Raw genomic sequence first — 72,089 nt, 5'->3', positions numbered from 1 at the left:
TGTGATTCTCAGAAGAAAAAGTTTAATGAAGATAAATCACATGATCAAGGTAACCAAACTGGAGAACATCCTCTATTGGTCTGAAAAAGGCCATCCAGAAGCTGTTGCACACACATGGCATAATATCACAGGGTCTATTATTAAAAATGAAATTAAATATTGATTATTATTTTCCCAAGTTAACAAAGTATAAATTATATTAATAAAATGTGTACCATTTATAGTGTTGAACTTATTGAAACTTCAACTGCATTCAGACTTTTGAGAAATCTAGTATTAAAATTGGTGACTGAGTAACTTTTGTTTTCTTCCGTTCTAGTTTATTCTCTGCAGTTAAAAGAAAAGTATCTATTTAATTTTTCATAAGACTGTCTTTCAAAAATAGAAGGAAAGCTATCATGTTCAAGCTGTGTCTTCTCGTTTACAAATCCCTAGGTACTTAAGATAGTTTTTATATAACATGATTCTCAGAGTCCTTTAGCTCTCTTATCTCCCATGCATTGGTTATTTGAGAGCACCTACAAATGCTGTAAATAATTGCTTTAATGATAAGAAGTATATATAAAGACTGGTCTTTTAAAAAAAAATTCCTATGAAATGATAGACAATAAAGTTATCAAAAGAGTCTATCCAAACAGCTATTCGAACAGCTACCTTATTACATATGTATCTATGTAATGAATGTATATTTATAAGTATGTATGTATATGTCTGTATTATATAGGCAGATTACATTCATTGAAAATTGTTTTTTTAAGATTGGTTTCTGTTAATTCTTTTAGTATATGTACCTTGTGATATTAAAGATCCACATCTTACCAAAACTATTTGGTATTGGCTAAGGAATAGATTAGTTGATCAGTGGAATAGATTAGGTTCAAGGGACAAAACAGTCAACAAATATAGCAACCTAGTCTTTGACAAACCCAAAGATCCCAGCTTTTGGGATAAGAACTTACTGTTTGATAAAAATTGCTGGGAAAATTGGAAACTAATATGGCAGAAACTAGGCATTGATCCATACTTAACGCCGTACACCAAGATAAGGTCAAAATGGGTTCATGACCTAGGCATAAAGAATGAAATTATTAATAAATTAGAGGAACATAGGATAGTTTACCTCTCAGACCTGTGGAAGGGGAAGGTCTTTATGACCAAAGCAGAACTAGAGATCATTACTGATCACAAAATAGAAAATTTCGATTATACCAAACTGAAAAGTTTTTGTACAAACAAAACTAATGCAGACAAGATTAGAAGGGAAGCAATAAACTGGGAAAATATTTTTACAGTCAAAGGTTCTGATAAAGGCCTCATTTCCAAAATATATAGAGAATTAACTCTAATTTATAAAAAATCAAGCCATTCTCCAATTGAAAATGGTCAAAGGATATGAACAGACAATTCTCAGATGAAGAAATTGAAACTATTTCTAGTCATATGAAAAGATGCTCCAAGTCATTATTAATCAGAGAAATGCAAATTAAGACAACTCTAAGATACCACTAAACACCTGTCAGATTGGCTAAGATGACAGGAAAAAATAATGATGATTGTTGGAGGGGATGCGGGAAAACTGGGACATTGATGCATTGTTGGTGGAGTTGTGAACGGGTCCAACCATTTTGGAGAGTAGTTTGGAACTATGCTCAAAAAGTTATCAAACTGTGCATACCCTTTGATCCAGCAGTGTTACTACTGGGATTATATCCCAAAGAGATTATAAAGAAGGGAAAGGGACCTGTATGTGCACGAATGTTTGTGGCAGCCCTTTTTGTAGTGGCTAGAAACTGGAAACTGAATGGATGTCCATCAGTTGGAGAATGGCTGAATAAATTGTGGTATATGAAAATTATGGAATATTACTGTTCTGTAAGAAATGACCAACAGGATGATTTCAGAAAGGCCTGGAGAGACTTACACGAACTGATGCTGAGTGAAATGAGCAGGACCAGGAGATCATTATATACTTCAACAACAATACTAGATGATGACCAGTTCTGATGGATCAGGCCATCCTCAGCAACGAGATCAACCAAATCATTTCTAATGGAGCAGTAATGAACTGAGCTAGCTATGCCCAGAAAAATAACTCTGGGAGAGGACTAAAAACCATTACATTAAATTCCCAATCCCTATATTTATGCACACATGCATTTTTGATTTCCTTCACAAGCTAATTGTACAATAATTCAGAGTCTGATTCTTTTTGTACAGCAAAATAATGTTTTGGTCATGTATACTTATTGTGTATCTAAGTTATATTTTAATATATTTAACATCTACTGGTCATCCTACCATCTAGGGGAGGGGGTGGGGGGGGTAAGAGGTGAAAAATTGGAACAAGAGGTTTGGCAATTGTTAATACTGTAAAGTTACCCATGTATAAATCCTGTAAATAAAAGGCTATTAAAAAAATAATAAAAAAAAAGATCCACATCAATATCTACCTCTATAACTATATATGCAATTTGGGGACAACTTCCTTATAAAATTATAATTATTTTTTTGCATAAATGATCTATTTTCCACAAGCAGCATATTTTGGAGATTAAAAGAAAAATTGTTGTCAAATATTATATTGATGTTGACCCTAGGCTTCAATATAATGTCATGATCTTTTGTATACCCAATGCTTAGCACAATGCTTGGCAAATAATAGGTGCTTAATAAATGTTTATTGATCAGTTAAGTGATTATAATACATAGCATTTTCACAAAAGTGATAGTCTGATTTGAATTGTTCCCAAGTACACCATATTGTTTTCTTTTAAAATAATATACTACATCTAAGGAAAACAAAATAATAATCGGAATCCCCATGGTGCCTCCTTTGACAATAGATCAAAAAATAGCTTTAACTGCTGAAACATTGAAGGAGGTTGTCAGGATCATTTAAAAAAGTATGAGGAATTCCAATAATATGAAGTAACTTTTATTACAAGTTCTCAAAACATCTAAAGAAACACAATTTATTGGCAAATGTTACTTTTCTCTTTCTGAACATGAAGAAAAAAGGGAAACTCTAACAAGCTTCAGACACTGCAGCTAGATCTACCCCCTAGGAGCAACAATTGATTAGAAACAGGCAACTAGAACTCTTTTGAGTTCAAAAAGCCTGAGTTTTTATGATATGCTGATGTTTCTTCATTGTCATATTAGGGGGAAGGGTGGTCTATAATCTAGAAGAAGGTCTCTTCTGAAAAGTAGAAAGGCAAAATGAAAGGCAAGGACATGCAACTATCATAAACCAACTACTGTTATCAGTTTGCAATAATGGCTTTATCACCCCTATTTTGTAGAGTAAACTAAAGCCCAGAGAATTTCAATAATTAGTGTTAATGGAAATAAAGGTCATATAGAGCAATTATTGTACTTTTTTGTTACGAGTTAGTAGACAACAGATTAAACTGCACCTGTACATGATTCAAAAGAAATAATGAAAATAGTCAGGAAAAGAAAAAAAAAAAAGAAGAAAAGTTAATATTGTGGACAAATTAAAGAAATCACATATAGTAGATCACCCGTCCCCTCAATGAAGGTATAAAGGGTTGTATGATTTGTGTATGAGCCAATTTTTTAGACTTTTTGCCTGTACTTTGGCAAGTAGACATAGATCTTAAACTTTCAGATCAAGGGTTTAAAGATACAAAGAAGTAAAACCAGCTCTTCCCATTCTAAGAAATCACAGAAGAACCATTTTTACTGCTTTGAAGGGAACCAGCTAGTCTTCTAAGAAATTCCATTAGTCTAAAAGAGCAAGAAAAAAAAATATCACAGTGATGGCAGAGTCTGAAGGAAGTAGAAGATAAACAAGTGGAATGATTCTCAGTCCCAGTTTTCTGGAGGGAAGAGTTCCTGGGCAGACTAATTCTAGAACCAAGCATCCAAAGCCACCCAACAAGGAAGAACCAAAATATTTAGGAAGTTAATATCTGATACATTTCTTGCATGAAGTAACAGCTTTTTCATCAATTTAGGCCTTTAATTGAACATGTCAAAGAAAGGGAAGATAAGTTGCTAACAATTCAAAATGACTACCCTTTTTTTTTGGGGGGGTGGGGATTGGCAGGAGTATAAAACACAAGATAGTGTTAAATGTTGTACAGATTTCTCATGAAAGTGAGATTAATAGTCTGTTTAGTAGGACTGCTTAACTGTTGGTGGACTAAGATATCAGCCGTCTATGCGTTTCATTTTCTGTAAAACAGAAAAATCCTGCATTGTATTCAATGTCCTGTTAATAATGATTCTTATTAAATAAGGGAATGCCATGCTAACTCTTTTTTGTTTGTTAGAAATTTAGATAACAACTAAACTGAGATGTTTCCCTGTTGTGTGTCATATACATCAAATAATGATTTGTGAGGAGCCTTCGCTCCAATAATTAATGTAAACATTATAAATCCAGGAATCTGGTTCTCAACCACAATTTACCTAACTTTGTCCAACTTTACTAAATGAAAATACTCTAAAATGGTTTCTGTTTGTAATCTCTCTATGGCTTTCATACATTTCACCAGTCTGAATTTTATAAAAATCCGTCTTATAAAATCTGTGGAGATGAGAATGGGAAAAATACCTTTAATGAAAAAGTTTTTCAAATACATTCAGTATCAGGAGAAATAAAACCTTGTATGTTAGGTTAAAGGGAAAAGAAAAAATATTTTCATTCCAGAATACACACACACACACACACACACACACACGTATATATGTGTGTGTATATACATGTATATGTACACATGTATTGTGCATGTTTATATGTGTGTATATATATACATGAATATATATTATAAACACATATAATTTTGAGGAGTGTCTAGAAAAAGAGAAGAAAGAGAAGAAGGTTAAAAATGCTCAGGAGACAGAACTGAAAAGAGTTAGGTATTAGAAAAGGAAAAAAAAAGGGAGTAAATGAAGCTTCTAGGATTCTCTCATTTACTTTCTGTACTTTATATTAGATTTTATCTTTTGTCTGTAATTTTTAATAATTGAAATGCAATGATACAATTTTTGACTGGAGTAATAATGTATTCCCAACAATAAACTTTTCCCCAGGTTTAATTCATTATGGGATTATTGATTTTGAACTGTAAATATTCTTAGATTAGAGGTGGCAGAACACAATTTTCATGTCATACAGATGAGGAAACAGAGTCAGGGAAATTAAAGAAGTTACTCAATGTGAAAGAGGTACCAATTAGTAGAGTGAGATACTAATCACACTCATGATCTAAAAATTGCATTCTTAGGAACTAGGTCACCTTATTTCAGTAATTGGGAATCTCAACACCATCTGTAGGAGAAAATCATATTCTTAGACAATAAGCACTTATTGAATACTTAATAAAAGCCAGGCACTGTGGTAGCTACTAAGGATATAAAGAAAAGAGAAAGAAAAAAAAAAAAGATCATTTGGGCTTCTGGCCAAAACAGAGATAATTGCTACTTTTATTCACTCTAAACCAATCTAAGCACATGAGGACTAAATGGGACTTGGCCTAAGACCTATTGTTTTCCATTCAATGTGAGAGTGATATGGGTTTAAGGCATAAACTTTTATTTTTAATAATATCTTTGGGGGGCAGCTAGGTGGCACAGTGGATAGAATACTAGCCCTGAAGTCAGGAGGACCTGAGTTCAACTCTGCTCTCAGGTCAAATTTGAACTCAGGTCCTTCTGACTTTTTGAGGCATCATGGAGTCAATTAAATTCCACTTGCTAAAGTCAAATTTTTAAGGAATTATTTTCTTCAGTGAGATTTTATAGCACTTTTTCCCTTTATCTAATTGAGCTTTTAAAGGGGTGATTTTTTTTCCAGTAAGGTTTTTATACTTCCTTTTCCATTTTTTTTAATTGTAGTAAGTTTATTTATTTTCAATACACACTGATTTATGAATCATGTTGGAAGATAAAATCTGAGCAAAAGGGAAAAATCATGGGAGAGATCTAAAAACAGAAAAAAAAAAGAATTGAACATTGCATGCTTTGACTTACAATCAGTCTCTTTAGATCTTTTTCTGGATGTAGATAGCATTTTCTGTCCAAAGTTTATTTGGATTCCTTCAGGTCACTGAAGCACTAGAAAGAACCAAAACTTTCATAGTTGATTAAGGCAGATTCTTGCTGTTATTGTGTACAATGTATTCCCGGTTCTGCTTGTTTCATTCACTAGCAGTTCATGTAAAACTTTCCAGTCCTTTCTGTAATCAGCTTGTTGATCATTTTTTTTTTTTTGAACAAGAATATTCCATTACCTTCATGTACCACATCTTGTTCAACTATTCCCCAGTTGATGGGTATCTACTTCTTTTCCTTTGTGCTGCTGTAAACATTTTGCACATGTGGGTCCTTTTCACTCCTTTATCATTTCTTTGGGATATAGACCCAGTAATGACACTGCTGGGTTAAAAAATATTCACAGTTTTAAAGCCATTTGGGTACAGTTCAAGATTGCTCTCCAAAATGGTTGAACTCCAACCAACTCCACCAACAATGCATTATTGTCCCAATTTTCCCACATCCTCTCCAACAATTACCATTATATTTGCCTGTCATCTTAGTCAATCTGAAAGGTGTGAGATGGTATCTCAGAATTGTTTTAATTTCTATTTCTATAATCAATAGTGATTTACGAGAATTTTTTTCATATAACTATAAATAGCTTTAATTTTGTCATCAGAAAATTGTCTGTTTATATCCATTGACCATTCATCAATTGGGGAAGAACTTGTATTTTTATACATTTAACAAAGTTCCTTATAAATTTTTTATAAATTTCAGAAATTAGACCTTAACTAGAAATACTGTCATTAAAGATTTTCCCAGTTTTATACTTCTCTATAAGTCTTTTTTTCTGTTGGTTTTGTTTGTGCAAAAAATGTTTTACTAATTATAAGCAAAGTTGTCCATTATGCTTTACTTAATGTTCTTTAGTTCTTCTGTTTGTAAATTCCTCCCTTCTCCAAAGATCTGATAGCTTTTGTTTTCCTAATTTGTTTATGCTATCATTCTTTATGCCCAAATCATGTATTCATTTTGACTTTATTTTGGTATGGTGTGAGGTGTAGATTTATGCTTATTTTCTAATATATTATTTTCCACTTTCCCCAGCACTTTTTGCCATATAGTGAGTTCTTTTTTCAGAAGCTAGAGTTTGAGTATTTATCAAAACTTGATTGCTATAGGCCTTGATTATTTTGTTGTATTCATCTGATCTATTGCACTGATCAACTACTCTATTTCTTAGCCTGTACCAGATGGTTTTGATTAACAGGTTTGGAACTGCTAAAATACTATTCTTTGTATTTTTTTTTATTAATTCCCTTGATATTCTTGACTTTTTATTCTTCCATATAAATTGTTATTGTTTTTTCTAGTTCTAAAAATATTATTTTATCAATTTGATTCATATGGTCCTGAATTAGTAGATAAATTTAGGCAAAATTGTCATTATTGTATTAGGTTGGCCTAGCCATAAACAATTGATATTTTTAATTATTTAAATTATTTAAATTAAATTTAAATTATTTGATTGTTTAGTTCTGACTTTAGTTGTTTGAGATTTTTTTTTTTTTTCATTTTGTTCACATAGTACTTGGGTTTGTCGTGGCTGTTAGATCCCCATATATCTTATTTGGTCTATAGTATCAGTGCCATAGTTGTGTCATAGAAGGGATTTGGCAGTACTCCTTTACCTATTTTCCAAATATTTTACATAGTTTTGCAATTAATTGTTCTTTAGTTGCTTGGCAGAATTCACTTGTGAATCCTTCTGGCCCTGGAGAGTTTCGATTCATTCATTTTGGTTAGTTTATCAGACCTGCTGCCATACATTTGGGCAAAATAACTCTTAATTGTTGCTTTAATTTCTTTCTTGTTGGTGGTGAGTTCAACCTTTTCATTTTTGATCGTGGTGATTTGCTTTTTTTTTTCTTTCCTTTTTCTGATCAAATTAAGCAAAGGCTTATTTATCTTAGTTGTTTTCATAAAACCAAGTCTTAGTTTTGTTCAATAGTTTTCTTAGTCTCTATTTTATTAATCTTTCCTATGAGTTTCAAAATTTCTAATTTAGTATTTAATTGGGCGTTTAAAATTTGTTCCTTCTCATGCTTTTTTAGTTGCATACCTAATTCATTAATCTTGTCTTTCTCTAATTTATTTATATAGCTATTTAGAGATATAAAATTTTCCCTAAGAACTGATTTCACTGTATCCTATAGATTTTTGTATGTTGTCTCATTGTTTTCATTTTCAAGGATGAAATTATAGATTGTTTCTATGATTTGTTGTTTTACCCAGTCATTCTTTAGGATTATATTATTCAGCATACAATTTTTTTAATCTTTCCCTGAACCTTTATCAGATATAATTTTTATTAAAATTGTGATCTTAAAAGGCAGCATTTACTATTTTTGCATTTTGCATATGATTATGAGGTTTTCATGCCTCTAAAAAATGGCCAATTTTTGTGTGGGTGCCATATACTGCCTAGAAAAAGAAATGTATTCCTTTCTTTCCCTTTTTCAATTTTCTCCAGGTATCTGTCTATCATATCTGCATTTGTGAGGAACCTATTAACCTCCCTAATTGCTTTCTTGTTTACTTTGTGGGTTAGATCTGTCTGACTCTGTGAAGGGAAGGTTGAGGTCTCTCACAAGAATAGTTTTGATGTGCATTTCTTCGTGTAACTGGCTTAAAATCTTCTCTAGGATTTTGCCTGCTCTACTACTTCGTGCATGCATATTTTACTTAATTTTTTACTATACTTTTTTTTCCAAGATGTACTTTGCCTCATTATTTCATTTAATAAGATCTGTTTTTACTTTCCTTTTATCTGAGATCAGAACTGCTGACCCTGCTTTTTTTTTTTTTTTTTTAACTTCAGCTGAGCAAGAAACAAAATAAATTTTGTTACAGCTTTTTACCTTCACTCTGTATGTGTCTCTTGATGTCAAATGTGTTTCTTATAAACAGCATATTGTGGGATTCTGTTTTTATTCCACTCTGCTATTTGCTTACATTTCTGGGGAGTGTTCATCCCATTCACATTAACAGTTATGATCATCTGCTCTCTATTTCCCTCCATCTTTTTTTCCCCCTGTATATACTTTTGTTCTCTCTTTCTACCCTATCCTTAGTCATGTGTTTTTACCCACCCCACCCTCTTCCTTATCTTTTATCACTCCTCTCCCCTTCTCTTAGTAGTGTTTTTTAACCCACTCTACCTTATCTACTTACTGCTTTTTTTTTTACCTTTTTTCCTTCCTGTTTTTATCCTGTCCCTGTTTTTTTTCTTTCTTTTCCCTACTATTAATTTATAGTGTTCATCACTCCCCTTCTTTCTCTTGATTGTAATAGGTTTTTTGCCCCTCTTCTTGTGAACTAATTGGCACATATATCTCCCCTTTTCTCTTTTTCCTGTATTAGCCCAACACTTGATGTCTTTTCATTTGACATTCATATAAATAGATAGATAGATAGATAGATATAGATAGATATTTCTTCTGTTTATTTTTCTATGCTTTTCTTAAATTCCTGTTTTTGAATCTTAAATTTTCTGTTTAGTTCTGTTTTTTTTTTTTTTTTTTCAATAGCAATGATTTTTGTGTGTGTGCTGTTATTTTCTCAGCTAGTTCTGGGGGTCAATAAGTTTTTGGTTCTTCCAAGGATGTATGATCTCCAAAAAGTAAGGCCACTATCCTCCTTGTCTGTACTCTACTCTTTATATAGGAAGGTCCCATGGTTTCCTGCAGCTAACTGCATTCACTAATGCTGATAATAATTTTGTAACCAGAAGGTTGTTCCCTTATGAACACTAGATTTTCTTTCTGCCCTGTAAGCACAACCCACAATTACACTTGTGCAATAGAGTTTTCAATCAGTACCAGCTATACTCAGTGTTTGTAAAGGGTGCACCTTATTTCTTTTTCTAAGTAGTTGTCTAACCCCCTTATTATCTCTGGCCTGAGAGCTCCCACGGGTGCTAAGGGTGTTGTTGGACCTGCAGGATCCAGGGACACAGTTGCTGTAAATGTTCACTCCAGATAGAAATATACCAGACCTCCATACTGGTGTGACTGACTTCTCACATCCAGTTGTTAAGTTTTCTTAGATTTGGAAAAAAAAAAAAAATCTCATGCTGACTTTTCACTGACTCTGATACTCCAAAATTTGAATTGAAGTATTTCTTTTAAAATAGTTTTTTGGGGGAGGGCAGCTAGGTGGCAGCTAGGTAGTGCAGTGGATACAGCACCAGCCCTGAAGTCAAGAGGACCTGAGTTCACATCTGACCTCAAACACTTAACACTTCCTAGCTGTGTTACCCTGGGCAAGTCATTTAACCCCAGTTGCCTCAGGGGGAAAATAAAACACAAAACAAAAAACAAAATTAGTTTGGAGGGAAATGTTGGGAGAGTTCATCTAGATAGCTATTCCTAATTCATGACTCTGACTTCTAGCAGTAACTTTTTTTTAATTATAGAAGATATATGGATATATATGTGTGTTTATAGACATGTTTATACATATATTTGTTTATACATGTATCAGATTATACAAATATTTCCATATATGTATGTGTGTATAACCCTATACACATATATTTTTTATCTAAATTTCGGTCTGTATTTTCTCAAGATAATTGGTTAAATTGAGGAGACCAAGTATTCTGAGATATAGCCTCCAGATTTTTCTATTACTAACTCTGTGACCTAGTATTCAAGTCTAAACTGAGAGGACTTGGATCTCATAATGAATAAGGTGCCTTATAATGCTAAATTCTGTGGGTTTTGAGGACTAGCTTGAACATTAGGTCTGATTTAAGAAAATAACTTCCCAATAACTGGAGTTATTTCAAAGTAGAACAGACTGACTTAGGAGGAAGAAAATTCCCCCTTATTGTTGATATTCTCCTGAAAATGGAAGATAGCTTATTGAGTAATCATTGAGGGTATTCTAGGCCAGATACAAATTGACTTTAAGATCTGTTTTATCTCCCAAATTCTGCAATTTTGGTATTGAACTACCATTTTCTATGGACTGGTATTCTTTAAGTTAGGATTTTTTCAATTGCCTGCTCTCAGAGCACAGCAAAATCAGATTATTTAGGAGCACTGCAATCTCACAATTCCCATATTCCTGTTTCTGTGGGAGCTGAAATGTACCCAATATTTCTTGTAGCAGGGTTCTCATATATTTCTCACAAACTTGAAAAAGGTAGGACTGAAGTATTGCATTTCATATGAACTGATTCATTTTGTAATTTGGTCAGGAGTTTAGAAGCTAAATAATCTTAGAGAAATGTTAATATTAAACAGACAAAATCTTATTGTGTATCTCAGCAAAGCACTCCATTTTCATGGAGTAAAATGTTTCGAGAAAGTATCGTTTCCAATGTGGAGATGTTGTTGTTATTGTTTTCTTGTATTTCTCTTTTTCCTCCTTTTTTTCTCCTCCTCCTTCGTCTTTTCTTCTTCTTTTGTTCCCTCTCTTCCTCTTCTTTTCTTCTTTCTCTTTCTCCTCTTCTTTTTACTTTTCTTCATCTTCTTTTTCTTTTTCTTCTTCATCTCCATATGAAACATTAATTTTCCATTTATTCTGAAATGTCAAGGAATAATATGGAGTTAACATAATTTATATAATCACTTTATATTTAAACTATTTCTACTCCAACATTATCTAGTTCTGTTTTGTGTAACAGCATCATACTCCAAATGTGGTCTTATCAGAGATTGTTCAGAAACCTTCTTGGTAGGTGCATCATTCATACCAAACTGATGACTCATTGTACTTGCAGTCTATTAATCACAGATTTTATTCCACCCTAAAAAAAACAAAAAAAAACAAAAAAAAAACAAAGCAAAGCAAATAAAATAAACACATTTGATGTTGATTTCCTTAACCCAAGTATAAGATTTTCAATTCAAAAAAATATTTAATTTTCTTGAATAGAGAACCAATATTCAAAGCTATCTTTTTGAATCCTGTGGATCATCCAATGTTTTTTTTTTTTTTTTTTTTTTTTTTTTTTTTTTTAATTTAATAGCCTTTTATTTACAGGATATATACATGGGTAACTTTACAGCATTAACAATTGCCAAACCTCTTGTTCCAATTTTTCACCTCTTACTCCCCCACCCCCTCCCCTAAATGGCAGGATGACCAGTAGATGTTAGATATATTAAAATATAACTTAGATACACAATAAGTATACATGACCAAAACATTATTTTGCTGTACAAAAAGAATCAGACTCTGAATTATTGTACAATTAGCTTGTGAAGGAAATCAAAAATGCAGGTGTGCATAAATATAGGGATTGGGAATTCAATGTAATGGTTTTTAGTCATCTCCCAGAGTTCTTTTTCTGGGCATAGCTAGTTCAGTTCATTACTGCTCCATTAGAAATGATTTGGTTGATTTCGTTGCTGAGGATGGCCTGATCCATCAGAACTGGTCATCATCTAGTATTGTTGTTGAAGTATATAATGATCTCCTGGTCCTGCTCATTTCACTCAGCATCAGTTCGTGTAAGTCTCTCCAGGCCTTTCTGAAATCATCCTGTTGGTCATTTCTTACAGAACAGTAATATTCCATAATTTTCATATACCACAATTTATTCAGCCATTCTCCAACTGATGGACATCCATTCAGTTTCCAGTTTCTAGCCACTACAAAAACATCCAATGTTTTTCCTAGCTTTTTTCTAATCTGTATTTTGATAGCAGATCATTTATGTCTTTATGGTAAGTACACATTATTTGTAAAATAATTTTTACAACTTATAAACAGACATGATTTCTTGAAGCACTTCACTGTATATCTCCTGTCAAACATTAATGATGAACATTAATATCATCTCTTTGGGTTTAAAAATTTGACCAGTTACAAGTCCATTTGGTTATTGTATCTATCATTCAGTCTTATAAACCCCATTACAATTACATCATTACAGCATACTGAATATGTGTGAACTAGAGAATTATCACATCACCATGCTAAGTACTAAGTATATATATAAACTAGATAACCATTGCCTGTCTCATTAATTCCTCTGAGTTAATAGCTTGTTACAAGTATACTTCTTTTGGGCTCTCTACAATTCAGCAGACATCTTTTCATTTTTTTGAAAAGAATATCTTTAGTTTCTTATCAACTATTTTGAACAGTATAGATAGATAAGTGTTAAAGCTTTCTGTTGATCTACTAGTTTGATAACTATTCACTGCCAAATATGCAAATAGATTTACAATCTAACTTATTTAAAGTTCTTTCCAATGAGGCAGATTGTATAATATTCATGTATCCCACATCTATTTAATAACAGTTGTTCATGTATTTTAAAAATATTGCCACAGGAAATCTACCTAGCATGCTGAGATCTTTCCATGCTTTCTTTCAATAATTCAAGGTTATCAGTGGACAACTCTATTTATACAATCATCTTCCTTCACTTTTCATGTGTCCAGATAATCTTTTTTTTTTGTTATAAATTTCATTGATGACCTCTTAATTTCTATTTTTCTTCAGAAGCTTTCATTGACAATTTCCTACAACCTGCTCACACACAAAATACATCTTTTATTGTTGTCTTTGTGATATTCACCTTTAAGAGGTTTTGTTGTTTCAGGTTTTACTGCCATATCAGTGAAATGTTTGTGTTGATAAAAATATACCTCTGTTTTATGGGAAGTTGGATTTAATAAAAGTCCTTCTTAGTTTTTTCTAAAATAATCCAGTACCTTTTGTTGATTGCTTATTCACCTTTTTAATAGAACAATAATTCATTATTTTCATATACCTTCAACTTATTTAGGCATTCCCCACCATGGATAGCTACTCATTTTTTCCAATTTTTGCTAACACAAAAAAGAACTGTTCTAAATATTTTTGCACATGTGCATCCTTTTCTCTATTATATGTTTTCCTTGGGATACAGACTCAGAAATGACACTACTGGGTCAAACAGTTATATAGGCCTTTGGGTATAGTTCCAAATTGCTATCCAGAATGGTTGGATAATTTCACAACTTCACCAGCAATGCATTAGTATCCCAATTTTCCCATATCACCTTTAACTTTTCATTATCTTTTCCAACATTTTAGCCAATCTGAGATTGGTGAAATGGCACTTCAGAGTTGTTTTATTTATATATTTATTTTTTGCATTTTCTCATCAATGGTGATTTAGAGCATTTTTTTTTTCATATGACTAGAGATGACTTTAATTTTGTTATCTGAAAATTGCCTGTTCATATCTTTGACCATTTATTAATTGGGGAATGACTTCTAGCTTACAACTTTGACACAGTTCTTTATATATTTTAGAATTGAGCCCTTTATCAGAAACACTGGCTGTAAAGATTTTTTCCCAGCTTTATACTATCCTTTAAATCTTGATTCTATTGATGCAAAACTTTTTAACTTAATGTAATCAAAGTTATCCATTTTGCATTTCATAATATTCTCTTTGATTCATCTTTGGTCATAAATTCCTTCCTTCACCAAAGATCCCATAGGTAAATTATCCCTTGTTCTCCTCATTTGCTTATGATATCTCTCTTTATACTTAAATCATGAACCCATTTTGACATTATTTTGATATGGGGTGTGAGATACAGGTCTATGTTGACTTTCTGATATATTATTTTCCAGTTTTCCCAGCAATTTTATGAAAATGTGAGTTCTTATCTCAGAAGCAGAGTTTGGGGGTATAATATCATTTTCTGCAATTTTTCCTTGATCGAAAGTCTGGATCATTGGCCAGTGATTTGTAGACATCATTCTCTTTTCTTTTATATATTTGTCCATTTTTATTCTAATCATATTTCTGCCATTCCTCATGATTTCACAAATATCACTGAAAGTGGATTAACAATTATCTCTGCTAACATTTTTAGTTACTGAGCATAAAAGAGTTTATCTCTTCCAGGTGAATGAACTTAGGAAGGGCAGCCAGGTGCTCTCTTAGTCTTTTCTTCTTATTTTGCATAGCAAATCTCCATTAATGAATTTTTTTTTCTGTCCTTTCAAGTACAAAGATCATTTTCCTTTTCAAAGAAAGGAGAAGCTAAATACCATTTGAGTACTTGTAACTTCTCTCTATTATCATTTGATCCTGTCCACCCTGAAGCACAGTATTCATTCTTCAACCCTTTTCATTTCTCCAACATAGCTTTAAATATGTGACTTTCATTGTCAAGCTCAGAGCTCAATTTAAGTATAAGTGATACTGATTTTATTGTTAAAGAACAGTGCTGTGCTATTGTATTCATTGTCTGTTTCCTCCTCTTTCTTGAATCTTCTATACCTGTGCTTTAAAAACAAATTGGTAAATTCTGTATGAATATGTCTATTCATATTGGTTTCTTTAGATAAGTTTGCTTTTCTCCTTCTAGGAAAATTTGTCATTATATTTTCACAGTTGCATTCTTGATTGCCTCAAATCTATAGTGACTAATATTGAAAGCCTACCTATTCACCTTTTTCATCCCTTGAAAATTAATTCCATAAAAATTCAGGTACAGTTCAGATTATTCTCCTGTCTTTTCTCTCTTCTATCACAAATCAGAAGATGGAATAGTCCTTTCCTGCAAGGGTTTCCACAATTTCTATCTCATCAGTTTTCTAAGTTAGAATTATATTATGGGGGGGGGGGATTTTCCTCTTTTTAGTTCCTCTACTTTCTGGGCAATAGAATTATTATTAAGCCAAGTCTGCTCTGTTTTGGCAGAGAGTATTGTAACATGGATCCATTTTATCAAAATCCCAGAAGCTTCGATAATTATCACACTTTTCTTGGGCCTTTTGCCATAAGATGATTATATGAGAAATGGGGTAAGATTGAAATCATTTCAAGAGCATTCAACAATATATCCCCATTGAATAGACATGAGGAGGGCCTGTCATATTGTTTTGTATGACAGTGGGTATTGCTGTTGTGATATCCAATTTCTTTATTTAATTAAACAACATTTACTAAAGACCAAAGGCATAAAGAAGAATAGTAGGAACAATTTCCCAATGGATTAACACCTGAAAGGATAATTTTATTTCTTGTCTGGGAACAACCCTATGTTCCTTTACTGCCCTCTGCAGGGACTGATTGAGAAAGCAAGACATGGTGAAATGATAGAAAAAAAAAACCAGGAAGAAACAATGCAGCTTCACTAGCTTGCACCTTTGTAGAAAGTGAGGGTATAAAATTGCCTGGTGAGTGGGCTTTCAGCTGAAGTAGAGTGGCTTCTGGCAGAAAACAATAGGATAGAGTCAGCAGAGATTTATTTAATTTCTCTAAACCCTTAGGGAAATAGAGACTGAACTTCTTAGAAGAGATTTGTGTTGCCCCAAAAGAAGAGCAGTGAGTGAGATAGGTGGCAGGTGAGGGTGTAATGATTCAGATAGAGTGGAAGCATAGGGACCAATTGTCAATGGGGAGCAGGTCCACATTTGCACTCAAAGAAAGAGACAACAAGAGCAATACTCCAGGTACTCTGCTAAGTGCCAGGGATAAAAAATATGAACAAAATGAATAAATATTCCTTGCCTTCAAGGAGCTTATATATATATTTTTAATTATAGTAACTTTTTATTGACAGAATCCATGTCATGGTAATTTTTTTTTACAACATTATCCCTTGCACTCACTTCTGTTCTGATTTTTCTCTCCCACCCTCCACCCCCTCCCCTAGATGGCAAGCAGTCCTATATATGTTGAATATATCCTGGTATATCCTAGATACAATGCATGTGTGCAGATCCAAACAGTTCTCTTGTTGCACAGGGAGAATTGGATTCAGAAGGTAGAAATAACCCGGGAAGAAAAACAAAAATGCAAACAGTTTACATTAATTTCCCAGTGTTCTTTCTTTGGGTGTAGCTGCTTCTGTCCATCATTGATCAATTGAAACTGAATTAGGTCTCTTTGTCAAAGAAATCCACTTCCATCAGATTACATCTTCATACAGTATCATTGTTGACGTATATAATGATCTCTTGGTTCTGCTCATTTCACTCAGCATCAGTTCATGTAATTCTCTCCAAGCTTCTCTGTATTCATCTTGCTGGTCATTTCTTACAGAATAATAATATTCCATAACATTCATATACCACAATTTACACAACCATTCTCCAATTGATGGGCATCCACTCAGTTTCCAGCTTCTAGCCACTACAAACAGGGCTTCCACAAACATTTTGGCACATACTGGTCCCTTTCCCTTCTTTAGTATCTCCTTGGGGTATAAGCCCAGTAGAAACACTGCTGGATCAAAGGGTATGCACAGTTTGATAACTTTTTGGGCATAATTCCAGATTGCTCTCCAGAATGGTTGGATTCGTTCACAGCTCCATCAACAATGTATCAGTGTCCCAGTTTTCCCGCATCCCCTCCAACACTCATCATTATTTTTAAGGAGCTTATATTTTAATGGCTGAAGACCACACACAAAAGAGAACTAAATAATGAAAGGGGAAAATACCCACTGGGTGCGTATTGTATTGAAGTCCCATAAAATAAGGAACCAAGACAGCAATCATAGTTGGTGAGCCTGAGTCTATCCTCCAAAGTATATTCCATCCCAAGGAATTAAATAATATGAGGAGGCTATAATATGATATTATTATATTCTAGGGTAAGTGGGCACAAGACTAGGTAGATGATCCAAGCCTCAAGACATGATGTTGAAATATAGAAGGTCAGAAGAAAAGCACCAGGAAGAGAATAAAAATTGCCAAAACCCAGTGGAAGTAGGTCAGCATGAAGTTGTTGAATGCATTTTGGCAGAATGGGATCCAGTGACCCTCCAAAGTATCTGATGTGTCATAGATAAGTCCTCTTTGCTGAAGAAATTTCTGTGGCAGAATGGATCATTAGAGTAGAAGGCATCTGAAAGTTCTAGGGATACCTTCTCATATGGCAGAGGAGGAAAATGAAGCTCAAAGTTGATGGTATATTCCCAGGTAGTGTCAGATACAATATTTGAACTAAGTTGTCTAACTTTAATGCAACACTATTTCTGGTAGGACCTCATAACAGAGACCCTCCCTCCCTCCCTTCCTTCCTTCCTTCCTTCCTTCCTTCCTTCCTTCCTTCCTTCCTTCCTTCCTTCCTTCCTTCCTTCCTTCCTTCCTTCCTTCCTTCTTTCCCTTCTTCTCTCCCTTTCCTTTCTTCTCTCCCTTTCTTTATTCTTTACTTTAGTCCTTTCTTTAAAAGTGCAGTTAAGTGATTTGCCCATAGTCACACAGTTAGTAGATAGCTGAGGTCAAATCTGGACTCAGTTCTTTCTGTCTCTGTCCGTTTTTTAAGTTTAGAAGCCAAACTGCTAAAAGAGCTTATAAAAATTTCATATGTTTTTCTGTAAAATCTCATATTTCTTTTACAAATAATATTATGAATATTTGGGGTGAGATTGCTCAGACTTCGAATTTGTAGGAAAAAAAAACTGCTTACTAAGCTCAAAGCATCACATTTATAAATGCTAATTTTCAATTTCTATGACATTCTTGCTCTGAAATATCATTTTGCTCTTTTTTCATATTGATGTAGTTCTACTCCTCTGTTTTCAGCATAAAAAACCTTATTGTTGCTTTTTTCTTATTAATTCTAATAAAATATTTATAATTTTATATTCAGGTATATAAATCCATAGGGAAATATGTACATTTTTCCAGGTACAATTTTACATATGGGAATATGGACTAAACTTGTTATTTCAAAGACATATTAAACTACTGGATGAGGAAATTATTTTTCTAAGTTCATTTGGGTATCATCTCTGGAAATTATTGCCTTAGAGACTTATCAGAGAAACTGAGAAGCTTAATAATTTGCCAAGGGTCACACTGCCAATATTAGAGAGAGTAACTCCATGACTTCAAAGCTATCTGGCTATCTACTATACCACAGTTCCTTTCAGATTTCAGAATATTTTCATTAGTTTCATATATATATATATATATATATATATAATCACTTTAAATTCTGATTTCACCTTATTCCCTTTTTCTCTCCAGTGATGATGTTGAGTAAGAGGATTATTTTTGTAACTAAATCTTAAAAGCAAGAAAACAAATTTAGGGGGGTCAGTTAGATGTTGTAATGAATAGAGTATCAGCTGTGAAGTTAGGAGAATCTAAGTTCAAATCTACCTACAAATACTTAACACTTTCTAGCTATATGACCCTGTCACTTAACCCCAATTGTCTCACACACAAAAAAAGGAAAACCAAAAACAATATATCAAATTTTTGCTAGTATATTCAATATTCCATTTTCATAGTCCTCCAATGGCAAAGAAGAGAGGAAATTTTATTTCCTACACTTATCTTCAGAGTCAACCTTAATCATTTTATCTGATATCATTCTGTTTGTGGTTATAGTTATGCTATAAAAGAATTTTAATCCTGATTTTTTTAAAAGAATTTTAATATTTTATTAAGATAATTATGTCATAGTTTATAGAAGTCAGTAAAAGGTAGTTCAATAACATTTTTTAAGTTCTTATATGTTGCTCTAAACTAGACAATCCACTCATTTTGTTTTAAGCAACTGGGCAACATTGATATCTTTTCAATAAACTGGTATCTACAAAATTATATTCATCTTCTTTTGGTTGTTCCTCCTTTCACTTATAACATTCCTCTATCATTTTCTCTTTTTCAGACAAAATAAAGGTGTTCAAAAATTGTTGGGAGTTTGACTATATTTCTTTGTACCCAATTTGTGACAAGATTCTTTTAAGAGCTCCTTGTGGCTTAATGATGGCAAAGAATGGTACCTGGGAGAAGGAACAATTTCTGAAGCTCAGAGGATTTGTGGGTAGCTATGTTTTTAAAACTGAAATAAAGAGAAATATCTATTTTGCAAGAGACTTCTTTGAATTTGGAACTTTTAATAGTTTCATAAGTGTTTTATTATGTTATTAACTTATTATGTTATGTCATAAGTATTTATTATGTTATTCCTTTTTGTAATATTTTATTTTATGTTTTTAGTATCATTATGAGAAGAGTTTCAGAGTTTTCACTTGACTTCCAAAGGGAGTCTATGTCACATAAAAATGGTTGAAGCTCCCTGGTCCATAGGCAAAATAAATGAGTTCTCATTATTTTAAATAATACTGTAAAGTCCAGGTTAGTTCCCTGGAGACTTGGGGAATCAGCCAGAGTCAGGATAAGCAAAAGTCCTTGATCTTGAGGGGGACGAGTGACGGAGATGGACAAAACTGCCACAAGCTCTCCACCAACCTCCCTTCTTCTCTTCTTCCTGCAAAGTGAATCTGTCTTGTCTCACTCCACCCTCTAATCCCTCCTATAATTATCTGTATACACCAAAAGCCAGCACAGAATAGTAAGAAGAACCATTTTCTCAAACATTTACTAATAGAATTATTGTCCAATAGATAATTAGCCTTAAGTGCTTGGTTGTCTGATTTAAGCACACCTTTTAAGAGTTTTAGCTCTTTACATAATAGTTTACTCAAGCTGTGAATAGTTAACAATTTAAGTCCTGTAGCTTCACACTTGCTGATCTTACTGGTTTTTTTTTCAGTATTTAATTGGTTATAATAACTATATTGATCTATCTATCTTTTGATTTATCCATTGCTTGAACTTAATAATAGTTATTCAGTTTATTGTTGTAAATAAAATTCTAAGAGACAAAGTTTCCAGTTATTAAAAATAAATATATTAACTAGCTTAGCCAATAATTAATAAATTGATGGCTAGTGGTTTCTCTCAGTAACAAAGATAAATATACAAACTATTAGATCACCTTAAATATCCTGCTGTCTTCCTGTTAAAACATTTTTGGGCCCTTCCTAGACAAACAATGGTGACTTTAATTGGTAGACTTCTAAGGAGAACTTGGGCTAAGAGCTCTCAGTCCTTCCCAATTAAACATGGCTGAGAGGATATCAGCTGGGAATGTGGTTTGGTCATGAATTTTGAGCTCCCTTATCTCTTTGGGAATCTGATCTGGAACTATTTGGTTTTATTTCTTCCTTTTACCATGTCTCCCAACCTTCTAAAGTAGAGAACAAAAACACAAGAATCTCTTCAGTTAACATTAACCTAGATCAGTTTGATCTCTATTTAGTGAGCAAACAAAAGTCAAAGTCTTAGTTGGGTGGGGCCCAAGCCAAACTCATTAAAGACAAATACCTTGACTGGCCTCTTCCAGAATGTGATCTTGACAAAAATAGGAGGAAAATGAATGAACCAAAAACTAACAACTGGTTATTAATATAATAAGAAGATATTGATTTATTCACTATGATCAATGCTCTTTTTACCTGTAAGCATTGGACATACATTGTACCATTTTACCAAACTGATTGTGTTTGGGGGTGTTTTTCTCTTGTTTCATAGAAGAAACATTGTCCTATTGAAAAGGTGTCCTTTCAGCCCTTTTAGCAGTGCTGATTTTGACATAACATATACACATGTTGCTTTAGCCCCTGGAAATAATTGTCTCTTAACCTCCTTTCAATCATTAGAATTTATTTAGTCCTGGCAATACATGTCACCGTCAGAAACTAGAATACTTTCTCAGGTATGATTTATTGTCATTTTCTCAGGTACAATTTGTAGTTTCAAATATTTAAAAATCCCATATCACATGGGACCAATATCCATGAAATGATTACACACGTTTTTGGACAAAGTTCAGAGTGGGAATCATGGAAAAGAAATAGAAATATTCTGAAGAGAAGTAGAGTAATGTTGGGATGGTATCCCTGCTTCATTGTAGTCCAGAAAAAGCTGCATGCATATGCTTTGCAAAGACCAATACATATTTACAAGTTAAAGCCTTATTTATAGAAAACAGGCTGGGGCGTCACAACTTCTGAGTGAAGCCTAGAACTTTTACTTATGATATTAAAAAAGGACAAAGTTTCCTAGCCTCAATTCCTCATCTTTAAACCAGTGTATTAAACTAGGAACCTCTAAAATCCTCTTAACCATTAACTCTTATATCTTCTATGATGTCATTGTCATACTACACTGAGAGTTCATCCTTTGGCTTTACAACAAAGTTAGATTTAACTTGAGCACATGGTACAAAATATCCATAAACAAATTAAATTGATACCTTCTATCCTCATTATATGAATGTTATGAGAGTTTTTATTAAATTTTTTATTGAAATTGCAGTTATGCAATATTATCAGATCATAAATTTGCTCTTATTTGCCAATTTAGTAAATTTGCTAAAAAAGGAATTGCGATCAGTCTAGGATTATGCAGTTTTAATCAACCTTTATTGGTCCAGACTAATCACTTCCTACCTTTCTAAATTCTCCAAAAGCTCTTACCTTGTTATGGAAATCAAGGGAGAAATGGTACCAACAAAAGGAAGGTGATCAGGGCTATCACATGTTATAAAATGGCCAAGGAGAATGAACACTTAAATTGCCTTTTCGATTTGATGACTAAGTTAGTCATTGGAGAGAACAATTTTGGAATCATTCTTTCAGATTCTATCTGACTATTTTACAGAGTCAAGATAAGAACTCAACTTCCCTAACTCCCTCATTTATTTTCTACTCTCTACACCACTCTATTTGTTTCTTGTTGTAGAACTATTTCAATATTTAACTGAATTCACAGTTTATCTATTCCTAATATAAATGTTTAATGAGCCCAGTTTTCTTGTTTATGGAAAAGAATTTACTGTGAAAATTGTATGTAAGGTGCTTAAATAATTCTCACTTGACTCATCACAGTGTTATGGCAGATTGTACTTAGTGTAGGAATTAGTGATTATAATATTTTTTTTTTCCTTTCTTGTAAAATTCAATTCAATTTAAAAAATTTGCATTCTGTGACTACTATATGTCAGGCAATGTGTTGTGCTCTAAAAATAAGTGTGGGGGAAAAAAAAGAGTCAGTCCCTGAGTTCAAGGAACTAAAAGCCACTGATAGAATATGGAAAGTTAACTGAACAAATTTGATCTGAGAATTTTATAAATGACAGTTTTAGAAGGGGTTTATTACTCAACCCTCCAGGCCTCCCATGAGAGGGGAAAGGAAACAGGGAGTATCAAAAACTGAGTCAGTCAGCATGGAATTGAGATTTCAGGTGATCAGCTTATCCTGGGTAAAGCCTAATATTCCAAACATAAGTACTGATGGAAAAAAAAAAATATCATTAAAAAAAAAAAAAAAAACAACATAGTTACTAAATTTGATGAATGTAGTCATGGATTCATAGATATTTATTTCTCTAAAAATACAATGATACCAAGCGTATCATATTCCTTCCTATACCTCACTTCCTCTAAATTTAAATATAATTTGCACAATTCTACACATTGCACTTATAAGATTCTCAATACAGAAGATATAAAGTAAAATAATGTAATTCACTGCAATATTTTACAGGTATTTTCATATCCAGCATATAGTCAAATTTAAGATAAAACATCATCTCTTTTCCTCTCTATTCCTATCACCAAACTAATTCAGAACCATTATAAAAAATTTAAAAAGCTCTCTCCCCTAAAAGACTGACCATTTGCATTCTCTACACATCACCTCCAATACAGACTGATTTCTGGATTCCTGAAAGATATTCCATTACCATACAAGCTATACCAGGGTCTACCAAGTTACCTAGACTTCTATTATAGATGAAATAATGGGCTATTGTCTCAGTCTGGCAAGTTAAATAAAAAGAGATTAACAGTTTGGGGTTTGAAAAAGACCTTAGAGAGAATATACTCAAGAATGTGTTGGGAAATGCCTGGTAAATAGTCCTTGGGAAAGGAAAGATGACTATAAATATAGAGATAGGTAGATAGATAGATAGATAGATTGATTGAATGATAGATAATGACACACACTTTTAACAAATCTGAATAGTTAACATTTTCTTCATTTTTTAAGTCTAGCTAGAAAACCAAACACTATATCAAGCTTTGATTAGTTGTATATTTAATTGCTAAGATATAAATACTCAAAGTGAAAATATAAAAAGTGCTCTTGCACAGTGTTTTGGGCTGACTTCAGCACACCTCTACATCTAATTCAACACCATCTCTTTCAAACATACAATTTTATAGATGGGGAATTCAAAGCTCAAAGAGGTAAACATCTTTGTGTAAGTAACAGGTTGCATTTTTAACCTAAGTCGCATGACCCCCAAAATGTGGTTATTCACATGGTAAAAAAAAAAAAAATAGTCCAGAAACTTTGCAATAATTATCTTTGAACTGTAGCTGAAAACAAGAGCTGCTGAAGAGAAAGATTCCTTTTTCTTGCTCATTCAAAAGTAGGCTTGACTTTTCATGGGGAAATAAAAATGAAGTCAGAGATATAGTTGAAGCATCTGTGCCTGCATTCCCATTACAGTTTCCATTTTGGTAATGAATTTGGAAACTGATGTAACAACTACTTATGTCTTTGATCTGATCCCCTTCTGGAGCCTCCAGGCCATTATCTTCTCTTACTCTCCTAGAAAATCTTTAAAAGGAAAGGACAATTAAATTTTTGTATATGTCCCTAGGGCCCTGCACATGGTAGACATGAATAGCCATGGATTGAATATCAATCTTTTGTTTAATGGCATATATTAAAATATTCATAGAATTGAAAATAGGTTTATTGGCCCAATTTAGCTCTTTTTTACCAAAGCTATACAGATAAAAGTGTCCAGTAATTGAGACGAAAGAAATTATTTTGCCAAATTCTTAAAAAAAATAAAGAATCATTTGAGATTATTATGCTGACATTTATAATTCTTTAAGTAATCTGGTCTATTTATGTATTGACAGATCTTTTGGTAAGTGACTAGTATAAATGGTAACACACAATGCCATTTATACATACAATTTTGGAACTGAACATAGTCTTCCTTTGACCAGTTTCTATTAATCATTGGAAGTTTATATTGTAGTACGGTTTTGCTGTTTTCCATTGTGAAGTCATGGAAAGAACAGGAAGCACTTCATGAAGCTTTTTATTCATTCTCTCATTTATTCTGCATGACTATGTCTGTCTTTGTATAATGTAATGGAATCTCCTAAAGTATGTTTTCTGCCATAGATGAAATAGTCTTTCCACATTGCTTACTGATTTCTGACAGGTGAATTGGAAAGTCAACATGGAAAAAATGTCAGCATCACCAATATCAAGATATTACTACAGTTTCATTAACTTGATCATGTCTGACAAATTCAGTATGTTCAGAAACAGCCCAGTTTTGTTGGATAATTAAAAACTGAATTTCATTATTTTTTAAAGTCTATTATTCAGGAACTGATTCAACTTGAATATTGCTGTTTATTTTCATAGAGTCAAGAAAAAGGAGGAATAAATCTCCTATTTAACAACACAGTCCATATTCTACTGATTTCAATAGTTACTCTACAAATGTACCCCAAAAAGTATATTTCTTTGTCATCTATATATAAAAATAGAAATATTCACACTCTAAAATAATTCTGATTCTAGCACACCCTGAAACTAGATTAAGGGGGGAAAGTGGCCAATATTTAAACCAATTATGTAAATTCTGTCATCGATTTAAAAAAAAATCTAACGTTTGGCTATGTTTTTGGCACAATTTTTGCACAACTACTTTATTGTGTATTGGTTTACAGACTTGTTTTTCAGTAGGTCTGTAAAAGAGTTACAGTAACCCTTATACACAAAAACAAATAACTGTCTTCCTAAAGATTTTTGTTGTTCAACTTTGTCAGACTCTTCATTAACCCATTTGGGATTCTCTTGGCAGAGATACTGGAAAGCTTTGCCATTTCCTTTTCTAGCTCATTTTATTGATGATGAAAATGAAAGCAAACAAGGATATGTGATATACCTAGATTACACAGCTAGTGTCTGAGGTCTCATTTAAACTTGTCTTCCTGATTCCAGTGCTGGTATTCTATCTACTGTTTCACCTCAATTTCCTGGGGACCAAGAGAGAATAAAACAGACAAAATTACCATTGAATGCTTTCTGGCAAATAACATTTTGGACAATGGAAACAAAAGTTGTAATGAATCTTTGAGATTATTACAAGTCTCATTTTACTGATGGTCAGCATCCCATCTAGCTAAATGTTATATAGCTAGAAAATGCATAAAGTCATTTCAAATCCAGATCTTCCTGACTTGATCTCCTATATTCTCTTATTTAGTATTGTTATTTTTATTGTTGTTGTTGTTAGTCACCATTTATACACCACTTCAAGGTTTACAAAGTATTATATATACATACATACATACATATATATATATATATATATATATATATATATATATTTACACTACATCACTCTACCTTTTGTGTGTGTGTATATATGCATATATGCATGCATATGTACATATTTTGTGCATATATATGCATGTATACACAGAAGCATATATATGTCTATATATGTTATAATATGGATATGTTTATACATATAAATAATTGGATATCTGCGTTAGATACACATATATTTCTAAAATGGACATGAAGATCTTAACATAAAAAAGCCTTGCTTTTTACATACATTTACAATATGACCTTGGGCAAATCATTTCCCCAAGCATTTCTTATTAGTGTGTTGCAGAAAAGTTGACCCTCTTCATGAATGAAAAGATTTTCCCACAAAAATTATCAGAAAATATTAAAAAAAACATGCAACTTTTAAAATTAATATCCATTTTAGTTTTTTTTTAATTGATGCCTTATCTTCTATATGGGGAGCAGTTTCTGTTTAATGAGTTGTGTTCAGTTACATCTGAAGCCCAAGCAGGGGCTTTAAGTCTAACCTCCAGGTAAATGAAGAAGTCTTATTATAATGACAATTTTTGTCATATTCTCAACTAGCTTGTATTTAACCTGTGAAATGGTAATCTGTTAGCTGCTCACAGAGATTACAGCAGGGTGAGGCAGAACAGTTTAGCTCCTGCTACCCTGGCAGGCAGCCTGCATGGATTTTGCAGGGCTCTAAATCTACCTGTCAGGAAATGGGACAGAGGTAACAACTGCTAGTTAAATCAAATTGCCTACAGTAAATTGGACAAATTGTGTTAGCCTTTCTCCTACCCTGGTCTTGGTTCGTGTCAGCAAGGACAATGCTGTTAAAATAGGAACTAAACTTATGATTGAACAAAATTAATTTGCAAGATGCTACAAGCAACAGGATCTGCTCAATTAAAAGCAGCTCAATGACCAACTCTAATTGCTTTATATGGATGTATGTGGCTTGTCTCCTAACTAGATAGTAAGAACCTCAGGGCATTGGAACCAGGTTCCATAGTACCTTAGATCTCCCAATAGTCTATTACAGAGCTGTGTATATAGTATCTCATAATAAAATCCCTGGCAAACTGATATTAATGTTTTATTAAGCATGAACATACAAGGGGACACTACACATTTCTCTTTCACTGCTATCTTTCCGAATCTCTACTAATAAGAAGCACTGCCTTATGTGTTCTGGGTCACTTATCAATTTTTATTTGTCATTTATAGTTAAATATTTAGCAATTATTCTGGTTGGATAGAATAGAAGATCCTAGAAAATAAGATGCAGAATTAGACATCTATGTTTTAGAAATAGCCATTCTGGAAATTGGTTTTGCTTGACTGTGCATATTTATTTTAAGTGTTTTATTTCTGTTTTTATTATTATCATTGTTATTTTTCTATTAGAGGGCCCATGAGGAAGAAAAACTAAGTGCTTATTAACTGAAGAAATAAAATTTTATGTGTATTTATTTATATGATTAACTATGAGTATGTATACATGTATAGACACATATATGCATACTCAATATGAATTTACATGTGCACATGCATATACATATACATGAATGATACACAACACACATGCCAGAATATATTTGGGAGTTTTGTCATAAATGGAAGTAATTTCAGAAGAAAGTCAGCCTCATTCCCTAATTTCAAAGGTGAAAATGATGACTCATTTATAGATCTTTAAAGTCAGCAAGAAAATTTTATATATTCTGCTTCCTTTGACTTTCTCAGTAGCCACTCTGAGACTTGAGATAGTTAAAATGGGATGCAAAACAATGAAATATGCATTATAATATATTTTATATGAAGACATCTATATATATGATGTATTTGAATTATAAAAATAAAATAATATATTAATAATTCACTCAATTTTGTATTAATAACATTGTTTACATTAAATGTATTATATAATTATGTATTGTTACAATGCATGATTATATATTATGGTTTGATTTGTAATTATATATTTATATATCATAACAATGCATTGTGCATGTAACAATTATGTTATACATTACATGCAATGTTAGTTATGAGATTGAATGTAATTATATTGTTATATATAATTATGTATAATCCATATAATATAGGCAATAAATTATCATACATACTTATTTGTTGTTATTCAACTATATGAATTGTTCTCCTGATTTTACAAATGAATTCTGAATTAGTTCCTGCAATTCTTCTCAGATTTCTGTAAATCATTACCTTTTTTAATTTCTTATAACACGAGTATTTTGTCACAATATATTGAACTTTATTCAGCAATTTCTTTATAAATGTATTCTGTTCTTTGCTTTTATTTAAAAAATCTTCTATAAATATTCTTGTACACATGAAGATTAGAGATATTTTGACCGAATTTAATAATCCTATAAAAAGTTAAATTAGTTTTAAACATCTTCAATTTCCCATTTTGCATCATGGAAAGACAAGTTAAAAATCTGAAACTATCCCTTTTCCTAGAAGCTTGCAATGTTATTCTCCTTAAATGTTTTCTTATCCTTTCCTCTTGCCTCCAGATATTTCATTTTATAATCATCAGTTTCCTTGGTTTAATGCTTCTAGGTGCAAAAGCATCCTAAAGCCTCAATGAAGGTCAGGACTATGTGTTTTTTTTCAGAGCAAGAGGATGAAAAGGAGTATAGACAGTGCTTAGAGAAGCTACCAACATAGATTTTAAAGTGCTCACAGGCAGAGACTATGGTGTTAGCTCATAATTGAAATCCCATTATGGAGGGAAAGAATTAAGGGAATGTCTAGGAGAAGATGGGGAAAGGAAGTTTCTTTAGAAAGAAAGCTATGGATAGAATTGATTTGGATTCTCCTTCTGTCTTAGATATTATCTATGACTTGAGCATTTTGCTTACCTATTCCAGGACTTGTTTTCCTTATTAGTAAAATGAGGAAATTCAATTTGTTTGTTTCATACAGAAATGCAAATGTTATGTTTTTATTTTCCAGCAAGATGGGGGGGGGAAAGATGGGTTGAAAGAGATGATAATTGATGTCCTTTTTCTTTTTTTGCTTTAAACTTGACACTTTAGATATTTAGCAAGTTTCATCTTTTCATTTTATGTAGAAACTTTATCCACAGAGATATAGAGCCCAAATGGTAATAAGTAGTAGAGGTAGAATCTAAACCTGGGTCTTCTGATGAAAATCCTCCTCTATTTCTTTTATACCAACACTGCCTTCAGATTATTTCTGCTTTTTATGAAAATTTTCTTAATTAAAAGAAACAATTTATTTTATATTTAATTTTCTTTTTTACTTATTTTACTTTATATTTTTTATTATCTTCAGATTTCAGTATATCTCTATCCTCTCCCAACAAGAGATCCAAACTTTATTGCTGTTCAGTCTTCATACACATTATGTGAAGAGCTCCACTGTTCTCTCTGTATGTGTGGATAGCATTTGTGATCTCATTTAAAATTTTCTTGGCAAAAAATACCACAGTGGTTTTCCATTTCCTTTTTCATTTCATTTTACAGATGAGGAAATCTAGGCAAAGTGAGTCGAGTGCCTTATACAGGCTCACTTATCTAGTAAGTATATGAGACCAGTTTTAACTCAGGAAAAAGAGTCTCACTGACTCTAGCATTTGGACTCAATGCACTGTACCATCTAGCTACCTTTTATACATTGTAATTATGATTCTAAACAAAACAGGAAAAATGAGGGGAAATGAGTTATTTCACAAAATTAACCAAAATTTCCAGCAACTTAAGAAAATATTTATTTTTCTATGACTATACTCCTTTATCTTTACAAAGGAGTGTGTATATGTGTGGGGAGTACATTTTAATTTTAAATATTTTCTTTGGAGCCAGGCTTATCGTATCTGCAAAATATTAATTTTCAATTTGTTGGAGGTTCCCATTTATAATATTATAGTTGTTTTAAATGATTTTCCTGGTTATTCCCTTTTTTCCATTATTTCAGTTCATATAAGTTTTCTCATGCTTCCATATAGTTTCCATTGTTTTTATATGAAAATAATAACCCATCACATTCAAAATCTATAAATTTTTTAATTATGCCTTAATCTATGGCAACTATTTTGTTTCCAGTTCTTGGGTACCACAAATAGGAGTAAAATTATTTCAAAGAGATAGATTCCTTTTAACCATAAGATAGTATTACTTGTAAATGCATTGGCCTTTTCTATCTGTTTAGCGTATGGAATGGAGAGTGTCTCCTATTTTCATGTAAGAAAGGCGGACAGGTCAGCCATTACTTCATTTCTCGGTGGCTTCCCAGGGCATGCATGTTCCTAGGACAATCATTTTCTTTTTACCCTCTTTCTTCTTCTCTTTCTCTTTTTAAAGTTTTCTTTCTCTTTTTTTCTTCCTTCATCTCTCTCTTTCTTTTTTTCTTGTTACTTTTTCTCTCCCTACCTCCCATCCTTTCTTCATCCCTCTCTTTCTTCCTTCCTTTCTCCCTCCCTTCCTTCCTCCCTCTCTTCCTCTCTTCCTTCTTTCCTCCCCTTCTCCCTTCTTCTCTTTCTTATCTCTCTTCTTACCTCTTTTCTTTCTTTCCTTCCTTCCTTCCTTCCTTCCTTCCTTCCTTCCTTCCTCTCTTCTTTCTTCCTTCCTTCCTCCATTTCTTCCTTCCTTCCTCCATTTCTTCCTTCCTTCGTTTATTCCTTCTTCCCTGCCTCTCTTCCTTCCTTCCTTCCTTCTTTCCTTCCTTCCTTCCTTCTTTCCTTTCTTCCTTCCATCCTTCCTTCCTTCCTTCTTTCCTTCCTTCCTTCCATCCTTCCTCCCTCCCTCCCTCCCTTCTTCCCTTCCTTCCTTCCTCCCTCCCTCCCTCCCTTCTTCCCTTCCTTCCTTTCCTCTCATTCCAAATTTACTTTTATAATATTTTGAATTTGATTTTTACTCTCTCCCTTCTCCTCCTCCCTCCTCAAGATGACAATTTGCTAGATTATACATTCATAATAATATTAAATATATCTTCACCTTAGTCATATTGTGAATGAAGAAAAGGCCAAGAAATAAAAACAAAATAACAACAAAAAAGTGAAAATGGTATGTTTTTATCTACATTCAGACCCTACAGTTCTTTCTCTGGATGTCCACAGCATTTTTTATTATGTGTCTTTTTTTCTGTTCTCTTAGGTCATTATATTGATGAGAAGAACAAAGTCTGTCAAAGTTGATCATTCATACAATTTTGCTTTATATATTGTTTTACACTATTACATTGTAAAGTTATTGAAGGCAGGTCATATCTTTTTTTAATGTATTCCTGGGTGCTTAACACTGTGTAGTGGGCACTTAATCTATTGAATGATTATCCTCAGTTTTTGTCTTTCCTATAGCATTTAATACAATTTAACACTCCCTTTTCCTTCAGCTACATAAATTTAGGTTTAGTTCTGATTCTGTCATTTTACTCCCTTTTATAGCTGCTTAATCTATTACAGCCTCTTTGCTCATTCTTAAATTTGAGGAGTTTGGACCAGCAAACCTCTAAGGTTTCTTCCAATTTGTGATAAAACGGAGTATCTTTGAGAAATTGGGGGTGTGAACAACAGCATCACATTCAATTAATCCCTAGGTGATGAGAAATTATGTGTTACTCTAAGGGGTGGGTCCTGCTCTAATCTTTAGTCAGTGATTACAAAGACTGTGGAGTGAGTAACAGCACACAGCTGGCATAAGGAGGCTTTCTAATTAACTTGAATTGGGAAAGAGAATTTTACATCTTCCAATTGGGGAAAAATCAGGAAGCCAGATGGTATATGAAGTCAATTCAAGGAAGAGAATGCTGTAGAGAAGATGCCAGGTCGAGAATGGGGAGAATGAGAATTATCACCAAAGTTCTAATGCTAGGAAGCAAATAGGATCTTGATGTTGGTCCTATAAAAATCAATGAAGAAGGTAGGAAGGAGTTATTAAGTGCTTAATGGGGAAGCAGAACAGTCAATGTATTATTATTATGGCACCTCATTTTTGATAGATTATTTAAAATAATTTCTACTTTTAGTTTCACTTTCTTATTTTGTAAGTTATCATGTTATGAATGTAAGCTTATTGTTCTTCTAATTTCTATGTGCTCTTTGCTTGAAATAATTTTATTGGATGGCATAGCAATTGAACTATTTTTTTTTTACTTGTTCTTAATCATGAAGCCAAAAGACTGGTGTGTTTACATGTTTGAAGGGACTTGTTAGTTGGATTTCAGTCTCTGGAGAGATGTTATTCTGTTTTGGTTTTTGGCCTATATAGCCCTTTTCTTTTGTTCCCATCCTGTTTCCTTTTTGCTGGCATATGCTGAGTTCCTTTGAGAAAGACTTGGTTGATATTTTCATAAAAATCATTCCTATTTTTAACATTCAAAAATAGTTATGTGCTTATTTTAAAATATATATACATTTAACATCTGGTTTAAATTGACATTACAATAAAAGAAATAAAGCATTATAAAAATCCTGCAAAGAAAACATACAGGCCTTATTGTTTTATATTATCTTTTTTTTTTAAACACTTTCTGAATGTTTGTGTATTCTCAAAATGTAACCAAACTTTTTAAAATCAAAATGTAAGATTAGAAAGAAAATTCTACATAACGGCTATTGTTTTTAAAGTGATGATTCATTTTGTAAAGAGAATGTAATAACCTGCTGGAGGAAAGAAGTAGAGTGGATTGATGACTAGGTTTGGAGTCAGGAAGTTGCAATTTCAGATTTGACTCTATATCTTTACTAGTTATGTGACATAGGGCAAGTCACTTGAACTGTTTGCTCAATGTTCTTTTAAACAGGGATAATAGCATATACCTCTTAGGTTTTTTATGAAGATAAAATGAAATAATAATTATGAATTACTCAGCAGTTACTGCTGGCACATAATAGGTGTCATAAGTGCTAGTTATTATGATCATTATCATTGCAATGATGGTTATTATTTTGAGTAAGGATGAATTTTCAGAGCCTTGTTAAAATACTATACACATGTTAAATAATTCTTCATTTTGGAAAAAGAAGAAATACAAGCAAAATATTCATGAACCATATTCTCTTACTTTCCAAGTAAGAATCATTTTTTTCAAGTTCTATTTTGATCAAGTGTTTTCATTAAATTAGTTCATTTTAATCTGATTGTAGTAGCTATCCCAATTTAACACATAATCTTAAGGGTTTTATTATAAAGTCAATTTAAACCAGATGTTTAAATGTATGTATACTTTTTAAAATTGAAAGAATAAATATTTAGACAATGTGAATTTTCAAGTGTGGGTAATATCTAATTCTAATAATCTCATGATTTCAAATCTTACCTAATAAAGTTATTAATTCGAAAAAGGCCAGGGAACTCATTAGCATATGATAGGAAATTGGAATACACAGATATAAATCTTATGTATACTTAGAAAACTTGTAGAAAATTTGTATTTCTTTAAAAAAAACATGTCAATTTAAGAAAGAATACTCTGAAGGCATAGCTTTTTATTATATTTATCATATAATTATATTGATCATAATAATCATTGGAATTTAGTTATGGAATATTATTGTTCTATAAGAAACAATCAAGAGGATGACTCCTGGAGAGACTAACATGAACTGATGCTAAGTGAAATGAGTAGAACCAAGAAATCAGTGTAAATGGTAAAAACCAGATTATATGATTATTAATTCTGATGGAGTGACTATTTTCAACAATGAGATGATTCAGGCCAGTTCCAACATTCTTGTGATAGAGACATCTTCACCCAGAGAGCAGACTGTAGGAATTGAGTGTGGATCACAACATAGCATTTTCCCAATTTTTTTGTTCTTTGCTTGCATTTCATTTTTTTCCTTTTTGATCTGATTTTTCTTGTGCAGCAAGATAATTGTATAAATGTGTATGCATATATTGGATTTAATATATATTTTATTGTGATGTTCGGTCTAGCTTTCTAGAGGTCCTCTGGAAGGGCCTTGATCTCAGCAGGATAGACACCATGAGAATGGACAAGAATAGGGTCCAAAGTCTCTTACACTATCTGTGTCTGTCATAGTCTGACTCAGTCTCCTCCATCAATCTGCCAGTCTTAACCAGTCTCCCCCTGAGTCTGAGTTGGTCTCTAGTTTAAATACACTATTATAATTACATCATTACAGTATAGAAATATGTATGAACTAGAGAACCATTGCATCACCATACTAAATACTAAGTATATGTGAAATAGAGATCCATTGTCTCATCAATTCCACTAAGTTAATACCTTGTTTCAAGTATACTTCTCCAAAGTTCAGGCTCTCTACATTTTATCATGTTGAACATATATTGGATAACTTGCCATTTAGGGAAGGGGGTGGGGGTAAGGGGAGAAAATAGGAACACAAAGTTTTGCAAGGGTAAATATTGAAAAAAATTATCCATACATATGTTTTGAAAATAAAAAGCTTTAAAAAAGAAAATAATAATTATTGACATTTATATAAATGATAAAATTTTCATAATTCTTAATATTATTTCAACTGAATCACAGAATTTCCTGTAAAGTAAATTGAATATCAGTATTCCCATTGAATAAATGAGGGCCTGAGATCCAGAGAAACTTAATGATTTGCCATTGAGTTAAATATCTCAGAAAGGATTTGAAATCAGATATTTAAAATATCAAATCCACCATTTTGTATAATATCAATGAAAACATGTTACATGAAACAAATATATTCATAAATTAAATGCTTAAAAATGTTAACTATGAATGATTCAGCTGGAATTGCTTATAATGTATTAGGGAGAATTTACTTCAATATAGTTCTTAAGTTTTCACTTCTTTTCCAATATAGTTTTTCATTGTTTTCAGTGTTTTTCATTGTTTTTTTTTTTTTTTTTTATTGATCTTTCTTCTCCTTTTAACTATTACCTCATAGTTATGGCCAATACCTGTGCCACAATATTGCTTTCTCCTTTTAAGATTCCCTAAACTACCAAGCATTTGTAGAGAATTTGTACATAAATACTTCTCTTTGTTATTTCAATGGACTGTCTTGGAAGGTGAGATTTATTTTATTCTTTTGTTGGTTATGGTTGACTGTTTCAACTATTTCTCTCCAATCTTTATACTTCAAAGACCATTTATATCATACAAGTCTCAGAAATATTAATTGATCTAGGTGTCACTATTATTAAGTGGAAAATTTGATTCTAAGTGTCAAAAGTAACTATTGGACTAGAAGAATTACATATAACCATGGCCTCCTTTCCCCCTTGTCTAAGATAGGAGTCCAATATTCTGAAGTGTGGATTAACAAGGTGGCAAGATCTCTGCTGTTTATATTCCCACATCTTCTTTTAGGGGGGTTGATCCTTATAATTACTTGATGGATAGAAGAAAGAGTGTATAGTGTGTGTGTGTGTCATGAGTATTTATGTGCTGTGGTTTGAGAGATGAACCCACAACTATTATATACATTGTACTTATTTTGAATAGTCTTTTTACTTCTATCTGAAATTATATTTTTAATAATATATAGAAAAAGTAAAATTTTTTTTGGCTATTTCATATTCTACTACTTTAAGTAAAAGTTTCAGATAACAAAAAAAAAATACTCTAAAATTGTTTATGTGCACATCTTATTCTCATCCACACCAAACAGTGATTGTATTCCTAACCCTTTGCCTATATTATATTGTCAAAATTTTTCTTATTATTGCAATATATATCATTTCTAGCATTGTGTCAAATTAAAATAGTAATTAAAAAAAGGATGTCAATATCCCTTATTTTAGTGGGAAAATGTCTATGTGATTTTGTTTGTTATTTAGATCTTTGTTTTTAAATAGGTAGTTTGCCATAATAAGAACTTTCAAATGTTATCTTTTTTATTATATACAAAATAATGACTTTTATATTTCTGAGAAGTATTTTGTATGCTGTACATCTATATATAATATTGAGAAATATTAAGGGGAGAGGAACACCATAAATAGAATTGTTGGTAACATTTTATAGTCATGAAATATATTTAAATGTTACATAATTTAAAAAAAACTTATTACTAATATACATCCAGTTGTTTCACTATATTTAATCTTTTTGATGCATTGATCTAACCTCTTGAACAGTTTATATATGTGTGTGTGTGTGTGTATATATATATATATATATATATATATATATATAATTACCATTCATTAGCAATACTTTTTGCTATTTGTTGTCCTCTATCATCTCTCTGTGCTCAAGGTTTTGAGATCATACTTGATATCTAAAAAAAATTATTTGATAATATTTCTTATTTTATATAATTTGCAAAACAACATTTAAATAGTATTTGCTTAAATTTTGCCTTCAATATTTGATAGGATTCATTTGTATATTTAGCTGGGTATATTTTCTGTGCATTTGGAGATGCATTTATGACATTTCCTATATTTTTTCTTTGGGTTACTTAACTGTTCTATTATTTCATACTAATCTTATTATTTTATATATATTTTATTTTTAATTGCATTAAGTTTATTTTTAATACACATTTCTTTATGAATCATGTTGGGAGAGAAAAAATATAGAAAAAGAGAAAAGGCATGTCAGAAATAACATGAAAAAAAAGACAAAAGAAGTGAACATAATATGTTAGACTATATTAAGCATCCTTAGATCATTTTCTGGATGCAGATGACACTTTCTGTCCAAAATACATAGGAATTGCTTTGGATCACTGAACAGCTTAGAAGAGCCAAGCCTTTTATACTTGATCATCACACATTATTGCTGTTATTGTATACAATGTAATATAGATTGTTTTGTTCAACATCAGTTCAGGCCTTTTTATAATTAGTTTGTTCATTTTTTTTAAATAGAAAAATAGTATTCCATTATATTTATGTACCACAGCTTGTTTAGCCATTCCTCAATTGATGAGCATCCATTCTTTTTCCAGTTCTTTGTTACCATAAAAAGAGATGCTACAAATATTTTTGCGTATTTCGGTCCTTTTCTCTCCTTTATATTTTCCTTGGGGCACAGACTCAATAATGGCACTGCTGGGTGAAAAGGTATGCATAGTTAAATAGCCCTTTGGAACTAGTTCCAGAGTGCTCTCTAGAATGCTTGGATTGTTTCACAACTCCACCAACAATGCATTAGTGTACCACTTTTTAGTATACCAATTTTCATCTGTCATTTTAGATAATCTGAGAAATGTGAGATGTGTTACCTCAGAATTGATTTAATTTATGTTTCTCTAATCAATTGTGATTTAGAGCACTTTTCACATAACTATAAATGGTTTTAATTTCATCATCTAAAAATTATCATATCCTTTGACCATTTATCAAGTAAGGAATGAATTATATTATAAATTTGTCACAGTACTCTATGTATTTTAGAAACGAGATTTTTATCAGAAATACTGTTTGTAAGGATTATTTTGCCAGGTTCTTACTTCCCTTTTAATCTTGTTTCTGTTGATTTGTTTGTGCAAAACTTTTTTTTTTATTTTAATGTATTCAAAGTAGTTTATTTTGCCTTTCATAATGTGCTCTAGTTCTTCTTTGGTCATATATTCCTTCCTTCTCCAAAGATCTGATAGGTAAATATTCCTTTGTTCTCCTAAATTGTTTATGATATTATCCATTATGGCCAAATCATATATCCATTTTGACCTTATTTAGGTATGGTGTGACATGTAGATCTATGCCAGTTTTCTGACATATTTTCCAGTTTTCCCAGCAATATTTTTCAAACAGTGAATTCTTATTTCAGAAACTGGAATTTGGAGATTTACCAAATTCCAGATTGTTTTAGCCCTTGATTATTGTGTCATGCGTATCTAATCTATTCTACTGTTGCACCATTCTATTTCTTAGCCAGTACCAAATGGTTTTGATGGCTGTAGCTTTATAATATAGTTTTAGATTTGGTACTTTTAAGCCAGGATGCTTTGTAATAATTTTTCATTAATTCCTTTGATAATCTTGACATTTTGTTCTTCCAGATGGATTTTGCTATTATATTTTCTAGCTCTATAAAATAATGTATTGGCAGTTTGATGTGGCACTGAACAAGTACCCCAATTTAGACAGAATTGTCATTTTTATTATATTACCTCAGCCTACTCATGAGCAATTGATATTTTTTCAATTGGGTAGATCTGATTTTATCTGTGTAAGGAGCGTTTTGAATTTTATTCGTGTTGTTCTTAGGTTTCATTTGGCAGGTAGACCCCAGTTATTTTTTTTGCCAATAGAATTTTTAAATTAAAATTCTCTTTCTGTCTTCTGATGGGCTTTGTCAGTAATAAAATGAATTGCTGATGGTTTGTTTGAGTGTATTTTATAACCCGCATTCTTTTTCTTTTTAAATAATTATAACATTTTATTGACAGAGCCCATGCCTGGATAATTTTTTACATTATCCCTTGTACTCACTTCTGTCCGACTTTTCCCCTCCCTCCCTCCACCCTCTCTCCCAGATGGTGAGCAGTCCTAAACATGTTAAATATGTCATAGTATATCCTAGATACAATATATGTGTGCAGAATCGAACAGTTCTCTTGTTGAACAGGAAGAATTGGATTTAGAAGGTAAAAATAACCTGGGAAGAAAAGCCAAAATGCAAGCAGTTGACATTCATTTCCCAGTGTTCTTTCTTTGGGTGTAGCTGCTTCTGTCCATTGTTGATCAATTAAAACTGCGTTAGATCTTCTCTTTGTCAGAGAAATCCACTGCCAGGTCTTGGGTAACCCTGACTGTTTCTCCTTGGCATTTGAATAGTTTTTGTCTGTGAGCTTACATTATGTTCGTGTTTTTTTCCAGAACACAGCCGGGTGTGCTGAAGGCAGAAGAGTGAAGCTGAAGGAAAGGTCCCAGAAGACCAAAGGAAGGGTCATGGCTGGTGTATTTGGAAAGTCAGAGGCTAATATCTGCATTATATGCTTGGGTGAAAACACTAAGCCCATCCCCCCTGGATGTGGGCATAGTATCTGTTCGTCTTGCCTCAGCAAGGAACCCCGGCCTGCCTCATGCTGTCCTGAATGCCAGGATTTCTACCAGCTGGATACTCGGGCATATCTGACCAAGAACCTGGAAGAAGAGGGCAACATCTGCATTATGTGCTTGGGTGAAAACACTGAGCCCATCCCCCCTGGATGTGGGCATAGTATCTGTTCCTCTTGCCTCAGCAATAAACCCCGGCCTGCCTCATGCTGTCCTGAATGCCAGGATTTCTACCATCTGGATATTCAAGCAAATATGGCCAAGTAACTGGCATGTTTCCTTCATTAGGAAATTCTTAGAAAGTAATATTGTAAATATAAATAAATAGAATAATCTGAATATACATAATTTTGATCAGTTCACAGAAGAACAAAAATGAACTAAAATTCTAAAATGATCAGAAGTAGGTAGTCCAGCCGATTGTACAACATAATTAATTTAAGTGATGTTTTACTCCACATATTCTAATGGAACTGCACTTTATTGTCACTAATAAAAATAAAAATTTAAAGAGAAATCCAAAAATAAACAGCTTTATTTATTTGCTTGTTTTGTTCTTTTCACCTTTTCCTAATTCATATTGTAGGCATCACATAGCTGACTAACAGTCGGAGATCCATTCAGTTTGGTTGTCATGAGAATTTATTATTTATAGTTTAATAAGCAAAATTTTTCTATTTTTCAAATTCTTAGATTTCACATACCGAGAACAATGAAAAATGCGAGGAAAAGTAGACACATTATGAAACAGTACAACCCAAAGAATTCATTGTAACTCATGAAATCTTTTATATTTAATACAGTTACCCCCAGATACTCTACAGCTTCAAACCCTCTGATAAAGTAATGATACTAATAAGTGACAATTCCCATTTATTTAACATTTAAAACTTTATAACATACTTTACTCACAACAACTCTGAAGCACATAATTACCCTATTTTCTTTCCTAATTAAAAAAATCTACTTCTACCTCCTTGTTACCTTTACTTTTGGATGACCATGTCTCTCTATTGTTCTTACATAGTTGTTTCACTCTCCATTATCAAAATCCTTTTATCTTCTCCTTTGAATTGTTTCTCATTTATTAATCTAGTTAATCTCATTAATTTATTCATGTATTTAATTTGGCCCACCTTGGTCTGAACAATACTAGTTATTTAGATTCTTTTTATTCCAGTGGAATGAACAGATTGTTGCTGTCATATTTCTACAAAATTCATTGGGTTTCATCAGTTCAAACACTGAATATTATTTTTTCAATTCATTATTTGAGTTCTCTCAAAATTTCAGCAGTGATAACTGATTTCATAACAATCATTAGCATATTATGCATAATTAAATACATTCATAATTAAATGATACATGTAAACTTTGGTGGTATTGTAATACCTCTTCACATTAGTGTCTCTCAGGTATTAGCATGTACTTAAAGCTTTCTAAACTAAAAGTTTCATCTGATTGGGATTTTTATTTATTTCTTCCTCATATTAATGTGATTTTTCTGTTCATGGAGGGTAATCAGGGCTTGAAGAGATCCCTTGTTTAAATTGGTACCTTACCCTTGTCAACATTCCAGCCACTGAAAACTTTTTTTTTCAAAAAGTGGTAGTACCATAAGAAAGTAGCAGGATGCCCCAGGTATACCCTCTTCCCTCCCCCAAGATCAGGACTACCTATGCCACAGAGGGCCCTGGACCCCTTCGGAGAGGAATAGTATGCTGACCTGTATCTTGGGCAAAGGGGATCATGGTCACTCATATAGAATGACTGAATTTGATATAAATGTTGATGGCACTGAGCCACTCAAAGTTGAGAAAATATTTGACACAAGTCCTATTCATTCAAACAGAGATATATTCAATGTAAGTTAATTTAGGAACAACTTTTAGCAAACAAGTATGCTTCAGTCATCCTTGTGGCAGAACAAGGGTTGCAAGTGCTTAAGTTCTGCTGATAAGATTCCAGGTTAACTTAATTTTCATTCATTTATGTATTACTTTACATACATTAAAATTTACAAGAGCAAATTCACCATAATTAATGACATTTCTTCACACATAATGCTGGTTTTTTTTTTTTTTTTCTTAAATTTCCCCTTACATTTTGCCTTACATTTTGAGATATCACCAATTTATTCTTTATTGGTCTCCAGAAATATGTTTTTCTGTTTTTCTGTTTGTGTGTGTGTGTGTGTGTGTGTGTTTATGTGTGTGTTTATTATTTTTCATTTCTCTAGGTCCCTTGCCTTTACTGCCTTTGAGAATGATATGGCATATTTCCATCCAAGAAAGTTTTGATTTGTCTTTCATCTTGTACTGTCTTTTCTATAGTTTATCTCAATGTAGCCTTATAAAATTTCCTTAAACTTTTTCATCTTAGTTCTTTTACACACTATACACTTTCTCTTTTTCAAGTCACTTTTAATATGAATTTGCATAATTGTATAATAATTGTTTCATCCAAAGCTTCTAACTTCAACTTTCTTTTTTTTCCACATACAAAAATATACAATACTGCACATATCATCACAACAGCATGCCATTACTCTAGCTCATTAACTACATCCCACGTACCAGCATCTACATTCCACATATCATCATATTCAAAATGAAATAAACCATAGTATTCAATATCATTACTATGTTCTATGTTCAGATCCAACTTACCACCATATACATCATTCCCCATGTCATTGTTTGTGCCCATGGCATCATTTACATTTCACATATGATCATTCAAAACATTCCACATTCCATAATACAAAACATACTTTATACCATTATCTACATTCCCCGCTTCAATATCTCAACCACTTAATCCCTATATTGTGTTTACAATCCCATAATCAAAATGTAAAATATTCCATATAACATAATCCATTATATCTACTTTTATTATACATAAATTGCCCTTTGTAGACCACATACATCATTCAACATAATATAATCTACATTCCCCCTCCCATCCTCAACATCCCATATACAATTAAGTTTAAAACCTCTAATAATAAAATGTATATTATTCTACATTTTATTACCATGGACATATATCATATCAAAATGTATAACATCATTCCCCATTAGATACATCTCCTTACAATCATCTACTTGCCAAAATCATTTTTGGTCATTCTACATATCATTATCTCTAATGTGTTCCACAGTACTTAGTACATATCATCATAGTCAACACCCAACATGCCATTATTTACAATATCCCTATACCATAATGTCAAATATTCTACATGCTATATTCTTTCTACCACATTCTATCATCTGAACATTATTCCAAATCAAATTCCAAAATATCACAAAGCATTATATAAAATACCATTTAGTATATCCTGTATGCTAGAAACACATTAGGCATACTGTGAAGTCTGGGTTAGCTCCTGGAGGCCTCAGAATCAGCCAGAGTCAGAATAAACAAAAGTCCTTGGTCTTTAGGGGGAGAAGTAAAGGGGATGGACAAAACTGCCACAAGCTCTCCACCAACCTCCCTTCTCCTCCTCCAAAGTGACTCTGGCTTGTCTCACTACATCCTCCAATCCCTCCTAAAATTATCTGTATACACCAAAAGATCGAGCCAGCATGGAATAGTGAGAAGGGCCATTTTTCCTATATGCTAATAGAGTTATTGTCCAATTGGTAATTAGCCTTAAGTGCTCTGTTGTCTGATTCAAGTGCACCTATTCAGAGTTTCAGCCCTTTACAGCATACCATTATATATAATATTATATCTAATATGTTTTTTCTTATGCAATAATACTAAATAATAATTTAAAATGAATTATATAATATGGAAGATCAGGAAACAAAATTTTCATTGACTTTTAATGTTTTCAAAAACTTTTTTACTTAAAATGTTTCACTGTATATTTTGATATTACATTTGATGATGAATTACTCATAATTTTCAAGATGTGGAGTTAGTTTATTTTGATATTTCTCAAACAGATATCTTTAAATACTTATATTTAGCTCTCTCTTTGATTCCTTGTTGTATGATGCATTAAAATATCTTCACTTTACAGTTTATAAGATGATTTCCTCACTACAACCCTGTGAGGTAGGTAATATAAATGCAATTATTCTAATTTGACAAATGGAGAAGCTAAAGCTTAAACATAAAAAATTTTCTCTGAGGTCACCTAACTATAGTAGTAGAGTCCAAGATTTCAGCTTAAATTTCTAGACTTGTCCAGAGATCGTTCTTCTCGTTCTTCTATTCCATGCTGCTTCATTAAGCAGAAAAGCAGGTTAACAATTCCAAAAAAAAAAAAAATATATATTTTTTCATGCATTAAAGTTCATGTAACTTCCAAAATATTGACTGGGGTCATTGATAAACATCATAAAGACATCATTATCTGAAAGCACTGATGATTACTTACATAGAATCCTTTAAATGCTATTTTTTTTTTTTGCTTTCCAGAAAGGTAATTTAAGTCAATACAATATATCTCAAAACTGATACTGCTCTTTTAAATACCAACCCACATAGTCCCCAATTTCACATTTAAGTTCCATCCCAAACATTCTTACTCGCCTCATGATTAATGTGTTCCACAATACTTAGTACATACCATCATAGTCAACACCCAACATGCTTGATTTGAATCTATTTAAATTACCTTTGTTTAGTTTTCCAGCTATATATAACTAAATTAGAATCACTTAAAGGCTTTTTTGTTCTTTACTAACTACATTAAAACTCTGCTACATACTGCTTTTTATAGATGAAGAAAATGAGGTTTAATGTGAAATGATTTCTCTCAGTTCATTAGATAGTTACAAAGTTAATATTTGATTTCAGATCTCTCTTCAAATATTACATCATCACCTATTATAACCCCATCAGATTTGACTGATCCTTGAAAAGGGAAACTTGCAACTATTGGCTTCCAAGGTTTCACTAAATGCTGATAAAAATTGAATTATGTTAAATTTAGAAGAATAATATAATACTTCCTCATTAGGTGGATAAATTTGAATGGATCAGTGATGATATCTTACAGATTTGGATGCAGTAAAATATTCTTTAATAGATTCTACTACCCTAATTTACTCTACTTGACTTTAAGAATTTTAGAAATAAAGTATAGAAGAATAAGCCAAAGTCCCCATAAAGAGGTTGATTCTGTATTCTGCAAATTCATCCTTTATGGAGCTAATTAATATTCCTTCCATCTCCATAGTCAATTATGTTACTTCTCTCCCTGGGATGAAACTCACCTCTAACAAATTTAACTCATTGCTTCTAGAAAAAAATATAGGTATCCTTCAATATGCAACAATTTACTTGTTTCCATCAGTATAGCTCTATCTTATATTTTCTAGGGTATTATATCATCTATGCAACTTTTAGCAAGACAGCCCAATAAAAATGTTTCAAAGCCCAGTATCTTCAAAAGTGTGAGGAATGAAGGGTCAAAAATCTTGTGGAAAGGGGAAAACAATTAATCACATAGAAAATCTTACAAAAAAGTAAGCTGTGAATCGTAAAAAATAAGGGACCCTTAGTATAATAAAGAAATTCTGTGAGAAGAAAATAATGCACCATTTACAAGGAGAGGAAGATAATTTTCCAACAATTATTACACTCCCTAAAATAATTGTATAAAGGCAGAAAATATTTTCATAAAATGAAAATACAAAATCAAAAATAATTTAGTGTTTAAAGGAAAAATGAAAAAAGGCAAACTATCAAATTTCAAATAAAGGATATGAAATTTAAACTGCATATATTATGAGAAAGAGACTAATAAATCTTGCATTCAAATATGTTGCAATGGAAGAAAGAATATTTTAATACAATCCGAGAAAAGGAAAATTAGACAAAAATGGTTTTCTCTTTAATTCAAAGAAATGGACCTTGAAGACAAATTGTCATAATGTTATCTGAGAACACGATGTAACTAGAATGGTTTTTCCAAGACATCATACAAAAATTATCAGAACAATTTGGAAAAGAGAGCAAAATACAGAATGATAGAATGTGTAGTTCATTTCATGTTCAACTTCCTTAGAAATGTAGTCGCTATATATCAGAAATTAACTATTAAAAGATGAAAAGTATAAATATGTAAAAGTTATCTTTTGTTCTAATATAAAATTAAAGTCAGAATCCACTTCTTTCAGTATCTAAATGAAAGAAGTAACTGAATTGTGGCCTTCAAATCCATAAAACAATATTTTGTACTGCCCCTAAATACAAAAAAATCTGCATCGTAATAAGTTCAGCTTAGCCAAAAATGGGGGGGGAGGGGAGAAGGATTTATAGCACAGGTAAAATTTGAGTACACACATACACAGAGAAAGAAACACACACATGCAAACACACGTTATTGAAGAAAAAAAGTGAGTTAGACATTTAATATGCAAATTCATCAGTGGAAAGGTAAATAGTATGTGAAACTACCAAATTTTTATATATTATATACATAGTAATATAGACAAGCATGAGTATTTGTACTTTATATTTACATTTTTCTGTTTCTCTCTGTGTATGTCTCTAAGCCTCTTTGTGTATGTGTGTCTGTGCATGTGTGGGTATAAATATAGATATAAATATATATATATATATATATGTAGACAAATAACTATATCTATATCTATCTATCTATAAAACTATCTCTCTCTATAGATACATACATACATACATACACACATAAACCCATTTGAAGCCATTTAACCTCTCAGTGACAGGAATAACAAATATTCCTCTGCGTTGAGATATTTGTGCAACCAAATATCTTTACTCGGAACCCACTATAACCAAGCCTTTAAAAAGTGGGCACCTTGATTCTTTATGCATGTATAAATATAATATATGGACATTATATAGAAAGAGATGTGTGAAATTATCCCCTTTTGTTGGTTATTTATAAAAAGAAACCATGCTGTCAAAACTAGGTGTCTGAAAAATAATAAACACATTTTCATGCTGTATATTACCATAAATTGATTCCCTCAATTTAAAATTTTCTTTTCAAAATCATGATCAATTTAATAGTACTGAGAAGGCTCATTTTTTTTTTTTTTTACTTTTAGAATGAGCTCTGCATATAATTAATATCCATATATCTATAACAGTTCTTCCTAAAGCTAACACACTGTGATTCTCTCTGAATTGTCTGGAACTGAATTCATCTGAAACTTCACACTTCCTTCCTATTTAATTTCTCTCAAGGTACAAGGTTATTCTGACACTAACAATCCATTTTACAAGAGAGGAATTTTAAAAGGCAATTTGCATATTTTCTGACTTACCTAAGAGTTAGAGGTTCCCTACTGTTAGTCATTTAGAGAGTAGTTGTACTAATTCAAAAAAAAAAAAAAAAAAAAGATACTTTTCCTCTCCATAATACTTTTCAAGTATATATACATTTTTTAAGGTTTTTCATTAAGGGTGAATTACCTCTTGGTTACACATTTTAGCTGATAAAGTATAGATTGGTAATGTAGGAAATACTCCTGAGAGAGAAATCAGAGAAGGCCAACAATATTACACTCTAGAGAGGTATAGCTCTTGACTCTTCTAAGAAGAATAACTTAGATTTCCACTTAGTATAGCTGAAAATCTCAATATGATGGTAATACTTCTATCCCATATACTAGTGGCAATTGTAGTATCCCCTGCTATTTTTCTTAAAAGCCAAGGGTGTGAAAGCATTTGAGAGGCAGTACACCATAGTCAACAGAAGGCTTAATGTTGCAATCAGGCTGACTTGAGTGATATCCTTCTTGCAACAGGTAATATTTATGTGACTATGTGCCCATCTTTTATCATTCTAGTGACCCAGAGAACCATCTTAAACTCCAAATTGTAAAGCAGATGCTAATCTTCATTAGGAATGGGGATTTTCTCAACAGCAATTTCCTACAGTAATGAAATCCCATATCTGGAATAAGGGGTTAAGAAAACAGCATTCAGTTCATACCGTCAGTTTTATACATCAGCTGTGCCAGCTAAACTTTTGTTAGGGGCTATTGGACGCCATACTGCATACTACATGGTGACAATTGTGGTGAAATGTTTCGAAATGAAATATTTAAAGAGAAAAATATCAGCACGTATAAGAGATACTCAAAAATAAATGAATAAGCTTTTGTTAAGTTCCAAGGATATTTCAGGCCATGAGGAAAGAATAAAACCATTCCTCTTCCAGCAGTGAGGTTAGTTACATTGACTAGAGGAAATTACATAAGCAAATAACAGAATAATTGCAAGGTGGTTTTCTGTGTGTGTTAGATGAGAGGAATAGAGTTCATCAGAATGATCACAAAGGGCTTTATGGAAGAGGTGGAGCATTGAGAGAAGTTAAGGGTTTTAAAAATCAAAGGAGAAAGTCAATTTCCTCCTAAGGGAAGAATGGGGAATAATCTATAGAAAGATAGAGAGTAAATGTAAGGAGGAATATCCTAAGCAAGGCATTTAATGAGTCCACAAAAAAAGATATATTGTAATCTTGATAGGTAGGTTGGCCAAGATTTTGAAGGGCTTTAAGGGACAAATAAAATTTTGTATTTTATTTGAATGTCATAAGGGAGACACTGGAACTTTTTGAACATAGAAATAATATGTTTATATTAAGGATATTTGGTAGACATTAATTCTAAGTAACAGACAGAATAGGGATAATTAATTAAGTAAAACTTAACCTTTTTTTTAACATACATATATATATATATATATATATATATATATATGTCTGAGAATAGACATTTCTGGAAAATGACTCCTTTTAGCCAATGTGCCTACTTCTATGCAAAAGTGCTGGGAGGATTGTCAAAGAAACATATGGCATAATTCTTGCCAGGAAAGCTATTTTTGGAGCTAGAACTTATATCCATCAAATATGCAAATAATAGGGGGAGGAGATCATTAAAATGAAGGTAGAACACAAGAGAAACAGTTAAAGTCAAAGGAGAAGTGGATCAATTACATATGCTAGTGACCAGAAGAAAGAGGATTCCTGCTATATCCAAAGCTATCATTATTCTGTTTGGAAACTGATGGGACTTGCCTAGGTTCACACAGCTAGTATGTATAAGAGACAACATTTAGATTCAGACATTTCTGACTCTAAGCCCAGTATTCAGTTCACTGAGCCTCAAGATGTGCTAGAGTGAGCTACCTACCATCACTGGTGAAAGCAGGGAAGAAATAATAGTCTAGCTGGGTTTTACCCAGAACAGAGTATATGAGGAATAGCATATCTAGTCCTAGCTGTTAAGAGTATATTTGAAGACAAATGATGATGAGTTAGAAGGGAGTCATCAATAAAATGAAGGCAGATACAAGGAAAATAGACAAGTTGCAGGAAGAGGTGATGACTTTTTTTTTTAGAAATTTGAAAATTTTTCACATGTAAGAGAAATTAGTCTGTGTAATTAGATTATTCTACTGTACCAGGCTAAATGATAGAAGCCAGATATTATATCAATATAATGAACAGTTCATTATATCATCATCATCATCATTAGTATTCATATAGAACTTTGAGATTTGCATAATACTTTAGCTATTTCACTTATTCCTCACAGCAATCTTGTCCTGTAGGTGCTATTATTTTCCCCAATTTACAATTGCTCCAAGTGACTTGCTTGGAGTCACAAAGCTAATACATGACAGGGGTGTAATTTGAACTCTGTTCTTCCAAGTTTTCTGGCCACTGACTCCTGGTTAGGGTTAGATTTATTAATGCATTAAATATTTTCTAATTCCAGAACATTGCAGGTAGAAGTGAGCAGCCTGATTAGGTAAAGATATAGGTAAAAAATGGCAGATGGAATGGGGGAGAATCACTTGTTCCAGTAGTCTTACAGTAAGAACCTCATTCTGTAAGGTGAAATAGTGCAGCGGAAAAGCCCGAGACCTAACAAGTACATTTTTGCACTTTGGCTATAATTAATTTCCCAGTTAGTATACTTATGAAGCCTGATCTCTAAAGCTGCAGTTATGGGGCTGTAGACTGCCTTTTCTATACTGAATTAGTAAATATTATCCTTGCAAATGGTTCATCTAAAATATCTAACATTCTGACCACTCATCCCAAAGTTTCTTTCAATGGCACTTGAGAAAATCTAGGACTGTTATTTTTCTTTTCAAAGGTTTTTTTGGGATAGAAGAAAGTCATGGATATTTCTTGAGTTCATTTTAGTTTGACTTTGCATCCTCAATGTCCAGCTCAGTTTTTTTTTTATATGAAATGTATGTTTATTAAATTTAATTGAATAGGAATAATTCATGTCAGCTATATTATGATGGAAGAAATATTAGATATAGATAGATGAAAAAAAGAATGAAAAAAGGATATAGGGATTGATAGGTCAATATAATATTTTATATATATGTGCATATATCTTATGGACACACAGATATAAATGCATTAATATGATTTTTTTTCATTTTTTAGTTTTCAGCCCCATCTTTTAAATGTTAATAAGCTCATGCTACATCAGATTATTATTTTATTTTAAATTTCCAAACAGGTGAATATATAAATTATAGAGGCATTTAAGGTTAGCATTAGAGTCGGGAGGCATTTAGGGTTAGAGTCGGTTTCTCTTTGGGGTAAAAAAAAAAGTTCTAAACTCCTTTTCAGTGATATCTTGTGAATTGTTCTATGTGGCTGCAATGCAAAGGACAGGGTTACACAGCTATTTACAGAGAAGCAGCTGTCCTGGGTACATCATTCTGATTTAGTCTTGGAAGAGATAATTTCCACAAGGTTTGGCTCTTATGAGAAGGTCTGTTTCTATTCTCAACTCAGATTGACTTTCCCCTTAGAAAGTAAAGCTTTTTAACCTTGCAGATCTCGTCCCCTGAGCTAAAGATCAACCACTTCCAATAAAAGAGGATTCAGTAGAGTACTTCCCCATAGAGAAGCAGGCAGCTTCAAGAGTAGCACTTCAAACAAGTAATTTACTTTTATAAACAGTATAAATAAAACAGAAATGGGAAGGAGAAGTTCACAGACTTACAGCATTTCTCTTTTTACAGCACTCAGGATATTTTATTTTATTTTATGCAGGAGGTCTGCAAGCTATTGCAGGTAGTTATCTATAGGAGGTCTACAAGCTGTTCAGGTATAATTCAGATAAGTCAAATGTTACTCCCCAGAAGAGGTATTATTTAAGGTGCCACAACAGGGTGCTACTTCGCTACCTGAATTATTCTAAATTGGTAACTCTTACTTGGTAGATGTACATATAAAGATAAGACAATTGTTTGGTTTTTTTTTAATAGTGATATTTTTCTGTATACATTGAAGTAAAATAATTTGTGCTTTTGTGCAGTTGCTATGGAATTTGGGGCTAGAAATCTTCATGATTAAACTCTTCATTGAACAAGCAGATAACAAAAATGAGGGCTAAAGAGATTTTATCTATATTGTGTATGTCCTATGTTCCTATTAGTGAGTAAACATTCTTGTTTTTTTTTTTTTGTATTGAAATAATGGTGCAAATGTCTAGTATCTTTTTCTCATGCCTTCTACTTATGATTATAAAAGTATAATCATCTTCTAAACACTGGAATCCTTGGTTTCCATCAAATCTGAGCTCAAAGAGCTCAGGAGATCTTACTTCAGCCTATTACTTTTAGCCTATCTTCCATTTCTCTCTCTCTCTCTCTCTCTCTCTCTCTCTCTCTATATATATATATATATATATATATATATATATATACGTATATATACATATATATATATTTTATATTTAATTACTTATTAGCATATTACCTCCCCCAATTAGGCCTGTGAGCTTTGAGATCCTGAACTGGTTTTTACCTTTAAAAAGATAAACTCTTCTTTTCACAGTGTCTATCATAGAAAACCTAAATGTTGGTTGCTTTGTTGTTTAGCTTACCTCAGTGTGGGGGGAAATTAATATCTCAATAGGAAATAGATGATTATTCTGTTTGTTTATTTTAATTAAGAGAGAGAATGGCACTCCAGATAGAGATCAGGACTTGGAATGAAGAAGAACTGAATTCAAGTTCTGCTTATAACATAGATTAGTTGTGTGGTCATGAGCTAACCTCTTAATCTTTCAATGTTGCTGGAAAATCTTTTAAGAGTAGAAGCTATAGGTAAAATGGATATTTTCAATAGTGGAAAAATCTTAAACTCTGGAAACTTCCCATACCAATACATCCTCATAAACTTCCTTTATTTTTTTCCTAGTGGAAATATCTATCTCTCTTAGATATTATATCACTGAAACAAAACAGACCCCCAAAATTTCAATTATAAGAAACAATTCTGTAAGCCCAGTGTAGACTCCACTTCTAATGATTTCCAGAACTACTGAAACCAAAAGATCCTGTTACTATGCAATATATCATATATTTCTAACACTTGATTCATAATCAATTATCAAAAGTAAAATTAAATTTCACTTACTACCTAGGTGGAAAATCCTTTAAACTTTGTAGAGGAAAATATTATGTCACAAACTTTGAAATTCAACACATGAGGGTTCATGATTATATTTGCTATAGGAAGTATTCTCCAACTTCCCTTTCCATTCCTTTCTTCGGTCAGTAATTTCTGATTTATTTTTTACATAACTTGTTTTGTACATGTTTACTTGTCATGTCCCCATTAGATTGGGAGTTTCTTTAGAGTAGCTACTCTCTATAGCATTAATTTTTGAATACTTAGTATTTTGCATAGTTCCTAAAACATAGTCAGTATTTAAGACATAGTTATTGATTGATCAACTCAGAGTGGATTGCGTTTAATCTGTTCAGGCTTTTTTTTTAAGTAAAGGTAATTAATTTCATTATTAGTAATAAGGGAAGAAAATTCTATTTAAAAGTATATGCCCTCCTGAAATTTTCATATTTAAAAATAAATTCCTATTATTCATAATTGTTCATGTGTTCCACAGGATATTCTTTAAATAAGTTGGGAGAATAGATATAGAATGTGCATGAAAGAATAATAGGATTATCTTTTCTTTGCTTTTATTTTCATTTGTTTCTTTTGTCAATATATTTTGTACCAATTTATAGAACTTCCTCACTATAGTTTGGAAGGGATGGAAATATGCACTTAGTCTGGCCAGAATACTTACTTTATGCTAAGAACTGTGCGGAACACTTTATAAATATTCCATTTGATCCTCACAACAACCCCAGGAAGTAGACATTATTATCTCCATTATACATCTAAGGAAACTGAGTCAGATACAGTTTAACTAACTTTCCTAAGGTCACAAAACTACATAGAATTTTAACTCGGCTCTTTCTAATTTCAAGCTGTTTGGTGAATCATCTTGCTGCCTCAGGAAGACTTGGTAACTCCAGGAAGTCTCTCTGATTGGGTGTCTTCCTTTCTCAAGCTGCTCCTGTCACCAGTTCTTCCATTCACTTTTTACATTACCTTGAAATTTTTTTCCACAAAGCAGTATTATGAGATCTCTTCATGGTATGGAGGTGACCCTGGAATATCAAAGGCCTTGTTGATGGATGACAAAGGTTGGCAGCATATGTCAGGCTGGGAAGAATTCAACTGTGGTCTCCACAACAGACTGAATCACTTTTCCGAGGATTGGCCACTGCAAGTAGGGAGGAACTCATCATCAGTAGTCTGGCCAATTAATGGTGAAGCTTGACAACCCTTGAACTTCAAAACAAACAAACAAACAACAACAACAACAACAACAAAAACACAAAAACAAAACAAAACAAACAAAAATGAATGAAGCCATGTACTGTGTAGCCCTTTACTATCAAGTAAGACTGAAAAAGTGAGTGATGAATTATTCATAATAACATTACCTTATGCTCATGAAATATCAGGTTGGCATGTTAAGATAAATAAATTGTACATTCAAATACCTATTAGTTGATAATAGTAATGATATTTAATGGCATTTTGAGGTTCAAAAATATTTCTTAGGTATCATATCATTCAATTTTTTTGCAGTAAACCTGTGAAATAGATGCCATTTCTCTCCTCCCCCAACACATACCATTTTATAGATTCAGCAAAGTGAAATTAAGAGGAGTTGTGATTCATTGGGATTGTTCAAATGGCTGGTGATGGATAGCTACAGTCTGACTTTCCACCACTTCTCTACTTCATAATATCTGTTCACATTTAGAGCTGATTATACCCAGCTTCCTTGAGGAGAGCTTTAGAATAGATTGCTGTGACCTACCATATGATTAAATCTTTGTCATAATTAAATAAGGCTTTAATTACGTCCCCAGAACCATTGAATGAGAACGTTACACCTGTGCAGTTACTCTTTTTTAACATGAAGAAAATAACTTACTGCACTTTATCCTTTCAACCCATATCATAAAAATAGTATTGACACCCCTATAATTTTATGATGAATGCAGGTATAGAACATTTTTATCATTCTTAAAAAAATGTTTCTTTTTAAAATTTTGTTAAAAAACTGAAAGGACAGTTTTCTTAATACAAAACCAATAGCAGATGTTAAAACACAGGTAAGATTCAACTTAATCTAGCAGCTAAATAGATAGAGGTGTGTGTTTTTTAAAATATTAGTTTTAGCTACAAATCTGTGGTCTAGAAACTTTCCATGCTATCATAAAAGCCTCAGTCTTGTAAACAATCATTCTTTTTTTCTAAATTCACATGTAAAATCCAGAAGAGTATATAAATTTACACTGCAGGGTGGGAAGTGGAAGAATTTTTCTCTAGTCTGATCAAAATGAGCTAGTTTCTAAACAAATTCAGTTTAATTTGGATAAGAATATATTTTGCTGAAGCCAATTTTCATTTGGGTGGGAATTTCTATACTATGACTTACCCCAAATCACAAATTAAAAAGAGAGTGCAACTTCAGTCAAAATATAGTTTTACTTCATAATAACATACAGCTTTACATAAATATATATATATATATATATATATATATATATATACACATATGTGTATGTATTCAAATACATGGATGTATAATTGTGTTCTCAGAGCATTGCCATGGTAGGGTTAATATTATCCTTAAAATTCCTTACAAGGATTATTTATTTCTCACACCTCTGAAGGCCAACACAGTGAAATGAACTGAACAAAAGTATAAATTGCCTATAAAGGTTTCTTTTCTGTGTCCCTGACAGCACATGTTCTATTGTGCACTTTAAGAATCTCTTTTAATTTGCAGCTATTACATTTTTTAAAATGTACAATATGTATTTAACCTTTTACCTCCTGAATGTCATTTATATATGTATAATGGTAGCCCCTTATCACAGCTTCACAAGTATCTGAACAAAACTCTTTAATGAAATTGCTCTGCGTTGCCCTGAAGCCATCCATCATCTGTGAATTCTTGATTCATCAACTATCCCGTTGAGCTGGGAAAATGTTAAACACTTTGGCTGTAAGAGAAGTCTCTCAAGCTCTCCCTGGTAAATAAGCATGCTATTGCCTGCATATAATTATAAATAGCTTTCTAACCCTGACAACATATTAAATGCTTGCTATGTGAGAATGACACTCATAGCATATGTTTATGATGATGGAACTTAAATTCTAAAGAATTTCCTTTTTCAATCTAAAAGACATTGTGCTCTGGAGGATATTCATACTTTTTTTCCTCTCAATATATAAAGTTATCTTTCTATTTTTTTTGTCTAGAGAGCCTTACCCAGCCAATTACTAATAAAATTTAAGTACTTTGAATTCAAGGCTGATTTTGCTTGTATAAATTTTCTAAGATTTAGCACGGTGCTTTCTGTGTATAGTAAGTAGATTTTGTATACACACCTATATATGTGTGTGTGTATATATATATATATATATACATATACACATACAAAGAGAGAGAAGAGGCAAAGAGAAGAAACGAGAAGAAATTGGAATATTTCTCTGGTTTTGGACAGAGCCAGTAATGAGAATAAGTGGAAATATGGATGACATTCACAGACAGAGACTAAAGCAGAAAAGAGGGCAGGATTGATTTTTTTTGTTGTTGTTGTTGTTCTTATAAGCCTATCCTTTAGCCTGACAAATTCTAACCAACTTGGCACAATGCCATTCTACTTGGTCACATCTAGGAAATATAACAGAAGGAATCTGGAAATCCTTCTGTTGAGAAGTTCTGTTCTCTATAATATGCAATTTTCAATAATCAATGCATATAGCAACAGGGTTTTTCCATGAATTTCTAGCTAGGCCTGGATTTAGCTGATCTGTGATCTAATACCACTTATCTTACAACATCTAAGTAATGAAATTTCCCCAAATGGCAATACCACTTGAATCCCAAACCCAAGCAACAATACATGCATATACTTCATTCATTCATCCAGCCAGCAATTTCTCTCTTTGTCTCTCCCTCTTTTCCTCTTTCCTTCCTTCATTCCCTTCCCTCCTTCCCTCCTTCCCTCCTTCCTTTCCTCCTTCCCTCTTTCCTTCCTTCCTTCCTTCCTTCCTTCCCTCCTTCCCTTCCTTCCTTCCTTCCTTCCTTCCTTCCTTCCTTCCTTCCTTCTTTCCTTCCTTCCTGCCTGCTTCCCATTTGAATTTGCTAGTGTTTCCACTAAATGCTTTTCTATGTAATAAAGAAAATCCTATGTATAATGTTATTCATTATTATAACAATAAATTTGTTACTTTATTATATAGATTTACCATGTGTACTCAGTCTATATATAGACAAAAAATAAAGCTTTTGTGAGGTGTCTACATTATAGAATAAATGATTTATTGTGAAAGTTGATTAGTCCAAGTCATTTACTTTACAATAGAGGAAAGCAAAACCAGAAGTAAAAATATTGGTCTATACAATATGTCATTGTAAATTAGGGACTAAAATTTAACTTAGGTTTTCCAAGTCTAGTCCTTTTTATACTCCCTCAGACAATATAACTACTAGACATATCTGTAGAATAGTGATATATATTCTATGTAATTCAATTCAATGGAGACCTCTATATTTCACTTTGTCTTTATAGATAAACATTAACATTGGTAATTCTGAGCTCTAGATTTTATATAAGTGGAAACTAATTTTTCCCTTTAGTTAAAAATTGTGCTATTAAGAAATAAAAAAAAAAACCTGTCATGATCTTATAAGTTATTGTTTATAGTATTGCTTTCTGACAAACATATATTAAAGTTTTCAAAAAAAGATTAGAGTAACAGCAATTTAATTTATCCATTCAAGGGAGAGAGAGAGAGGAAGAAAGAGTGGGGCACGTGGATAAAGATCAATTGATTCAATACTATCTTGCAGCCAACAGTTATCATGTATACCTTGCTACAAGGGATTGTGTTATTCTCTGGGCATATACGTATATAAAAATCCCTCTCCTCAGAGAGGTCACACTTTCTTAGAGGATGGGGGAGCAATACATGCTTACTGGGTTTTTACAATACTACTTTAAAGAATCTGCATATGTGCAGGTAAGTGATGCAAATTAAATGTTCTTGGAAAAAAAAACAAGGAGAAATCATTTTCAGTATGGTTATAGAGAAAGGCAGATATTAGAGAAAAAATATGAAATATCCCAAGAATATCTAAGAAATTCAAGATGATGTTTTTCTTTTCCCCCCTCAACTCAGCTTGTTAAGAAATATAAAATGTCCAGCTACTACTCTGTTCAATTTAGACTAATGTATTGCTTGATAATAAAGCAATCTTTGAAGTTATATTTATAATTTTATAATTTATTTTTGTATGATAATATAGGTTAGTGTTATATTTACATGGACCTCTTTTTTGTTGGTCTTTAAGGACTGGACTATTCAGTTACCATTGAAAAGATGACAATGATGGAGTAGTCAGTTCCACCTTGACTTCTGTGCTATTGCATTTTCTCAGAGATTTTGAAATAAGACTATTCACTCAAAAAAATTTTGGTTCTTTTTATCTTAAGAAAGTTACAGCAGTTCATCTACTTTTTTAATTGTAGCTTACAATTTTTTTTTTTTTACATTTTAGTGAAATCCTAGCCAATTCAATTTGCCCTTAGGGCATAAGAATAATCTACATAATCATCTCAAAAAACTCTGTCTTTTTTCAGGAAATCTCACATTATTGGAAGGGGAAGGTGAAGCAAATGTACCTTAATTAGCTGTTCTACCAGTGGAAAACAGAAATCTTCATTTTATTTCCTTCCTCCTGAGAAATTCTCAACCAACTGTTTAGGAACAGAAAACATAACCAAGAGGATAACTTGGGCTCATAATAGGTAAATAGGCTCCAGAACATTAGGAATGAGAGCAGCCCTAAATTTCACCTGGGGCTTTTCTATTTTAAAAGGCAACTTTCTGCTGTTGAAAAAGCAAAATTGTCATATGTATCTTTTGTCTCAATGATCTTGAACCTATCATAGCCATTTTGGCATATCACATTCAGGCACAAAATAGGCAATCTTAGTCAACTTGCTCATTTAGTAACCAAATGGAAGTATATTCAATGTGTTAGTTATCATGTTATTATATAATGTACTTAATATATAGTTGTATTTTTGAATAACATTAAAAAGTTGTAGGTTTTAAAAGAGAATGAAAAGCAGGATAGTGAGGGGACTGAAACCATAGCCATAATTATTCGAAAAAGTGAGTATATAGGGGAGGGCTAAGATAGTTTTGAAATTTGAAATTGACTCTGTGTCAATTTGAATTTGAAAGACTCATGTATGAAAGAATTATCCGGCTTGTTTTAGTAAGTGCTTGTGTGTAGAACCAGTAATAAGGGATAAAGTTTCAGAGAAAAAGAGATTTTGTATCTGTTCAAAGGATGGGGGAGTTGAATCTAAGATTCCCTAAAAATTATAATGGGTTGGACTATAAGCAAAGTTAGTAACTTCCACTTCACGGTAGGTCTTCAAAGAAATTTTATTGGTATTTGTTATTGATGCACACAATATTCATTCTAAAGAGAAGATTGGACTAGAAAATCTGTCAAATGCCTTTTAATAGTCTAAGAATTGTATAACTATAACAAGTTAATTATATTAAGGAGAGAAATGTATATAGTGGCAAATAAACTTTTCTCCCTTTTCTCCTGTATCGAATCAGTTCTTAAGATCTAAGTTCTTTCTATGTAAGATTTCTCAACTGTTCCTCCCTTGCAATTCTCATTGCCACCATCTTATTTCAGACTTTATCACCTAGCAAATGAGATAATACTTGTAAAGTACTTGGCACTGTGCCTGAGACATAATAGGCACTTAATTAATGCTTATTCTCATTTCTTCCCTCATTTTCCTCCCACAACCAGACTCCTGAAATAGGCTCATGACTTATGTACCTGATACATTCTGTATTAACATTGGTAACACTAGCATAATCTTCCATACTTCAGAAGAAAAGTTTCTTCAGTGAGAATATTATTTCCATTGTCTTAGTTTCCATTCCATATCTTAATAAGCTTCATGAATTGTAGTGGACAAAAGAATAACCACAAAATCAACCAACCCTCTTTATTGTACTTCACTGTGTTTATCTTGGCAGCTCCTAAAAAGACTTAAGTGCAGTGTCACAGAAACCTGGGACCTTTTCTAGGTTGGTAACATCTGATTAGGTTTCCGAGTGGCATTTCTTTAGGGAATTAAATGGAATAACAATGTGGAATAAAAGTGGAAAATTATTGCATTATTGTTTCAGTAGAAAACAAATTTTGTATCTTGAAAATAAAAGTAAATTAAACTACTTTTGCATATAAAGATAATTGCAGCTTATAATTGAATATGTTCAAGAATATCCACCTCTCTCTCTCTCTCTCTCTCTCTCTCTCTCTCTCTATATATATATATATATATATACACACACATATATATATATGTGTGTGTGTATGTGTGTTTGCATGTGTGCAAATGCATTTATATGTATATATTGTTATACATATATGTGTGCATATTCTTGATTAATAACATGATACAGATAAAATAGATGATATTTAAAAGGATATGATATCAAAGGAATACAATCTTTAACTGGAGGCCTTTTTTCCCTACATTTTCATCTTTGTAATCTTTTCACCTAAATATCATAAAATCATAGACTGTTAGACGTAGAATGTATCTAAGAAGTCATTTAATTTAGCACCATCATTTTACAAATGAGGAAATTTGAAGGGCAGAGAAACTAAATGACTTTAATCAGTCACAGAGTCGCTAAGAATACAGATATTTATTACATTCCTCTTACCCCAAAGGGTTGTTACAAAGGTCAAATTAAAATATAGTTTTGCAAAGTGCTTTGTAAGTTCTAAAGTATCATACACATGTCAACTCTAAGTTCATTTATTCTCATGTTATAATATAGTTTCATAATGAGTCTATAATCTCATTGATTTGAGAATTTCTGTCAATTATACTGATCACAAACTATCAGTCCCCTCTCCTTCTATTTGACTCTCCAAATTCTCATGCAATTCCTTCAGTATGTTAGGGATTTTCCTCTAAATACCTTTCAGTACCAGGCTCCCAGTGGGTCTATATATCAGGAATTGTTTACTCTCACTATGTGATCAGCTTATTTCTTTTTCTGACTATTTATATCTCTGATAATATCTTCTTCATCATTTCTGCTAAGGCTATTATGCCTCTCTCCTTTGTCTTTTGGAAAAAAAATTCAATAATTCTTAGGAGATTATGGTATTCCATGTTCTGCTATCATATTACATATTCTAATACTCTTTAAACCTTATATATTCACACATATACATACATACATAATTGCAATATACAAGGTATAATAAATATATTGGAAGTTATCCATAAAAGTCTTCTTCAATTCCATTAAACAAGAATTTATTTTGGACAAGGCATTGTGCTGTCTTGGTGATACAAAGGCAGAATTTAATCAGCTCCTTACTTAGACATTTTTGTGTATTATAGTACAAAAGAAATGGCTATTGTTTCCTTTAAAGATTCCACTTTGATTGTTGGTGTAATTATTTAAAGACCATGGCCATTATTTATGAGAATTTATCACTTGGAAACTAATTTCCTAGGCATTTTAAATATCCTTAATATTGGCAAATATTCATGTTTCATTAATGGATTTCATTTTTAGAAATATCCACAGATCCTTCAGATACCAAGTCACATGAAAAATAAAGATTTGATTATGAACAGAGATTTTTAAAATGCTGACTGAAAGTAGATATTAAAAGTGAACAGTGACAACCATTTCTTTACCACTGATTTCCACTGAGTTTAGAAGTCAAATATGTCAGGGGTATAGCCAAAATGGCAGAAGAGAAAAAAAGACTCAGCTGAACCCTCTAAACATTCCCCTCCAAACAAATTTAAAATTACTTCTCAAATTGACTTCTATAAAGAGAAGCAAAAACAGGTTTGAATAAGACCTACTTCTAGCCCATGACAATTTAGGAGTTAGGGAAAAGAGAACTGTTCCACAGGGATGGAGACTGTCCTAGAGCTCACATGGGCAAAATACAAGTAGCAGGAGTAGTTGGTGGCCTCAGAAATTTGGAAAGTTATGAATAATAAGAGGACTTGGACACTGGTAAAGAAGCAACTAAAGAAACACCTAGTGCTAGTGCGGAGCAAGGCAATGAGACCTTATTCAACAGGTTTATTTTCTACACCCACATTTAGGTTATATTACAAGGGCAAAGGAGGTGAACACTTTCAGTCGAGAGGGAATGGAAGTCCCAAGAAACAACAGTGCTTCCTGTTTCAAGGGATTGGGGATCACAAAGAATAATGTTGATTGTAATCTCAATGGATCAATGACTTTTCTCAAAAAGAAACAGTGTGTGGATCAAGGGAGTACTTATCATACTTGTCTCCAGATCATATCACTTTGGAAGTAGTGAGAAAGTAGTGAGGAGGGAGAAAACATGAAGTTTAAAATAATGTTCCTCTAGTTCACAAACTGGGAAAAGGGAGCAACATTAACATAAAGTTCTTTAACAAGAAATAGGATGAAAAAAAAACAACCAAAAAAGCACTTGAAAATAAAAAGGTACTATTGTGAGAAGAAACATTAAGGCAAACACAGATAATAATGAAATAAAAACAGCTAGAATGAGTTTCAAAATAAAATGTGAATTGAACACAAGACTTACAAGAATTCATGGAAGAACTAAAGTAATTTTCAGTGATAGAAGAAAAAAATATGCAAAGAAATGAAAACCAAGGAAGAAAATTATAAAAAGACAGATTGATTTAAGAAAAACAAAAAAATTATTAAAGAGAATAAAACCTAAAATGGAATTGGATAAATTAAAAAGAAGTTTAAAAATCCAATAAAAAATTCCTTAAAAGACAAATGACCAAAGAGGTACAGCTCTCTGAAAAAAACAAACAAACAAACAAAAAAAACAAAATATGTGAATTAGGCAACAAGAAATTAAGGAATTCATGAGACATTTTAAAAACATTAAACAAGTTAAAAGATTTAAACAACTGAGCAGGAAAACAGATTAAGGAAAGACAATTTAAGAAATATCAGACTACCTTAAAACCATGATGAAATATCAAAGTTCAAGGAATTATTGAGTAAATTTGTACTGATACTTAAATCTAAAGGGTAAAATAGAGATTAAAAGAATCCACCAGTCACTTTTTAATGCAATGAGGGCTAAATTTGAACTCTTAGTTGTTATCTTATACCTATCAGAATGGTTAAAATGAAAAAAGAAAAGAAAAGGACAAATGTTGGAGGAGATGTGAAAAAACTGGAAAACTAATTCACTCCTTTTGAACTAGTACATTCATTCTTGAGAAAAACTTGCAACCTGCCCAGAGACCTATAAAACCTGCATACCCTGTGATAGAATAATACAAGTAAAAGGTCAATGGCCCAAAGATATTTTGAAAAAAAATGGAAAAAGAACCTATTTGTACAAAAAAATTTACAACAGGTTTTTGCTTGGTGTTTATGTTGCTGTTATGGAAAAAGATTAGGAATTTATAGGATGTCTATCAATGGAGGAATGATTGAACAAGTCATATATGTTTGTAAAGGGAAAACTGTGTGTAATAAGAAATGTTGGATAGAAAAATTTGAGAAAAATGCAGTGATATGAAGTCATCCAAAGTGAAAGGAGAAGTATCAGCACAACATTGTACATGGTCATCACAATATTGAAAAGATAATTAACTGTGCAAACTTCATTGTTCTAATGTAAGTAGGAACTCAACACAACTCAAAAAGACTCCTGATAAAAAGTACCATCCAACTCTAGAACGAGAACTGCTGAATTCTCAATAGAGAACTAAACTTATTTTCCTTCTCTTTATTTTTATTGTTTTATTTTTTGCAACATAACTAACACTGAATTAGATTTGTATGACTAAACATATCTAATCAGTAATATTTGCCTTCTCAAGGGTAGTGGGCAAAAGTTTTTTTTTTTTTAATATTCAAAGTCACATGATCAAGACTAAAAGTAATTTTTTAAAAAATGAGCAAATCTACTTGTTTTCTATTGTTGCTAAAAGCCTGAAATTCATTTTAAGATAATTTTAAAATAATGAAGTAAAATAATGATTTAATGAAAGGTGATGATTTTATTAAACAATAGTATTTGTAAAGAACAAATCAAGCTATAAAAAGCTCATTTCTTTCTCTTTTTTTCTTTGGATACAATCATATACTGACAAGAGACATTTAAGTGTCACTGCACTGTTTGCAAATATTTATTGTATGTAAGCAAGAGAGCCCATAGCACTATAAAGTGATTTCATTCATTCTGAATACTTTGTTGTTTTAAACTTTTAAATTATATATTGTTACTTCTACTGTATTGTAATAGTGACAAATTATATAATGACTGAAACATTATCTTGTTCCATATTTGTTTAAAGATACTCAACTCACTAGTCAATACTCTTCGTGAACATATGTAGACCAATCAAAATTTCTCATTTTCAATCCCCCCAAAACTCAACCTCAAATTTCTTAATGTTCACAGCACTGGTTTATACTTTGTTATGATGTCAAAAGATCTATAAAAGAAATATTACCATCAGAAAATGAAAAGTTAAGGTGTGCATATAGTTTTTTAATTGTTTTATTTTATAAAACTAGAAATATTGTTGACATTGCTTGTGAAGATTCAAACTATTTCCTTCCACTCAACTTTTTTTATTCCTTTATTTTAGACATTTCTAACAACCCTTGTCTATATTCATAAATAAGCAGTTTTATGTATACAAGGGTATATTAATTAAAAAAACAACAACAACAATTATGTACCTAAGGCATAAGCATGATGGAAACCATATAAATCATTCAAGAAAATGTTTGCTCTGGGTAATTCTTCCTATTTGTACAAAGGCATTAAAAAAAAAAAAAACTTAGCTAGATGAACTTTCCCCTCTTCCTAGACATTTTAGAAGGCATTTCCTTTGTAGAAGTAAATTTTGATTAACAGTATGGAAGAGTAAGATTTTATGGGTTTTTGAGAGACAGGAAGTCTAAGGTCTAGTACCTTTTGTGTTATTTACTGGTTCTTGGGATTGAGCAAGTCAGTTTTTTCTCTCTGGTGTCTAATTTCTTTATTTGTCAAAGAAAGGAATTGAACTAGAAAATCCCTAAGTTCCTTCCAAACTTTAAAAACCTCCATGTTTGCATCTTGTTTCTAGATCATCATGACTCCACATTCTTTGGTGGAGGAAACATCCTCTAGGAACTGTGTAGATTCTATAGGTTCTATGACTAAGTAAATAAATCTGAGGATGTTTGGGCAGCTGAGTGCTAGAGGGAATAGAGTACTAAACATGGAGTCAGAAAAATCCAAATTCAAAAACAGCTTCAGATATTTATCCAGAGCAAAACAGTTAATCCCATTCAACACTAGTTTTCTCATCTATAAATTTAAGTAACTTTATTTGATCATTTTTCTTTCTGAGTTTGTGGAGGAACAGTTAGCCAATTCACATTATGATTAAACATCTTCTATATTTTCAAGATAAATTGTTGTAATAGTTTTACAGATATGACAATATATGAAGTAGTATAATGCAATTGATAATAACTTCCTTCTTTCCTTTCCCTCCTTTCCCATCTTCCTTCCTTTCTTTTCTTCCTTCCTTCCTTCCTTCCTTCCTTCCTTCCTTCCTTCCTTCCTTCCTTCCTTCCTTCCTTCCTTCCTTCCTTTTCATGAAGAACTGCCTCGAAGTATAGATGAGCAATACAATCTTTCTGATTCCCCACTTTTCCCCTTGTATCATATTATAGCACATATGATAAACACCATGACTAAAACTGCAATATAGCCCCATCTCAACAAAACAATAATATACATTTTTGTTATGTGTCAGATGCTTACTGTGAACATCTATTTTTATGAAGTGGATTTCATGAGTGCACAATGATGACACAAATCAGATAAATCTTTTTATACTAGATATAGCCGTGGCTATAATTATTAGTTCCTATATCACAATTTTGTGAGACTCCTTGAGCTGTTCTGTCTTACACTGAGAGCTTACCCAAATGTGAGTGCATCTTTTCACTTGCTACAGTGATGACACGGGGGAAGAAGGTATAGGGAAATTGTAAAAGAGCAAGCTGAAACACAGTGGAGAAACAAAAACTAAACCAAAACAAGAACATAAAATCTTTTAAAATGATCAAACCTGTACAAAATTAAAAGAAGCTTCCTAGAGAAATGATAACTTCTTTTTCCCTGGAGGACGTCAAGCTTAGGCTTGACAACCACTTGTCTAATATAGTAGAGTTTCCATTTATAAAGTATTTGAATAGATGTTTACTGAGTTCCTTTCTGACTCTTAAATGCTGTCATTCGGTTTCTGTGATTCTAAACCACCAGAGGCCCTAAGATCACTTCATTGCCCAGGTTTGATCAGTCTCTCCCTTGCAGACACCACATCAATCCTTCCTATCACACATTGGGCAGTTTGATTCCAAGATCACTGAGCCAAATTCTCATTATAGCATTCCCCCGAATGACTTGCTAGAAGCGGTAACACTACCATCTGGTATTTTTGTTTCAGTTGATCTAAAGAGTTGATATTTACTGTCTTCATCCTAGGGCTCTCTCCAGGAGAATCTTACTTACAGTGCAAAATGCATTTTCTACCTCTTCCTCATTCAGTATCTTTTAGCAATCCCCATCTCCCCTACTGTAGGATAGTTCTTAGGAATGTCCTAAAAACTTTGATTTCCAAATGTTATGAAACTCACTGTTAAGGAGGTAAATAGATGTTCCTTTGTTGCCCTTAAGGCAGATGGTTTTACTTTTAGAAAACCTTTACTTTATTAGAATTCTCTTAGCACCAAAAAAAAAAAAAAAAAACAAAATAAATTCACTATTTATGACTTTAAACTATCAGCACTTCCCTGCACGTCTCACAATAGTTGATATGAATTCACATGCATTCATGTTAAAATGGTTTCATTTACCATGCTATGAATTTAAAGAATTCCAAATTAATATTTGTGAATCACTGGAAACATATTTTACAAATAGTTCATTTCACATCATCTTGCAATTCACGGCATACTTTACATTTTATGTAAAATTGCAAGTTTTCATCAGATAACTGAAGAAGAATTTAATGGTTGCATAAAATTTTAAAATGTAGCTCTCTATATTAGCTCTAACTACCAACATACATTTTTACAACCTAACAAGGCTCATGCCATTATTCAGTACCAATATAGGATTGCAAAGCTACTAAACAAGTCTCCTAGCTCCTTTTATTAACTTTTTCATATTTCTGATCTATAACTTTCCCCTGGGCTTTTATTTGATCTGGAAACCAGAAACTAGATATGCATTTTTGCAGGGGAATGCTCAGGGCAGAATTTTATATTCACTCAGCTTATGCAAGTAAAAAGTATTAATTGCAGATTCTAAGTCACAACTATAATATTTTCCTTTCACTGGACAGTGTTTATTTTAAAATTATCATCCATCTTCAATGTTTACATTTGTAAATTTAAGTCTACAAAATTTGAATATTTATTCTAGGTCCATACTTGCTTTCTTTTCATAAGTTAAATAATTAGAGAGTTTTAATAATTGCCATTTTAACAATTCAGATATTCACTGAATTACCTGAAACACCTACTTTATTTTTAAAACTATATGTTTCCTTTTTTATGATCCAACATAGGTCAGTGTTGGTCATAACCTCCCTCATCTGGTCCTTATATTGTTCCATCTTTGCTTTGAAAGACTACATTTGAGTGACAACCCCCTAACAAGGCCTCTAATTATTATGGATTTTTTTCTTTGATCCACATTGTTGTCATGTAATAGCTCAACTGATATCATCAACTCTTGGCATGTAGTCCACTGGAACAGTAATGACTTCTGGCCATTGCTAAACTAGATTTAGTAAGAGAGAATCCCTAGAGCGATCCAAGTTTAAAATCTGAATTAATTACATTTTGTTAAAAATGTTTAACAAAATGATAGAAAGGATCATTTCTGTTCTAATCATTTTCTGATATACTCTTTCACCATTCCTTGAATCTATCTAGCTAAAGGACAGCTGTAGGAAGTAGTTAATGTAAATTAAAGGAAATATCAAAAAGAAAGGCACATATTCTGTAGATATAGAGTAGCCATGCTAATGAATTTGTTTTTTAACTAAAAATAACACAAGTTATATTATTATTACATATTTCCTAGATGACTTTAGGTAAGTCATTTTAAGAATTTTGACTTCAATTTTTTTTTCATCTAGAAAAAGAAAGAGCTGGACTTTATGCTCTCTAAGCATGATCTAGTCTCAAAACTATGGGACTCCTTTGAATGATATTTAGCAAAAGAATTAAAAAACAAAAACAAACAAACAAACAACAACTTGTCATAACTTGAAAAAATAAATCCAGAAGTGAGAGAAATTAAATATACTTAGAAGAGCATAGAATTATAACTGGAATGAACCTCAGAGATGATCTACCTTCAATCCCCTCATTTTATAGAATTAGAATCAAAGGCTTTCATTGGTGCAATAAGTCAGCCAAAGTTAGTTGTAACTGTCAGAAAGATCACATAAACCAAGGTGCTCTCATCCTAGATAGAGATTCTTTTCACTCAATCCTATTTCATCAGGGTAATGGACACTACAGATGAGCAACAACTTTGATTAGAAAATCCACAACACAGATTAGAAACAACTTTAAAAGCAATTTATGAGGATTGCTTTTATTAAACCATATCTATTTATCATCTTTTCTGTTGATTTATTCATCTATTTATATTTATCTGGACCTTTTCACTTTTCTAAATGTCTTGTCAACTTAGTTTTGGAGTTTTCACCATATTACCTATTCATTTTTGTGGGAAATACCAATTAAAAACATGGAAGAAGAAAAAGTCTTCATTTTCATTCCCCTTATGAGAATTTTGGAAACTCCAAAGATTCAATATCCTGCTGGAACAGTACATATCACACTTAGAATTGTAAAGGAAGGTACATAAAGTTCTTCTCTCAGTATTCCTCTTTCCAAAGATGTGATTATCAAAGAGTCATTATATCTTGCTAGATTCAGTGTTAATTTCATTCAGTTTGTTTCAATGATCACCCTGGGTATAGATTTCCACTTCTTGCAAAGATCTTAACTAGTAATTCTGGCAACTAGGTTAAGGATCATAAAATGTCCTTGAGGAAAGTATAATAGTCATACTCAAGTAAACATTTTATTTAGTACAAATCAGTTGTGGAGGGGAAAGGAAAATACTTTGAGGAAATACTCTACATTTAAAAAAATCATGTCATATGTAGACTTCAGTGAAATCAAATAAATGTAGGTCATTCTTGCCTATGTTAGCTATTATAGTTGTTATATACATTAATACATGAATGGCTTTTCCCAAACTGATGGATAAAATGATACTTCATTGTATCAAACTCACTTTGCCAGTTATAATTTATTGATATCCTGAAAGACAAATTTTCTACTTCATGAGTGATACAATTGCACCAATTGCTTGGTATATTTCTTCTTCTCTTCTTAGTGGTTCATAGAATGTTTGACAAAGTTCTTCAATACACTATCCTTTCAAACAACTTGTTAAAACTATGAAAAGTATACACAGTTTTTATGGAAAATTGGGTGGTCTCTGAGATTTTTAGTAACTTAATTGCAATTATAAGAAAGAAAAAAAATGTAATTGGTAGATGGATACTATCTAATGTGGCCCTAGTCAAATCTAGATGAGAAAGAAACTTCTATTTTCTTTTCCTTGTTCTTTCCCATTTCTATTCCTTGTTCTCCAAAGCCTTCTCGGTCTTTGATAAAGAAAACCTGCCCTAAATAGAATTATTATCTTATATTTGATAGGAATTTCAAAAGTCTTTTAATTCAACCTACACTCATTTTAAGGATGGGGAATTGTGCAATTACTTAAATAGCACATACATAGACACACAACACAATTTATATTATAACTATGTTAACACTTCTTTCCTATTGTAGTGCAGAAATAATAAACAAAGAAGAAGGTTGGGCTATATTTAAAAAGTCATGTTCTAATTTTATTCATCCCAATTTGCTTCTTGACACAAGCAAACAAAAATACCTCTTCTTAATGTCAATATTCATATGGAGAGGCTACATGATTATGATTCATGAACTACTCTTACCTTTAAAGAAACAAATTATATCTGAGTTAAAGTAATGAAGAGACATATTAAATTGGTTTTAGTACATTAGCCATAATCTTTTATGCATAAGAAGAGGTATAAAATGTAGGATTTAGGAAAAGTATGGTTAGAAAAGAAGTATATTGGTCATAGAGAGATGGTGCAGATTCAAATACTGTCAAGAGTATTATATTGCTACTTGTAAATTGTTAAATAATGTAGAGGAAATCATCCAATGCATTTGGTAGATTCTCAATAGCAGGTATATGAGAGGACAGAGAGTCAAACTGGGTGAGAAAATTGGGACCCATTGTGATCTTCATGGTAAGAGGGACAAGAGATATCACTGAAAATATAAATCTACTGAAATATTTGGCATTTAAAATAAAGAAAAAAAAAGAAAATCTCCCTCTAGCCTAAGAAAATAGATAAAAACATCATATGGAAAAAAATTATCAGATCATTTTAATATATGTCAGTTAGTGAAATGATGAACCAAAATGGCCGTCTATTTTTAGCCAGCATTTGGAAATGAAACAAAAACACTGTTCTTCTTCCATGGGACAGCAAGATTGAGATAAGGAGGGTTATAAAGAACTCTTCCTACATGCTTAGGAATATAATAGCTTGGCCTATTCCTACTCTATTGTTGCCATAGTCTCTGGGCAACTTTTTCTAGTGCCAACAAAGGTAGAAGTTCTGTAGACTCACTATATAAGTTCCATAGAAGGCTTAGCCCAGTGGAAAAGTCTCATCAAAACATCCTACTTCAGATTATCTGAGACTATGAACCTATTTTGGGAGATCTCAGAATATGACTGTTAGCTTGGGGCTATCAGAGCAAGAGGAGGAAGGTTGTTATACAACCTCTGCCCCAATTTTCTACATCTCCCTTTCTCTCACTCCCACCAGAATTTTTGAGATCTTTATATATAGAGATATAACTTCACACTAATTTTTTCTCATTATTGTGATTATACATAAACATAATTCACTCATGACTACTGCTCTCTGTCTCTTCTGTTTCTAATTTTATGTATTTTGGAGACAGGATTTGTGGGAGTGAAAATGAATTGCCTTGTTTTTCTTCATCATCCTGCCCCCAATTATGGTTGTATCTCTTTTTTTTCATAACTATGGAAGAATTTTTAGAAGGTACATATCTATCTAAATAATATTGCAGGGGCAATGAGTTGGCACAGTGAGTAGACATCATCGCTAAAGTCAGAAGGAACCGAGTTCAAATCTTATCTCAATAACTTCACACATTCTAACTGTGGGACATTCATCAAATCTAACTGAAAATGCCTTGTGCACATACACATACATTTATACACACTGAATCAATATCTAACATTTTATATCTGTTTTTACTTTTATGAGATACAATGTTTTGAAAATCATCACTGGTGCATATTCTCTGACTTCCAGTTATCTCCAATAGCAAATAATGTGACAGCTTTCCTCTTTAAGACCATGGTCTAGCAAAGGAAGACAATGATCTGAGTTCAAAATGTATAGGAAATGGCATGCATCACACCCATCTTCCTAATGATAAACAATTAGAGGCCTTTTACTTTTTTAAAGAAGATCATATACTTACCCCACTCTACCTTTTTCCTATGTTGTGCTAACTCTCACCCTCCCCTGTTCTGATCAAGACAAGGGCAATTATAACCTGTGACTGAACCAAGCAAACACAACAATAAATGTATTAGTGCCTTGCAAAAATTGACCCAACCTTCAACTCTCTCCTATACTTCAGTGAAGTGGCTGGTAGATAATAATCCTAATTTCTCCCTTTCAATTTTGATTAGGGCAGAGTGAGTTATAAAGGATGAGCTTATCATCTCTATCTCATCCTTTACATTTTTTCTTGTGGTTTAAATTTTATAGTTCAGCAATGCATATTTATGATTCAAAAATGGGTAAATATATGTCTACTGGAGACAAAAATCCCAAATTGGGTTATAGGGGTGTGTGATCCTTTGCAAAAATAAAATAAAAATTTAAGCCCACTATTCTGGGAGTCTTTCAGTGAATAAGGGAAGTATCTTGGGCAGCTCTATCTGGTTCTTGGTATGGGTCCAGTTTGGTTTTAACTGACATTTGTCTGTTTACAATACTATTTACTACAGTGCTTAGTAACAACTACACTGATATGTTATATGAATAGAAAATATATGGAGGGGTATTTTTCCCATTTGTAAAAATTATTTCTGCACATCCATAAACACTAAGGGGACTATATTAAGATATGTGACAAGAAAAGAGTTATATGACGTGTGTATATACATGTATATATATGTCTATGTTAAAATATGTATATGTATATATACACATTCATATAGCACCTTAGCTATGTTATTTTCCTGGTTCAAATCCTACTATTAACAAAGGTATACCCTTCAGAAAGGAATATCAAATTTGGGTCCTTCATTTTATATGAAAAAAATCTTTTGAAAGCACAACAATGGAAACATATAAAATCGTGGTTCATTCTGTGATACTAAGTACGGGGGGAAAGCTGTAAAAATACAAATAGAGGTTTTGCACTGAGATGTCAAAATAATAAGCTAAGTCACTCAGACAGGTTAAGTGAAATAAGTCAGTCAAAGAAATTGGCTAGTCAATTTAGCCAAAGTGGTAAATCTAATCTCATACAATTTTTCTATTAGAAGTTATTTCTTTTGCTAGTGGGGCTTTTATGTGGCATCCTTTTCTCTCCTTCCCCAGAGACTAGCGGAATCAATAGAACTGAACAAAATTGTTCCTCAAAAGGAAGCACAATCCTTGAAGACACATCCAAGTAGAAATGCCTGCTATATTGCCTTGCAAAATTGATACAAGGGACAGTTATGTGGCATAGGAGAAAAAATTCCATTGCTACTGTTCCTAAATCTATACATAGTGGCACTTCTAAGCTGCTTCAGATAGATTCTTTAGGCAGAAATCAAGGTCAGCCAAGATCACTTCAATTGCTCTGGAAGGACAGAATGAGAGATGAATAGCATAGCAATTCTATAGTACTCAAGCCTCACCTGTGAAATCTTCACTCAAGTCATAATTTCAGATTGTGATTCTATATCAAATTCCTCTATTCATCAATTGCTGCCCAGAACACATCTCCCAGCTTCTTTCTAAAGCCTCTCAAAATATGTACTTTGTAGATCATATGCTGTTATGCTGTTATCTCATCTTATTCTTTTTCTATTTTTCTCTGTCTCGCTATTTCTCTGTCTCTTTCTGTCTGTTTCTGTCACTCTCTATCTTTCTGTCTGTCTCTCTGTCTCATCTTTCTCTCACATACACATACTTATTTAGGCATAT

The 72,089-nt window shown here is 32.2% G+C and overlaps 1 protein-coding gene across 1 annotated transcript; it reads left to right on the top strand.

Moving 5' to 3' along the window:
• The first annotated feature begins 32,003 nt into the window (after nt 1-32,003).
• On the top strand, nt 32,004-39,748 carry LOC116419956 (tripartite motif-containing protein 65-like). The gene is made up of 2 exons (XM_031942733.1): nt 32,004-32,156; nt 39,036-39,748. Exons 1-2 carry the CDS (start codon nt 32,148-32,150, stop codon nt 39,480-39,482), a joined length of 456 nt encoding a protein of 151 aa, XP_031798593.1. The 5' UTR covers nt 32,004-32,147; the 3' UTR covers nt 39,483-39,748.
• The last annotated feature ends 32,341 nt before the right edge of the window (nt 39,749-72,089 follow it).

The sequence above is a fragment of the Sarcophilus harrisii genome, chromosome 6, assembly GCF_902635505.1.
Source record: "Sarcophilus harrisii chromosome 6, mSarHar1.11, whole genome shotgun sequence".
Taxonomy (NCBI): domain Eukaryota; kingdom Metazoa; phylum Chordata; class Mammalia; order Dasyuromorphia; family Dasyuridae; genus Sarcophilus; species Sarcophilus harrisii.
The sequence above is the reverse complement of the archived record's forward strand: the minus strand, read 5'-3'. Positions and strand labels throughout refer to the sequence as shown.